The sequence below is a fragment of the Lontra canadensis genome, unplaced genomic scaffold, assembly GCF_010015895.1.
Source record: "Lontra canadensis isolate GAN:19392208 unplaced genomic scaffold, GSC_riverotter_1.0 scaffold178, whole genome shotgun sequence".
Classification (NCBI taxonomy): domain Eukaryota; kingdom Metazoa; phylum Chordata; class Mammalia; order Carnivora; family Mustelidae; genus Lontra; species Lontra canadensis.
In genome coordinates, this window is record NW_022631172.1 from 1,295,648 (window position 1) to 1,367,736 (window position 72,089).

A 72,089-nucleotide genomic window follows, 5' to 3' on the forward strand; every position below is an offset into this window, starting at 1 on the left:
ACTAGCATCCCCAAAAGTTAATGCTGTTTTATTAAGTCAGTGCATTAATAATTTCTCAGTACCTTACTGGGACCAAGAACTACACTGGATACCAGAGATATCAGTATTGGAGAATAAGTGTAAGAAGTCTAACAAGAAAGTGAGCAATTCTCTTGAGGATATTAGGAGGTTTCCCAGAAAAGGTGACATCTGAGTTGTTAAATTTCACAAGAGGTCAATGGCTAAGCTCAGGGAAAGCTCTAGGTACACATCTCACATGACTATAGCAGTAATGACTGATACAGACCATAGCATTTGTATATTATGTAACCTTATCCAGAAACTTGTATATCTATCATGCAATTTGTGCTTTCGAGAAGTCCCATTTAGGATAGTAACAATTTCATTATTTTTTCCACATTATAAGTGAATTAATAAGGGTTATGGTAAGTTGTGACTTGCATATAAGATTTCTGGGCTTACATTCTTCACACTACATTATTCTACCCCAATGTTTGATAATATTTTTAAAATATAATGTACAGATACCAAGCCTGATGTGACTGGAAAAAGTGGATGTTCAGAGGACCAGAGGGAAAGTTGACATAGAAGATTTTGTTGAAGTGAATAAAGGAAAAGCTATTCTTGACAAGATGGTAAATGAACCCAGGCTAGTGCCTCACTTTATCAATCTAATCTTGAAGATAGCATAGGTGAGGTAGAGAGGTTGGTCAAATTCAGAGATGCATTTAACAACTAACCAGTCTTGAAAGAACAGAGATGTTTATGAGATAAAATGTAGTAGGACGTGTGTGTGTGTGTGTGTGTGTGTGTGTGTGTGTGTGTGTGTGTTTGGGGGGGCTGCTAGAGACTGCATGTTTGTGTCTTTTCACAATTAATGTTATAAAACTCTAGTCCCCGATGTGAAGGTATTTAAAGACGGGACCTTTGGGAGGTAATTAGATCATTAGAGTAGAGCTGTCATGTTGAGATTCTTGTCCTTACAAGAAGAGACAGGAGAAAGCTTGCTTCATTCTCTGTTCTCTGCCATGTGAGGACAAGAAGACAGCCATTTGTAAATCAGGAAAGAGGGCTGTCACCAAGAACTGAACCTGTGGACATGTTGATCTTGGACTTCTCAGAACCAAGAGTAATAACTATGAAAAATAAATATTTGTTGTTTAAGCCACCCAGTCTATAGTAACTTATTACAGCAGCCCAAGCAGACTAAGATGGCAATGGAGTGTGAATTGTTGGGAGGGGCGGGGTGGGAGGGGGGTAGAATCATCATAGTTGTTTCTTTTGTACACATTTCCCTGGATATGAGCAGTGCCAGATTACAGAAAATAATAAAGAAAAAGAATGAGGATGAAGATGATGAGAAAGAGAATAAGAAGGAGTTGAAGGAAAAAATAAAGATATAAGAAAGTATGTTGGTGTCAGTGGAGAAGGAAACCTTCAGTATGGTTAGTTAAATAGGCTTGGAGGAGGGGAAGGGAAAAACACCATTTGAAGTGATGAACTTTTTGTCTTATTTGGAGGAAGACATAGGTATCTCACAAGCTTGAGACACTGATAATGAAAAATAAACATAAGTCTATCTTAATAGAATAGAGGTAACCAATGCAAAAAAAAGTGGAATGTATATCATTAAGCAAGCAAAAGAAAACAAACTCAATAGAATAGAAGATAAAAGTGAAGGAAAGGAGAAATACCATCTAGAAATGAAGTATCTATAAGAGACACATTTAATGTAAAAATGACACAGAAATTGAAAATAAAAAGTTGCCATATGGTAAAAGCAAAAAAAAAATCAGGAAGAATAGCATATGATGAGAGAACTAAGGCCAAGTATTAATGTTATAAAAAAGAAGAAGAAAACAAATGAATTTTAGAAAAATCTTAATATTTCAGAAGGAAGCCAAGGTAAACATTGTACTATCTGATGAATAAGATATGAAGCCAAAAACATTTTAAAGGACAAAGAAGGAGAGTATGAGCTTGTAAAGAAATAATAGATCAAAAAGATGCAACAATTGTGAAACTAAAATACAGACTCAAAATATAAAGAACATCTGATAGAATAATGGAAAGAACTAAATAAGTCAGTAGTTGCTTTTGCAGAGTTTAACACAGCCTTCTAGAAACTGACAAATCAAGAAAACAAAATTAAGTAAAATGCAGAAAATATAGCAATATTAATATGTTTATAATATGGAATATTTTATTCCATATATATGTCCTTATACCCATCAATAACAATATGCATATTCTTTATTTTAATGTTTTTTATTATGTTCAATTAGCCAACTTATAGTACATCAGTAGTTTTTGATGTAGTGTTCAACTATTCATTAGTTGTGTATACCACCGAGTGCTCATCACCACACATGCCCTCCTTAATATTCATCACCAGGTCAACCCTACTAACTTCCCCTACTTCCTTTCCCCTCTGTAACCCTACTTCCCTTCCCCTCTGTAACCCTCAGTTTCCTGGAGTCCAGAGTCTCTCATAGTTTGTCTCCCTCTTTGATTTCTTCCCATTCAGTTTTCCCTCCCTTCCCCTGTGGTCCTCTGCACTATTCCTTATAAAATATGCATATTCTTTTTAAGTGTAAATAGAACATTCAAAAATATACTAGGCCCAAATTAATTTCAAATAATCAACAACCTCTTTCAAAATGTACTGACAATAATGTGATATTATTAATCTAAAAAACAAAGGATAGATTTCTATCTTCTGCTTAGGATTCAGAAAGCTAGAAAGAGCATTGCTCCCACCTTGAAACGTTAGAAGATCCTCTTCAACTTCTCTTGAACTCATCTGAAAACTAATGGTTTCAAGTGAACAACTAACTCGAACTCTAAAGGAAAGGCACCTCCAGTGAGAGACGGGCTATGAGTGCTTCTTACCTGGGGTAGATGCCACATGTAGAAACTTTAAGTGCAGCTAACATTTTGTAAGAATACTAAAGGCAGAGTGTGGCCTAGCATGAGAGTATAGAACTCCTGGAATCTGCAGACACAATGAAAATGCAAACCTAGTTGCAGACACTTTCCCATGAACCTCTCTGGCTGCTTAAAAGAATGAATTAAAGAAGGCATAGAGAGGGACGCCTGGGTGGCTCAGTTGGTTAAGCACCTGCCTTTGGCTCAGGTCATGATCCCAGCATCCTGAGATCTAGTCCCACATTGGCTCCTTGCTCAGCAGGGAGCCTGCTTCTCCCTCTCCCTCTGCCTGTGCTCACTCTCTCTGACAAATAAATAAATAAAATTTTTAAAAAAGAAGAAGGCATAGAGAGCAGAGAGAGCCTCCTTCTTAATGCAGGCTTGAGATGGGAAGCAGCAGCTATTTTGGGAAAGACACATGGCCCTGACTGGACTCCCACCCTCCCCCATTTCACGTCCCCTGTGAGACCAAAGTTTTAAACCTCTGGCAGAAATGCAAAAAGCCCTTTTGTCCTGAGGGTACAGGTGAAGACCCATTACAATAGGGGGAAGAGAACAGAAGAAAACTCTCTGTTCCTGCGGAAGAGTTGATTCCATCCTGCTAGAAACCTTTAGAAAAATTCTATAAGCTGGGGAAGTTTCAGTATCACTGAGAAGGCCCCAACTCCTGAGACTAAGGCAGGCCTAGATATGTCAAGGAAGAAGTCTATCAAACATTTGAGAAAGCACAGATAATAGAGATGGTCAATAAGACCATGATGGGATGCTGAACATCATTAGACATTACAGAAATACAAATCAAAATCACAATGAGAAACAAGGACACGTTTATTAGAATGCCTAGAATTGAAAAGGTTGGAGTGCCTGAGTGGTTCAGTGGATTAAGCATCTACCTTTGGCTCAGGTCATGATCTCAGGTCCTGGGATTGAGCCCCATGTCAGGCTCCCTGCTTAGCAGAAGTCAGCTTCTCCCTCTCATTTCTCATGCTCCCTCTCCCTCTCTCAAATAAAATTAAAATATAGTTAAATGGGGGCCTGGGTGGCTCTGTCATTAAGAGTCTGCCTTCAGCTCAGGTCATGATCTCAGAGTCCTGGGATGGAGCCCCGTGTCACGCTCCCTGCTCATAGGGGAGTCTGCTTGTCCCTCTCCCTCTACCCCTCCCCTGGCCCATGCTTTCTCCCCTCCCCCCAAATAAATAAATAAATGAATAAAATCTTTTAAAAAAATAAAATTTGAAAGGTTGGCCATAGCAAGTGTGATTTGGAGGAACTGGAGCTTTTGCAAACTGCTGGTGGAAATGTAAAATTTAAAATGGTACAACCATTTTGGAAAAACATTTTGCAGTTTCTTATGAAGTTAACATACACCTACCTCAGATTCTAGGTATTCCACTGTTAGATATTTATCTAATACAAATGAAAGTATATATTCACTAAAAGACTTGCACACAAAGCAGTAATACTTGTGTTTACTTGTAATTTACTTGTAATAACCAAAAAAAAAAAAAAATGGAAACAACTTAAGTGCCCACCAATAGAGGAATGAATAAACACATTTTGGTATATCCGTAAAATGTAATACTACTACTCACTAATGAAAAGGAATGAAATATTGATACATGCAACAACCTGAATGCATCTCAAAATGATTATAATGATTGAAACAAATTCTATATAAAAGAGGCATTAAATAGTACATACTGCACAGTTTCATTTATATAAACTTGTAGAAAATGTATACTACAGTAACAGAAAGATGAATGGTTCCTGGGGTATAAGTGAGTAGCAAGGAGGGCAACCAGCAGATTGCAGAGGGGCAAAGGAAGTTCTTGAAGGTGAGGAAAATGCAGTCAACCCTTGGACAATCTGGGTTGGAACTGCATGAGTCCACTTACACTTGTATTTTTTTCCAGTATAGTACTGTGAATATATTTTCTCTCATGATTTTCTTAATAACATGTTCTTTTCTCTAGCTTACTTTATTGTAAGAATGTAGTACAGAATACATATAACATAGAAAATCTATGTTAATCAACTGTTTATGTTCTTGGTAAGGCTTCCAGTCAACAGTAGGCTACTAACAGTTTTATTTTATGCGGATTTTTGACAGCCAGGGGTCGGTGCCCCTAATACCCATGCTGTTCTCTGTTACAGGGTCAACTGTATTTACTCTTTTGACCACAGTGATGGTTGCATACAGACATCAAGACTTATCACACTGTGCAATTTAAAGATGTGTGGTTTATTCTAAGTCCATTATACCTAAATAAAGCTGTTTAAAATGAAAACAAAGAACAACAACAAAAAAAACAAAAACTCAGAAACTAGGGCTAAATCCTGAAGGATTTTAGGCAATAAAATATCCCCCTCCAGTGGCATAATAAGTGTATTTGACATTCAAAGAGACATATTTTTTAGCACATCTTTTTAAACAGGAAAAAATTTGTAATACTCATGAATTAAAGAAAATAATAATAATAATCAGAAAAAATATAATAAATATTATTTATTGAGCATCTTATAGATAATTATGATAGTTAAAACAAGGATTTTTTTAAAGAAAGCAAGCACTCCAACTAGTACAATTCAGGTAACTAAGTCACAAAGCAAACATAGTATTTTCATTTCTGAATTTATCCTGCAGTTTAAAAACAAATAATTAACTATTAAAGAATAATACACTTTACTTTGAAAGCTCTTGTTCAAATTCAGTAAAATACTTTATGTTCTAGTCCAGTAAAATTTTGCATGCCCCTTCAAACAATTTACGCCTTGCCATTCATACTTTGTTTCACTGATATAGATGTAAGTAAAGAGAAGTGGTTACATAAAATGATAGAACTGTAAAAGCTGAGGGTTCTTTTATCTTTATAATCAGCATGCTTTTATTGTTCTTTCATAAGCTACTGTCTATGAGCCGGGTGTATGTGCATCGCACATTTCCACAGGGACTATGGACTGGAAGCGCGCTTGAAGCAAACTTCAACAGTTCCCAAGCATGAACACCATGCTTTAGAAAGGAGCAGGGCAGCTGAGGGTTGTGTCAGCACCCAGCTGTCTAACAGAGAGTTCTCCAAATAAAATACCTTGTACAAGGGGCACCTGGGTGGCTCAGTTGGTTAAGCGTCTGCCTTCGGCTCGGGTCATGATCCTGGGGTCCTGGGATCCAGCCCTGTGCACTGGGGCTCTGGTGCAATGGGGCTCCCTGCTCCATGGAAAGTCTGCTTCTCCCTCACCCTCTCGCCCCTCCCCACTGCTCCTGCTCTCTCTCAAATAAATAAATAGTTAAAATCTTAAAAAAAACCCACCTTGTACAATGACTAAATATAAGTACAAAAATATACTAATTTGAATCTTAAACACACACATAATTTAATGTATATATAATTTTATGTATCTGTGATATATAATAATTATATGCATATATATAATTACATGTAAATATGTAAAACTGTATGATATATATAATAAAAATTTAATGTTAAACATAGCAGTCTTTTAGAATGTATACCAGCAGAAGATTATTATGGGAAACATTATTTACACACTGACATTGTGTAGAAATAATATAGTATAATAAAGGCAAGACTAGTTTTGTTTATTTTTTAATGCTTATTTATTTATTTGACAGAGAGAGAGACACAGTGAGAGAAGGAATACAAGCAGGGGAAGCAGGAGAGGGAAAAGCAGGCTTCCCTTGGAGCAGGAAGCCTGATGTGGAACTTGATCCCAGGACGCTGGGACCTGAGCTGAAGGCAGACACTTAACGACTAAGCCAACCAGGCAACCCAGCAAGACTAGTTTTTACACTGTTTTATTCTTGTCTTAAAAATCTCTAAGAAAATGTTCTACTTTATTGCCTGAACTGGGTAGGCTCATTCCCACACCTGCCCCTTGGGAGGCCACTGCAAGTTAATTGGTGCTGGGTTTGTGCCTCTCAAACACCATTATTTCAGTCCTCAGTAACTTTTGAAAGGGTGAGTTTCTTGGTTCTCCAGAGGGTCTTTAGATGCTTACAGCATACTGTGAGGTGTGACAAATATCACTATGAGGTAGGTCACGTGGGCAATTTCTTAGTCTGCCTCTTTTGGGGGAGTGTTATTGTCACCTTCCACACCTCAAGGCCTCTTCCCATCTGGGTTCTGGAAGGCTAGGCCCTGACATCATCCCCTCCCCCAAACACACACAGAATCACCACAACCTTGCCTATGTGTTAGTACTTTGGAGGAAATTTGTCTTCCATGTTCAGTCCTCACCCAGTCCTTAACCCCAGTGCCTGGCTAACTGTGAACCTCAACCCCGCAGAACTCCATTCCTACAATTGTTTGTCCCCTTCTTTCTCTCCTTCTCACCATCAGAGAACTCACAAAAAAGAACACACATATCCCTTGGAAGGAAAGTCTTTTCATAACTTGGTGATTTTATTTTATTCACCACTATTTATGTATTCTGTTGTAATATTTAGTCTCTACATGGTGGGCCATTTAAAGTTGCAATAGACAATTCTGAGGTGTCTGGCCCTTGTTACATAGTTACCAGCTCTATTTGCAGTGGTTCAGTTCTCAAGGGTCTCTTGATCCTGGTTTGGCAGATTTTGATTCAGTTTTTCATTCAACCTGTGGTAATGTTGCCCCTCTTACAATGCTGGTTTTCTAGAAGCAGTGGTTGTTGTTAGAGAAGAGCTGTTCTTACCTTCATGATTATTTTTGCATCTGGTAGGAAAACAGAGTTAATGCAGAAGGCCATCGGTTTGCCAGTTTCTTCTTTAGTGAAATGTATACTTTTCCATATGTACCAAGCACTCTACTTCTAGGTGTTTACCAAAGACAAATGAAAAACTTTTGTAAATCAAAGACTTGCTCACGGATGCTCCTAGCCTCATTCAAAATAAAAAAAAAAAAACTAAATAACTCCAATGTTCTTAACCTGGGGAATGGATAAATGGGTTTTGATACATTTATGTATTGGAATCTACTGAGCCATGAAAACAAATTAATTACTGGTACCCAAGAGCACATGGATGGCTCTGAATGGCACTAGCCAAATCAAAGGAATTAGATCCAAAGTGAGACCATTTTACAGACACAAAAGTATAGGGACATAAAAGAAGTCAGTGGCTTCCAGGGCATGGAGGTAGGAGAAGATGTCTATTATCAATGGGAATGGGACATTTTTTGAGGTAATGGAAGTTGTTTATCCTTCGAACGTGGCCATACTTATATGACCATGTGCATTTGTGAAAACTCACAATAACGCATAAAAAAGTGTGTTTTATTGTATGTAAGGTATGCCTTAATGAAAAAAGAGATAATTGATAACTACTTGTAAATCTGTGTTCTGAAAGAAGATATTAGTTTATAGTTCTTGGGTCAAAAATGTAAGTGTTAGAACCAAAGCCTCCTTTTCCCTCCATCGCAATCCAATTCCTCCACAGCTGGCCTTTTAATCTCTGCCTTTCCCCAGTTTGGTTTCTTGATAGACATCTTTTGCGTGAGACATTTTATCAATCATCCTAAATATGAATGTTTTATAAAACAACAATGCTGAGAGGACATAGTAAAATGTTGGACTAAGATCCAGAAAATTTGTGTTCTACTTTCACTATGACACCATTTCATTGCATGGCTTTGCCCAACCACTTCTCAAAGTCCCTATTTCTTTCTCTATGAGAGAGTGGGAGTACAACTCTCAGGCCCCCCTCAAGCTTCAGTGCTTCATAATGCTATCTAGAAATCAGGCTTAACATATTGAAAACTAAATAAGGAGCCTCATAATTTCTGAAGTCATGTTTTCATCCAGGAATCCGATTTGCCAATTCATTATTTTGGATTATTCATGCATATAAATTTCTTCAGGCAAATTTATTTTTTCTTCGGTTTGCATTAAGACCTTATTCAGAACTTTGATCTTTGTGGAAATAACCCCCTTTAGCAGAAAGTCTCCCTAATGGCAGAGCCAATTAATTGATGATTTGATAACAAAAAGTTAAAAAGTTCATCTGAAAGTGGGAAGCTCATTTTCATCCTAATGTTTTCTACTTTCCAGTTTTAACTTCCAGTTTAGCAAATGCTTATTAAACCCACTGTGTGCTTGTATATATTTACTGCAATTTTAAAATTTTTGTGCTGAGCGAACTCATATTTAATTCATTAACCAGTTAATGAACAACTACAATATACACAGCAAGCGATTCCCATTGCGGGAAAGGATAGACACATCAAAATCTACAACTTATTTTTTTTCCAAATTTCAGAACTGCCCTCTGAACAGAAAGACTCTGGTATGTTCTATAGCAGTGTTTCCCAAACTATTTCATATCATGGCACCAACAGAAAGATATCTGTCCCCTTCATCCCCTGGAATAAATGGACAAGGTGGCTTAGGGTTACTTAAACAGCCCAGGAGACACAGCTGCCTCAGATCCCAATCAGCTAATCTCATTGATATCTTCAGACACCTTTAAACCATTTGTACCATATGTCCCTGTATTCCGCATTCACATGCAGCCAGTAGACCATTGTTATTGAAATATAACATCCAGTAATATGAAGATGGAAAAAGATAAATACGGGACCGTCGTTATGGACGTATGCTGGGTCTTGAGGATTAGGAAGATGGGTAAAATACAGTACCTCTCTTACTGAGGTTGCAGCGTACAGAGAGTGAAGAAAAAGAAATCATCGTTAGAGTGTTGTATGATAAATGCCATAATAGAAGTCTGTATAATAGAGAGATGCATAATTGGAGCACACCGAGTATATTAGTTCAGGTCCCCTAAGAAATAGACACCAAGACATGTTTAGATATGCAGGAAAGCCAGTGGGGAGAACAATCAGGTGTAGGTGGGAGAGGTTCAGATGACAAAGCAGGTGTGACTTATATAAAGGAGACAGGTAGGGGAAGAAATGAAAAGCGGGTAGAAAGCATTTCATACTGCAGTGCATTTCTAGGAAAGATTTGGCCAGGTTGATGGGGAATCCTCAAGTCAGAGTTATTTGCTAGAAGAATCTGACCTTCCACAGGAATGGGCCTCCATTAATACCTAGCAGTACTCAATCATTTGCTAGAAGCTTAAGGAGAGCTGAGCTGAATGTAAAGAGGAGATGCCAAGTAAGGTAAAATATAACTTTTCTCATTTTATTTTACTTATCATAGAACTTTGACCCCATAATCGCGAGTATCAATGCTCATTTCAGTCCCTAATTGTAGTCATAGATACAATGTTAGCTATGAGTTTTTCATGTATTTTTTGCCATTTCTGAGGAAGTTCACTTCTATTCCTAGTATGTAGAGTGCTGTTTTGTTTTTATCGTAAATGTTATTAGATCTTGTCAAGTGATTTTTTTTGTATCATTTGAAGTGATCATTTGTAATTTTTTCCTTGATACTATTAATGTGCTGTATGACGTTGGTTGATTTTCATATGTTAAGCCACCATTGCATTCCTAGGATAAATCCCAGTTAGTCATGTTGCATTTTATTTTTTTAACTTCTTTCCCTTTTCCATTTTTTTTTGTTTTTTAATTTCATTTTGTTTTTTCAGTGTTCCAAGATTCATTGTTTATGCACCATACCCAATGCTCCATGCAATCGGTACCTTCCTTAATACCCACTACCAGGTTCGCCCAACCCCCCACACCCCTCCCCTCCAAAACCCTCAGATTGTTTCTCAGAGTCCACAGTCTCTCATGGTTTGTCTCCCCCTCTGATTTCCCCCAGTTCTGCTGGATTTGTTGTGCTAATATTTTGTTCAGGATTTTTCATTGACATTCATAAGGGTTATCTGTCTCAATTTTTCTTTTCTTGTGGCTTATTTTCCTGGTTTTGGTATCAAAGTATTGATAGTCTCTCACACACACTATGGAGTATTATGCCTCCATCAGAAAGGATGAATACCCAACTTTTGTAGCAACATGGATGGGACTGGAAGAGATTATGCTGAGTGAAATAAGTCAAGCAGAGAGAGTCAATTATCATATGGTTTCACTTATTTGTGGGGCATAACAAATAGCATGGAGGACATGGGGAGTTAGGAGAAGGCATTTGGGGGAAATTGGAAGGGGAGGTGAACAATGAGAGGCTATGGACTCTGAAAAACAATCTGAAGGGTTTGAAGAGGTGGGGGGATGGGAGGTTGGGGGAACCAGGTGGTGGGTATTAGAGAGGGCACGGACTGCATGGAGCACTGGGTGTGGTACAAAAACAATGAATACTGTTATGCTGAAAATTAAAAAAAATGATTAAAAAAAGTGTTTTCTCATCTTCTACTCTTTGTAAGAGTTTGAGAAGGATTGGTATGTATTCTTCTTTAATTGTTTGGTGGAATTTACCCAGTGAAGACTTCTACACCTGGGATTTATTTGCTGGGTTGTTTATCTATACTTGTTATAAGTCTCTGGACATTTTTTACTTTTTCCTGAGTCAGTTTTCATGATTTGTGTGTTTTCAGTGATTTGACTATTTACAAACTATTTTATTTTAGTAAGATCTGTAGTAATCATCCCGCTTTCCTTTCTGATTTTAGTAATTTAAGTCTTCTTTTATTCTACAGATTTTTTTAAAGATTTTATTTATTTATTTGAGAGAGAGAAAGAGAGAGAGAGAATGAGAGAGAGTGAGATGAGAGGAAGAAGGTCAGAAGGAGAAGCAGACCCACTGTTGAACAAGGAGCTCAATGCGGGACTCAATCCAAGGACTCCAGGATCATGACCTGAGCTGTCACTCAATCAACTGAGCCACCCAGGCACCTGAGTCTTTTATTCTAAATAATTCTAGCTAAAGATTTGCCAATTTTGTTGATTTTTTTTTTCAAAGAACCAAATTTTGTTTTTGTTAATTCTATTGGTTTTCTATTCTTTCATTTGTTTCTGCTATAATCTTTACTACTTCCTTTCTTCTGATAGTTTTGGACATAGTCTCCTTTTTTAGTTCTTTAAGGTGTAATGTTAGGTAACTGATTTGATCTTTCTTAATTTTAATGTAGGCATTCACAGCTATACATTTCCCTCTAAGCAGTGCCTTCACCGTATCCCACATATTTTGCTATGCTGTATTAATTTTGTTTACTTTAAAGTATTTTATACTTTCCCTTATGATCATTTCTTTGAACTCTTGGAAGTTTAAGACTGTGTTGTTTAATTCCCACACATTTTTAACTTTTCCAGTTTCTATATTTTCATTCCATTGTGCCTGGAGAAGATACTTTGTTTGCTTTCAATCTTTTAAAATTTATTTAGACCTGATTTGTGGTCTAACATATGGTGTATCTTGGAAATATACCATGTGAACTTGAGAAAGATGTATATTCTACTGTTGTTGGATGGAGTCTTCGATAGATATACATTAGTACTCTTGGTGTATAATGTTAAAACTCATATACCCTTGCTGATAGTCTGTTTAGATTTTCTATTATTTTATGAATTCTTATTGGAGAATGTTTCTCCATTCAGTTGTCAGTTTTGCTACATATATTTTGGGAGTCTGTAATTAGGTGTGTGCATGTCAATAATTATTATATCTTTTGGTGGATTAACAGGTTTATAAATATGTAATGTCCTTCTTTATCTCTTATAACAATTTTTGACTTAAAGTCGATTTCATCTATTTTATCTGATGTTAGTATAGTCATTCCAGCTTTCTGTAGATTATTATTTGCTTGAAATGTCTTCTTCCATCCTCTCATTGTCAATCTATTTGTGTCTTTGGATCTAAAGTGCATCTTTTTAAAAAATAAATAAATAAATAAAGTTGGTCTTTTATGGAGAGCATAGAGTTGGATCATGTTTTCTAATCTCTTGTTTGAATCTCTCCCTTTTAAATGGAGAGTTTAATCCATTTGTATTTAAAGCAATTGCCAATAAGGAAGAATTTACTTCTGCCATTTTGGTCTTTGTTTTCTATATGTCTATGTCCTTTTTTTGTTCTTCAATTCCTCTATTACTGTGTAATATCTTTTACTAAATCAATATTTTCTTATGTATTATTTTAATTAACTTGTTACTTTTTTCCCTATATTTTGAGTTCTTTATTTAGTGGTTACCTGAGGGGTTACAAATAACATCTTAAATGTGTAACAACCTAGAACATATTAATACCAACTTACCTTCAATAGTATACAAATTTGTGCTCTTATGTATCCATTTGCCACCGTCACTATGCTGTTATTCACAGATTGCATCTTTATACATTGTATACCCAAGAACTTAGATTTATAATTATTGGTTCATGTAAATTTATCTTTTAAATCAAACAGTAAAAGAGGATTGACCAAAAAAAATGTAACAGGACCCAAGTCCATCTGTCTGATGCACAGCAAAGCCAATCACTGAGACATCAGGTATTCAGCAAGGAAAGGGTTTACTTGAGAGCGGGCCAAAGGAAGAAATGGGATGCAAGCCTCAAATCTGCCTCCCTGAAGGGGGGTAGAGAGAACAAGTTTTTTATAATCTTAGGCTTTGAGATTACATACATATTGATGAAAAGAGTAAGAAAACTTATGACTATTCGTGAGGAAATTTGTAGCAGGCACACTGAGCAAACATATATGTAAGGTACATCACATCTTCATTTTCTGGTAGACTTGACAACAGAAGGAGGCAAAATTCAGCCCCTGATATCAGGAGGTTATTTTAGGAGAAGAATGGTCTATGGGCAGGCTCTGAGAGTAGTTATAAACTGGATGGGGTGCTGGCCTGTTATCTTGCGTAAGGAATGCAAGGCTTTGCTTGTTCATAGCCTAGAACAATATCAGTTGACCTGGACTCCAGGCTTTTGCAGAGACAGCTTTTGGATTTGTTAGTGAGTTCTGAAAAGATACAGTAGCTGATTAGGGCAAAACAGTTCTCTGAAAAACAAGCTTTAAATTTTCTGCTGGTTTGAACCTCATTAACTCATGGTATCAAAAACCATTTATCTTTTTATTTTATTTTATTTATTTATTTGACAGAGATCACAAGTAGGCAGAGAGGCAGGCAGAGAGGGAGGTGGGGAAGCAGGCTTCCCACTGAGCAGAGAGCCTGATGTGCAATGTGCAGCTCAATCCCAGGACCCTGAGATCATGACCTGAACTAAAGGCAGAGGCTTAACCCACTGAACCACCCAGGTGCCCCAAAATCAGTTTATCTTTTAAAAAGTGTAGTTACCAAAATAGTTACCTTTCCTGGTTTTCTTTATTTCTTTATGTAGGATCAAGTTATTGTGAAGTGTCCTCTCATTTTAGGCTGAAGGACTGCTTTTAGTATTTGTTGTAGGCAGGCCTGGTAATGACACACTCGTGTGTGTGTGTGTGTGTGTGTTTGTGTATGTGTTAACCTTGCAGGGTCTTGATTTCTCCTTCATTTTTAAAAGATAGTTTTGCCAGTTATATCATTTGTGGTATACAGTGGTTTTCTTTTCTTTTTTTTACAATGGTTTTTTTAGGCACATATGTAGTCTCACTTCCTTCTGGGAAAGCATAGGGCCTTTTAGGTCTTCCCTGAATACGTGCACAGCTCTGAGCATGTGGCCCTCTAGATTCCCAGGAATATCTTTGATGTTTTCGAAGCCTTTGGGAACATCTCATTCCCTACCCTTTCCTCCCAAAGCATATTGCTACTATATTGATTGCCACAAATATTATCTATTACCTCAGGCAGAAACAACCTAAGATGTTAGCCTATAAACGTATACAACAAATACGTTCTGGGAAGTAGCTTTAAAAGCAGTAGGCCATTACATTAACTTCATTTTTTTTCTTATGAGAGAAGACTACCACAAAGTTTGAGATTATATTCACTAATGATAAACCTAAAATAAAGATTGTTCACTTTCAAGGGAAAAAAAAAAAAAAGCAACAAGCCAATTCCCAGGCAGGTGAAATAAAGACAAGCCTTTTGAGCAGATCTTCCAAGGAATCACCAGACAGGTCAGAACAAATAATTAAATATAATTTAATTATTCTGCTCCTTCCTGTATGAGGTACCAAAACCTGGAAAGTGCTCTATTATTTTCATGGCTACTACTGGTATAGAGAGCAGAAGAAGGAACCAGATTAAGTTAAAATGTCACAAATTTCATTATTCTTACCAACAATTAGCATTTTTGTCTAGTTTTATTGAAGAATGATTTAAAACTTGTATATATTTAAGGTATATGATGTGATGTATTATTATGTAGATACCTTGTGAAATAATTACTATGATCGAGTGAATTAACAAATCCATCATCTCACATAGTTACTTATTTGTGGCAAGAACACTTGAGATTTATTATCTTAGTGAATTTCAAGTATACAGTACGTTATTATTAACTAGAGTCACTATGTTATACATTAGGTCTCCAGAACTTATTCATGTTATAAATGAAAGTTTGTACCCTTTGATTAATGTCTCCTCTTTCCCCCCAACCCTCTAGCGCCTAGCAGGCACCATTCTATTCTGCTTCTAGAAGTTCAATTTTTTTTTAATATTCAAAATATGAGTTAGGTCATATAGTATTTTTCTTTCCATATCTCTCTTATTCCACATAGCCTATCTCCCAAGTTCATCCATATTGTCACAAATGGCAGAATTTCCTTCCTTTTTAAGGCTGAATAATATTTCACTGTATATGCACACTGTGGCTCTATCCATTCATCTGTTGTTGAACTCTTAGGTTGTTTCCATATCTTGAGTACAGTGAATGATACTGCTATGAACATGGCATTGAAGATTTCTCTTTGAGATACTGATTTCATTTCCTTTGGATATATACCCAAAAGTGTGAAGGGTAGATCATATGGTGGTTCTATTTTTAATTTGGGGGGGAATCTCCGTACTGTTTTCCATAATGGCTGGAACAATTTACATCTCACCAAATGTGTACAAGGTTTCCCTTTTCTCTAGATCCTTGGCAAAACTTGTTATCTCTCTCTGTCTGTCTTTCTCTATAATGGCCTTCCTAACAGTTATGAGGCGATACCCATTGTCATTTTGATTTGCATTTCCCTATTGATTAGTGATGTTGAGTATATTTTCAAGTACTTGTTAGTCATTTGTATGTCTCCTTTAGAAAAATGTCTGTTCACGTCTTTTTCCCTTTTAAAATTTAAAAATTAAAAATTTAAATTTAAGTTTTTAAATTTAAATTTAAGTTTTTAAATTCAAATTTAAAAACTTAAAATTAAATAAACTTAATTTTAAGTTTAAGTTTTAAACTTATAAATTTAAAAACTTAAAATTTGTGTTGGTTTTATCATTGATTATTAAATTCCTTATATGTTTTGGATATTAACTGATTGTTGGTTTTATGGTGTACAAATATTTTCCCCCATTCCATAGGCTACCTTTCCATTTTGATGATTATTTCTTTTGTTTTGTATAAACATATTAGTATAATGTAGTTCTACTTTATTTTAGCTTCTCTTGCCTGTGCTTTTATTGCCATATCTAAAAAATCATTGCCATGACCAATGACAAGAAGGTTTTTCCTTATTTTCTTCCAGGGGTTTTATAATTTTAGGTCTTACATTTAAGTATTTAATCCATTTTTAGTTTATTTTTGTGTATGGTGTAAGATATAGATCCAATCTCATTGTTTGGTATGTGGACATAGTTTTCCCAACACTATTTTTTGAAGAGACTATCCTTTTTTCACTGTTTATTCTTGGTGACTTTGTCAAAAATCATTTGAATATATTTGCATGGATTGATTTCTGGGCTCTCTCTTCTGTTCCACTGATCTCTGTGCTTGTTATTATGATGCCAGTACCATACTCTTTTGATGTTATAGTTTTACAGGGCAGTTGGAAATCAGGAAGTATGATGCCTCCAGCTTTGTTCTTGTTCGAAGTTGCTCTGGCTATTTTGGGTCTTTCGTATTTGCATATGAATTTTAAGATTGATTCTTTTACTTTTATGAAAATGTCATTGGAATTTTGATAGAAATTGTATTAAATTAGTCAATTGTTTGGGAAAGTATGGACATTTTAACAGAGTTTACTGACTGGTTTTGGAGAAGGTAATCTTCATATACGGACTTGAGGGGCCGCTTGATGGTATGTGCTGGTTCTTGCTCTAGGAAGGGGCACAACATCACAGTTTTCACACAGCTCCATCAGCTGATGTCAGCATCATGAAAATTGCATGGGTTCTCTACTACCAAGGCTGTGGGTGTCCCCAGAGACAGTTTGGGCTGTTGAAATGTTCAATAGCAAAAGCTGCTAGGGTCCTATTCTTTTTTCCCTATAGGGGATGTTGTGGCTGAGGGCATCTCTCTTGGCACCCCTCACCAGTTTGTGGTTCACTTTTGGTGGCAGTGGCACCAGTGTCTGATGTACAGGCACCTTTGGAGGGGCCACAGAATTTCAGGATCTAGAGCATGGGCACATTTGGAGAGATTGTGGCTCTGGAGTTCAGAGTAACAGTGCTGTCAGTGTCTGGGATTCATCCCCTCATTGTAGCCTTGCTAATGGTGTACAAGACACAGAAACTCATTGAGTGGATGTAGGACGGTGTCCAGAATGCAAGTGTTCATGGAGCAGCAGTGGCTCCAAAGTTGGGATATGGGAGATACCACTGCAGCAGTAACTCAGGCATCCTAGGTTCAGAGGCTTGTGGAGTGGCCATGGAGTCAGGGTCTGGAGAATAGGCATGGAAGTCACCACAGCTCTGGGGTGTAGTATATAGGCATGTTTGCTGTAGCACAGTGGCTTCAGTGTCAAGACATGGACACTAACAGTGTAGTTTTGGAGCCAGGGTACACATACACATACACATATATTATTAAAGGTCTATTCAAATTTTCTATTTCATATGTACTCAGTTTTGGTAGTTTGTATCTTTATAGGAATTTGTCTACTTCACTTATATTATCTTTTTTTGTACAAAAGTGTTTTTAGTATTCACTTATATATTTTATGTATATCATATATATTTTTATATATTTACATAAATATAAATATATAATACTCTATATATTGGTATTTATTTACATATACATATATATATATATACACATATATGTATACATACACACACACACTACAATTAAGGGAAAACCCTGGAATAAGTTGGGATTTTCTCTCTCTCCATATGTATGTGTATGTGTGTGTGTATATAATCTTCTTGATCATATATTATCTAGTATATATATGGAATGGATATATGTGTGTGTTCACTCTATCCCACACTTCAGTGTTTTCCTTTACAATTCCTAAAATGTACTATAATGCATCATGCCTTTATGCTTTTGCTCTTGCTATTCCATCTATTTGTGACTTCTTTCTGCCTGGGTAATGTCTGATCATCTCTAAAGATGTGGCATGAATATCATCTCATCTTAAAAAGCCTCCTTTTACACATTTAGGCAGGTTTATTAACAATCCCCTCTGCTCCCATAGTGTACCTATCCTTGCACGTATATCTTGTATTGAAATAACCTGTATCATATGACTATGTTTCCCAATTGACTAGGACTTACTTTAAAACAAGAAGTAATTTTTCTTTTAATTCCAGTAGCTTGAAGAGTGGTTAGTACATAGTTTGCAATCAGTAACTACTGAATTGGACTGAACTTTAGCTAAATCAATGTGAAGGATGCACAGATGCTAACAAATCCAGAAATCATAAAAATCATTTTCTATTGTGAATAATGTTTGCCTGATTATGTGCAAATAATAATAATGAAACCATCAACAGTAACAATAGCTTCCTTTTATTGAGTTGCTAAAGTAAGCCAGGTGTGGAATATATGCTTTATGCATGCTCTCATTTCATCTGCACAACAATTACGAGAAATGCCAGCATTTTTATCTTTTCAATTTGGAATCAAGGACATCCGAATGTGAGATTTAAGCAGCGTGCATTTTATATTTACTAATATGACTTTCATTTATTTTTTCCCTCATTTCTATTCATATTATGCTTTGGATAGACTCTCCAAGCATATGTCCTTCCAAATGCCTTCATAAATCTTCTATAGTTGCTGTCCTTTACAAGTTTAATGAGGTAGGGAGATTTTTCCCTTTAATTAGTAAAGAGAAAATGGGAAAGTTGTTTATATTTACATGTTTCAGAATTCTTTAGAGCTAACTGGTAGAAGATGTAGTTTCCCTCATTTTAAAATGCGCAATATTCTTGCTATAAATTCTGATCTGTTTTAGAGGAGAAAAAAACATTTCACTAATAAATAGAAGATATTCTAAGTTCAGTTCTTTACTTATTTATTAATTGTCTTAGGAATTTTCTTGACCTCCCTTTGCTCAGCTTGGTAATGAAGTTATTGAACTAAATGATCTGAGGTCCCTTTGAGTTCTAATATTTTGTAACTATCTAACATGCAATGGGCATGTTTGTTGAATAAATGAATGTATGGCTTTATCACAGAGTACCTCAATTGTTTACCTTCTTAAAGATCTTATGAATTGACCTTCTCTTCCTTTTTCTACTACCATTTATGAACTCAGGCTTGAACAATTGCACTGGTCTCTGAAATAGTGTCTACCTCTTATCTCATGGTCTTCCCATTTTTTTTGTACACATCAGTGTAAGAATACCACTCTCATGATAAAAATTCCTCTGAAGAAACCTATATGATTCAGGAAAAATTCCATACTAAGCATGGACTAAGACCTTCTACATTCTTTCTACATTTGTATCTCTCTCCATGCTTCTCATGTATCCCAAATTCCATCAATAGAGAATTGTTTATCATTCCATGAAAATATCATAAATTTTAGAGCCCAAAACTTTGTACACATTAATTTTAATTTTTGTAATGTGATTTCCATATTCTCTCTCCCTTCCTCCCGCTGTCCCACAACAATCTACTATGGCCCTAAGTATGATGGCAAACAAGAAATATGTGGTTGCTAGAAGGCCATCCCTCTTAGTCAAGTAGGTAATTCCCGGAAAAGAAGGGCTGGGTAAATAACCCAATTATACTCAAGATTTCAAAATACAGTGATCATTATAATGATACGAAAAATTACTTTAAAAATACTATTCCAAGTCTTTAACTTTTAGTTCCCCCCCCCCAGAGGGGATAAATAATACCTTCTGTGCTGTCCAAGTTCTGAGCCGGTTAAGAGGCAAGACAAAAATCCACAGATAAAGACCAAAATATCACCTTTATTGGGACACCTGGGTGGCTCAGTTGGTTAAGTGTCTGCCTTAGGCTCAGGTCATGATCCCAGGGTCTTGCGATGAGCCTTGTCTTGGGCTCCCTGCTAAGCGGAGAGCCTGCTTCTCCCTCTCCCTCTGCCTGTCGCTCCCCCTGTTTGTGCTCTCTCTCTCTCCTTCTCTCTCTCTCTCTCTGACAAATAGATAAAACTATAAAATATCACCTTTGTTATTTAAAAAGTTATTATTAGATAATGTAGCTTATATCTGAAAAGAAGCAGCCTTAATACTGAATTCCAGAAGTAGGCAGAATTTTTTCCCCACTCAGTCATAGCAGTAGGCAGGGAAGATTTCCCTACAGGAAGGGGACAGCCCCTTTCAGATTTACAATATAAGAAGAGCAGATGAGATTAAGTGCTCCCTGTAGACAGTTCATTCCCCAGAGAGACTGGATAAGAAGGGACAGGGCTATCCATGTTCAGTTCCCCTGCCTGACTCACTCATTAGTAACTAAGTAAGAGGTACAGAAAGAGTGAGTGGGTTACACTATGATACATCCCTTTACAGGGAAAACAGAATCAGGAGTGGAAACAAGTGCATTTATTTTTCGCAAAACCACCAGAAACTTACTAAATCACTGGGAATTTCCAGAAAACTATTTTTATAGCCTTAGAAACATACAGTGTTTCTGATATACAAGCAGGTATGAGAAACACTATACTGCCTCATGGAAATAAAGATGTATTGTATCCTAAGAGAACTTGGGAAACAACTGGAGAGTCTCAAGGGAGTAGCAAGAAAAAATTATATTTTGTAAAGGATGAATGTATGTTTGTATGAAAAAACACAAACCTTTACAGTAGCATTGATTTAGTGCAAATGATTTATTGCAGTTCTTAAACATTTTCATATCTTGGCACACAAAATAATAACTAGTATAAAGTATGGTGTAAATAGGAGAGGCTACTTGTGATCACACCTAAGCCTACATGAGTCACTTTAAATACTAAATAGACTGTATCATGCTACTTATAACTTAACCTATTCACAAAGCAGCACAGTATGATGCCAAGTACTGATAAACTGGGGTCAAAATGTAAATACTTATAGCACAACTGTCCCTGGCAGACAATGTTTAGCTTACTTTATGGGATTATGTCATTAATTCATTATATTTCAGCATTATCCTTATATACACAAGACCATACACTCATGAAGATTATAGTTTAGTGATAAAGACTTATCACTAAAAAATAAGAATTGTTTTAATTGCCAAAAAGAAAAAGTAAAGTGTATGAATATGGCATGATAGAGGGCCTCATTTATATGAATCTACGTTAGTTAAGCAAAAATATGGGGAGACTATGCTAAGCTCCAGTGAATGGCATTTGTGAATACAAAAGAAGAAAGAACTTGAGCAGTTTGAAGTTTTTTAGTTTAAAAAAATCCCTATGTGACTGAATTGTACCGAACCTTTTGAAAATGAGAAGAGTGACATGAGTGTATGCGAAGAAGATAAGAACCATACCAGCAAAGTATTATAGGCAAAGCTAAGAATTGTAGATTTTGTCCAAAGCCCAATAGGAAGCCATTAGAAGATGTTAAGGTGAGCAGTAAGGTATGATTTGCATTCATTGAACACTATCTCTCTCTCTTTAAGATTTTATTTATTTATTTGACAGAGAGAGAGAGATCACAAGTAGAGAGGCAGCAGAGAGAAAGGGGGAAACAGACCCCCCGCCGAGCAGAGAGCCCGATGTGGGGCTCGATCCCAGGTCCCTGAGATCATGACCTGAGTGGAGGGCAGAGGCTTAACCCACTGAGCCATCCAGGCACCCTGTGAAGGTTATCTCTTTAGGGGATTTGATTAAGTGGGACAAGAATGGTAGTGGGAAATTCATTTGAGAGGCAGCTATTGTCCAGGTGAGTGATTGTGGTGATAGGACTGCAATATAAGAGGAGAGGGTAACTAGAGAGATAGTAAGATTGAATATTATTCTATGCGTAGAACTTATAGGACTTTATAGGGCTTTGTTTGCACTTGGGATGAGGCAGTCGCATGGCTTAGAGAAAACATAACAATAAACATAATTAGTGTTTGTAGAGTTCCTTTGATGGCAAGAAATATGGAAGCTAACAGATTCTTCCATAATGTATGTGGTAACATGGAATTCTCTCAGACTGAGGTTTGATTTATCAAGTCTTTTAAAGTTCTTCATTGATACATGTAACTATAAATAATACTATGCAAGTAAAGTGAGAATTATATTAAGGTGTAGGAATCTTCCTTCACTATCCTTCATTGGACCTTCTCTTACTTTATGGTTGTGCAAATAATTATAGTAAAATAATTTTGTAAATGTTTATTATGGGCTTGGATGGTACAAAGATTAAATCTAGGGAGAATGTTACAGAAGGCTGGTCTGAGACTAATTGCAGCTTGGATGCAGGGATTAGGGAGGATTCAGAAGAACTCAGTTTGGGTAATGTTAGGTTTGAAAATGCCCATGAGACCTCCAAGAACAGATATCAACCAGGAAATTAAATATGCCAAGTCTCTACCTGACAAGAACTTAGACATAAATTATGGAGTTATCAACATTAGATGGCATGAGATTACTAAGGGAAAGTGTAGAAAAAGAGAAGATAAGAGTCCAATGCAATGTTTTAAAGAAATTGAAACATTTAATGGTGAGAAAGACAAAGTCAGGTCAGTAGGCTAAAAATAAAGAAAAACAGACACTATATTGTCACTAAAACAATGAAAGAATATCAGGAGGTTCTAGAACTGAGTGGTCATCTATGTGATGTATCAGGTAACATTAAAAATAATTATCCTACTGGATTTGGCAAAACAGAGATAATTGGAAATAAAAGTTTCAGAGGATTAGTGGAAGACCATAACCAGAATGAAATGGGTTTAAAAATGAATAGCAGGTGAGGAAGTTAGAACATCATGTATGAACATTTTTATTTTTTGAAAAATCAGTACTCTAATCAGAAGGAAGGAGAAAGGATCAGAGATTCAGGAAATGGAGATCTCAAGAGATACTGGGAAGTGTTGAAGTTAATGAAGTTAATCCAGAAAAGAGATATGGAGAATGGAAGATAAAGGAGAGACAGTGGAGCAAAGTCCTTAATGGGTAAAGAGAGATGGGATGCTGGTACCTGGGTGGGTCAGTTGGTTAAGCAGCTGCCTTCCACTCAGGTCATGATCCTGGAGTCCTGGGATCAAGCCCCGCATGGGGCTCCTTGCTCAGTGTGGGGCTTCTTGCTCAGCCTGGAGTTTGATTCTCCCTCTGCCCCTTCCCCTGTTCATGCTTTCATTCTCTTTCCCTCTCTCTCTCCCTCTCTCTCTCTCCCCTTCTCTGTCTCTTAAATAAAATATTTTTTTTAAAAAGAGAGAGATGGTATGCAGACAACTTGTGGAGGAATTGCAGTGTTGGGGGGGCATGCACATATGTACATGTCAGTCCGGATTCAACAACAGAAATATAACTTGTAGGATATGGAGATAAATAGAACACCCCCCCCACACACACACAGACAAGGAATTGGCTTATGTGACTGTGGGCAATGGTCTCAACCCAGGTACAATTTCTTCACTCTCCAGGAAGCCTCAGCCCTGCTTTTGAGGCCTTAACAAATTATCTACTCAGGCCCACCCAAACCAGAATAATATCCCTTAAAGCCAATTGTTTAGAAACTTTAATTATATCTGCAAAATCCCTTCCCAGCCATGCCTAGATTAGTGTTTGTTTGAATAGCTGGCGACTGTGGCTTAGCCAAATTCACCCATCAGAAAGATCATCACAGGCACCTGCAAAATAATTTCTTTTCAAAATATTCCTTAAAAAAATAGCCCTTAACTATTCGAGTAATCTACGATTCCACTGGTCATGTCATCTATTGTCTCATGAGACTATTGGAAATTGACATTTCAGCCCACAGACTGAGCAATTAAAAGATCTCATCAAGGTTTCTGGAGAGTTCTCTGGCTAAACATCTGAACTTATTGTTTAGGTAATTTTTTTTTATTAAACATTGTACAGGTGATGATTTGATATACACATATACTGTGAAATGATTACCATACTGTTATCACAACCATCACCTCAGATAGTTACATTGTGTCTGTGTGTGTGTGTGTGTGAGTGTGTGTGTGTGTGTGAGAGAGAGAGAGAGACAGAGAGAGAGATGAGAACTTTTAAGATTTATTCTCTTAGCTACTTTCAAGTATACAATACAGTATTGTTTTTTGTTATTTTTTTAAAGTTTTTATTTAAGTTCAAGTTAGCATACAACGAGCGTAATGTTAGTTTCAGGTGTACAATTTACTGATTCAATATTTCCACACAACACCTGGTGTTCATCACAGCAAGTACACTCCTTAATCTCCCTCACCCATTTTAACAATTCCCCACCCACCTCCCCTCTGGTCACAGTTTTTTCTCTAGTTAAGGGAGTCTCATTCTTGGTTTCTCTCTCTTTCTCCTTTATTTGTTTGTTTTCTTGAATTCCACATATGAGTGAAATCATATGGTATTTGTCTTTCTCTCAGAATACAGTATTGTTACCATGATCACCTTACTGTACATGACCTCTCCAGAACGTATTCATTTTATAACTGGAACTTTGTACCTTGACTACCTTTACCCATTTCTCAAAACCCACAATCCTTAGCAACCACCAATCTACTCTCTATTTCTGAGTTCGGTATTTTTTAGTTTGCACATATAAGTGAGATCATACCATCTTCTTTTGATTTATTTCATTTAGCGTGAGACCTGAAGCTTCACCCATGTTGTCACAATGACAGGGTTTCCTTCTTTTTTAATGGCTGAATAATATTCCATTTTATATGTATATGTATGATATCTTCTTTATCCATTCATCTGCCAACAAACACTTAGATTGTTTCCATGTTTTGGCTATTGTGGATAATGCTGCAATGAACATGGGAGTGTAGATATCTCTTTTATTTATTTATTTTTAAGATTTTTTTAAAAATTTATTTGACAGAGAGAGAGAGATCGCAAGTAAGCGGAGAGGCAGGCAGAGGGAGAGGGGGAAGCAAGCTCCCTACTGAGCAGAGAGTCCAATGTGGGGGGTTCGATCCCAGGACCCTGAGATCATGACCTGAGCCAAAGGCAGAGGCTTAACCCACTGAGCCACCCAGGCGCCCCTAGATATCTCTTTTAGATAGTGATTTTATCTCCTTCAGATATACACTCAGAAGTGGGATTTCTGGATCATATGGTAATTCTGTTTGAATTTGTTGAAAAACTTCCATACTGTTTTCTAAAGTGGCTGCAGCAATTTACATGCCCACCACAGTGCACAAGGGTTTCCTCTCCTCTACATCCTGACTAGCACTTGTCTTTTTGAGAATAGTCATCCTGACAGGCATGAAACAATAGCTTATTGTGGTTTTAATTTACATTTCCCTGATTATTAGTGATGTTGAGCACCTGTTCACTTACATGTTGGCCATTTTTATGTCTTTTCTGGAAAAATGGCTATCTAAGTCCTTTGCCCAATTTTTAAAAGATTATTTACTTATCCTTTGCCCAATTTTTATTGGATTTTAATTATTTTTGCTGTTGAGTTACAGGAGTTCCTTATATTTTGGATATTAACCCCTTATCACATAGGTGGTTTACAAATATTCCATTATGTAGGTTGCCTCTTTCTTCATTCTGTTGATTGTTTCTTTAGCTGTGCAGAAGATTTTTAATTTGATATAGTCCTACTTGTTTTTTGCCTGTTGCCCATGCTTTTGGTATTATATTTAAAAAATTGTTGCCAAGAAACATTTTCCCAATACTTTTTCTAAGACTTTTATTTTTTCAGGTCTTACATTTAAGCCTTTAATCTATTGTGAGTTAATTTTTGTGAGTAGTATAAGGTAGAGATCAAGTTTCATTATTTTGCCTATAGATACAGAGTTTGTACATCAGAATTTATTGAAGGCACTATCTTTCCCCCACTGAGTTTCTTGGAATCCTAGTCAAAGAATAATTGAACATATATGTGTAGCCTTATTTCTGTGCTGTCGGTTCTGTTCTATTAGTCTATGTGGGTTTTTTTTTTTTTAATGCTAGTACCATACTGTTTTACTATAGGTTTGTAGTATAGTTTGAAATCAGGAAGTATGATGCCTCCAGCTTTGTTTTTCTTTCTCAGGATTGCTTCGGCTATTCAGGGTCCTTTGTGGTTCCATACAAATTTTAGGCTGAATTTTTGTATTCCAGGAAAAAATGTCATTGGAATTTTGGTAGGGATCGCATTGGAACTATGAAGACTGCAATAATTATATCCAGCTTCTAAAGTAGTTCACATCCATAACCTCATTTTTATTTCACTGGATTCACGCACAACCCTAAGGGCATTCCTTACCTTTGTGTTATAGAGCATCAGAAAATTGAAATGACTTGTTCAAACTCACAATACTTTGAACTTAAACTCAACTTTGATTCTCCAGTGAATTGTCTTCCACTGTATAAGTTTTAGGCTATGCTTTGTAAAGCTCTAGAGATTCTGTGAAGCCATCTCAGTGGCCACCTTGAGGAGGGGATATGTGAGAGATTGAGGAGTTTTTCTCTTTTATTATGCATATTGGGCTTTTCCATTGGTCTGTGCAGATCCCCTTCAAGTAATGGAAATTGCATTCTTGTGAAAACTTCCTCATACTCTAGAGTCATGACAGAGGCTGCCATGTTAGTAGCATATAATTATATCCTTGGCCAGCTTATACTACCAAGAGTGGGTATCACATTTGACCAAACAATGTTTCTTCATTTGTTCTCCATGCAACTCAACACAATTCATCCAGAGGTGCAGTCGTTTTATCTGAGGTGTGCCAATCAGAGGTCTGCATCAGATAATTTAGATTTAAAATTGAGACAGTCAAGTTTATCCTTTTTTATGCCATGGGACTATATACCATGTAGCCTCAGAAGCAAAGGGAAGTCATCCCCATGGCAGAGAATGAAATGGTGAGACTCAAGCAGGGAAAAGAGACTGAACATTTTGATAGCGTTAATAGCCTGGGTTACAGCTGTGCCTAGGGTCTGGCCACTTTATCGTTCTTGGCTTCTATGAGACAAACCCAAGGTGTCCTTACAAGTTATTTATTTTTTCCCTTGAGCATCTTCATGGCAAGTTTCTGACACAACTAGACTTCCTAATCATATTTTCTCTAGGATAAATATATATGTGTACACACACACACACACACACACACACACACACACTCTTACACACAGGTTTACCCCACTATCTGAAAGTGGAATGTTCCTATGAAACTTTTTATAAGCAGAAATGGTATAAAACAAAAAAGCAATTACCATTAATTTATATGAAAAAATGTTTGGATATTCTCAGACTCCCTCCCCCCAAAACCCCGTACTGTTTTCTGATACCTCCGGACACATCTTGCTAACAGATGCACAAGATAAATCAAGATAAAGCACAGATGCTCACAGACACAGTTTAGAGCTCTGGCACCTTGATCCTGAGATGCTGTGTATAGTTCCTGGGGGAAGGAGTTTGGCGATACTAATATAAGCCTTTCATTAAAGAGAAGTGACATAAGCCAAACTTTTGAAAAGTGAGGGATATATGTATTTTTAAATATTTAAAAATCTCTGAACTTCTTAGAACTTGTATAAAATAACTCAATGTTTCTAAAACTTGCAGCTGGAAAACCATTCAGATTTCTAGGCTTCAAACTCTAAAGGTGGAACATAGGAAAATAAGTTTTAAATGAGTACATAATTCAGTGATGATCAATGACTACACTTTGAGGAACACTGTAATTCATTCTTGAATTATATGTGACTCATTCAATATTTTAAAAAGCATTTTAAATAGCATATTAATTTAATAATATTGACTTATTTGATTGTCACAATAAAATAAGTCAGCATTTGATTGTCACAATAAAATAAGTCAGCATTTCTTAAAGTATAGTTTATAGAACATTAGTTGCCTCTAGTGTTCCACAAAATTATAGTAAGAAAAAAAGAAAGTCCCCATGGCCAGATACATTTGGGAAAGGCTGTATACTTAAATTTTTTTTTAATATTTTTAAGTGTTCAGTGGTTCATTAGTTGTGTATAACACCCAGTGCTCATCACATCACATGCCCTCCTTAATGACCATCCCTCAGTTACCCCATCCCCCCACCCACCTCCCTTTCCACAACCCTCAGTTTGTTTTCCCAGAGTCAAGAGTCTCTCACAGTTTGTCTCCCTCTGATTTCTTCCCATTCTGTTTTCCCTCCCTTCCCCTATGATCCTCTGTGCTATTGCTTGTGTTCCACATATGAGTGAAACCATGATAATTGTCTTTCTCTGCTTGACTTCACTTAGCATAATCCCCTCCAGTTCCATCCATGTTAATGCAAATGGTGGGTATTCATCCTTTCTGATGGCTGAGTAATAGTCCATTGTATCTATGAACCACATCTTCTTTATTCATTCATCTGTTGAAGGACATCTTGGCTCCTCCCACAGTTTAGCTATTTGTGGGCATTGCTGCTATGAACATTCTTTCATGTATATTCACAATGCATAACTATGTTTTAAGAGTACAAGAAATCCTAAGGCAAATCCTCCTATTTTACTGTGTTTAATTTAGCTTCTCTTAAAATTATTCAATCACTGAGCACACTTCAGAAAATTCTGGAAGAATATTTATACAAAGAAGTTAAATAAAAAAAGTAATTTTTAACCATTATTCTTTGTGCCTGTGCATGTGGTGGCTGAGAATATCATACCTCATGGTCACTAGGAGCCCATTTCAAGAAATTTATAGTTTATAATCTTGTACCAAGAAGCAACGAATTCCTGGTTCAGCCCTGGAAATAGAACAGATTTGAGAGCATACAAGCTGACTTAAGATGTATATAGGGATTTAACACTGAGACCATATTTTCATGACTCAAATTTCTATAATATTTGCACTTAAACATTGCCAAAATTGGGATTTGACATATATTCAATGGGTATGTCATTGATAGTCATTTTTTTTTTTTTTTGCAATTCAACATGCAACTCAACACAATTCATCCAGAGGTGCTTCAGTTTTTCCCTGAAATAGAGTACTTATACCCGAGATCTTTGTATCCTATTCTGTTTTCTGGGGGGCAGAGTGGGGGAGACCCAAGCTAAGAAATAGTTAAAACAGAAGATATGACAAAATAGATTTTAAAAATTCAGAGGATGTATATATAGGTAGCCATCTTTTTAAACTGTTATCTATATAATTTTGTTTAAATATTTCACACATCTCACAAAAAAAAACCAAAAATGTATAAATACTGCATAATTTTCAGCCTAAAAATAGAGGTTCTGGAGTCAGACTGCCTAGGTTTAAATCAGATCTGCCACCTAATAGCTGTATAACCCTGGGTAATTTTATTAACCTTTTGACTCTGTCACATATAAAAATGGAGATAATAATAGATAATAAAACTTAGATAGCATTTACTATGTGTCAGGCACTATTATAAGATTTTTATATATGTTGTAACTAATTTGACTTTGAAAATTGTACCAGGTAGGTTCAATTATCAGCATAGTGGTTAATTTAAAATGAAAGACACTGGAGTTAAGAGAGTTTAAGGAACATAACTAGTAAGTAGTCCAGAAAAAAATACTTAACCCATTCTAGCTCTATTCTGGTGTTCTTAACCACCACAATATGCTGTCTCTCTAAGAATATATTCAAAGATTTCATGAATTGATTAAATGAGATAATACTGATAAGGCACTTAGACGTGTTTACACACTATACTCAATACTTTTAGCTGTTATTTTTATTATTATTATTTTGCCAATCATGCTGAAAAGAAACAAGAACTCCACAGCATTTATGTCATGGCTTTCAAAAGTAGCCTGAGCATTGAGGGTTCAGTTGAAAATACTGGAACCAATGCATTCATTGCTGGCTTTAAGCATAAAGTGGTCTTTTTTGGTAGTTTGAATCAGAATATGACAATACATCATTTATTTATTGAATATCTTCGTAAGAATATTCTTGGCCACTTTCTTTAAAATTCACCTCACACAATGCCAGCAAGTATCTTGCATATTTGCCTCCAGAGAATAATCTGAGAGTTAAATGGGGTAAATGTACCTCAAAATACTAAACATCAGTACTGTAAGGATACTTTTCTCAAATTTGCAGTCATGGAACTAGTCACAATATATGCTATAATTTTCCTAATATGTACAATGTTTGAAGTTGTTTTGACAGGAAGAGAAGCATAATAATTTTTCACAATGGGAAACACTGTGGCTTTGATTCCTTTCCTCAAACATTATGATCAGTACATGTCTTTTCAGACAATTCTTTCGCTAATGTGGACAGCTAAAGTAACCATCCATGAAAACTTCCTTTTCACTCAACATCACTTTATGTAATTGACCCTTGAACCACATGGGTTTGAACTGTGCAGGCCCATTTATACATGAACTTTTCTCAATATACATTTTGGAAAATTTGGGGGAGATTTGCAAGTGTTTGAAAAAACTTACAGATGAACCATGTAACCTAGAATTGTCGCCCAAATAAGAGAAAGTTAGGTATTACTGTAAGAATAGTATATAATACGTATACAAAACTGACTGTGTTATTGGTAAGGCTTCTGGTCAACAATGGGCTCTTAGTAATTAAGTTTTGGGGAGTCAAAGTTATATGTGGATTTTCAGCTACATGTGGGCATTAGTACCCCTAACTCCTCAATTGTTCAGGGTCATCTGAACTTTAAATATTTCTTAATAAGGAGTTAGAAAGTAAAATGTTTCAAAAAAAAGTGGTGTCGATAAGTTTACTGTATTTCTTTCTCTGAGCTATGTTGGACATAAGTTTTATTGTTTGTTTTGTGCAAATGTGTGTTTAAATGAACATTCTCCATACTTTTCTCAAGCCTAGAAGCCTTCACTTACCACATGTATTCATCCACATGTACATGTATGCATGTGTGTTTGTGTTGGGGGAGAGTGATATGCAACCTGGGTATTGTAGGGGCCAAGGGTAGTTTACCTCAAGATGGGTCACTTTTGCATTAACATTATCTTGAATTAAAAGCAATCCAAACCCAGCAGATTCAGAAAAAGCTCTTCACCCCCTCCCAACTGCTTGCTTATACTAGGAAGAGACCTATTAACAAAGGTTCCTCTTTATATAAGAAACTTATCTGCATAAGGGGGCAAGCTTTGTTTTCCAAATACCTCCTTCACCTTCCTGCTAATGGACTTTCTTCCCTTGGTAGCCACAGACCCTGCCCCTTCCATTAGCTCCTTAAAGCATCACATTGCCTCACTGTCTTTGGAATTCCCATGTCTTTGTGGATTCCCCATTTGTACTCCATTAAATTTGATTTTTTTTTCCTGTTCATCTGCCTTGTGCCAATTTGGTTCTTAGTCCAGCTAGAAGGACCTTGAAGGGCAGAGAAAATTCTTCCTTCTCAACAGTGTCTGTTAGCTCATATGTTTTAGATTGCTGGCATTTGCAAAGAAGCTGGTATCATGAAGAGCTCACATTGTTTGTTTCAATTATAACTTCTTTGCTTTTCTTGGGTTTTGTTTTATTTTGTTTTTTAATCAGAATCTAATTAGATAGAACAAGGACCATGGGCAGATTGCTTAGCAAATATGCCTTTTAACTTAAGACCATCATTATTATCAAAGATGGTACAATAACACACCATCCATCACTTTGATTTTCTTTAGGGATGCAACAGGAGAAACACAATGACCTTTAGGACCAATGTTTCATAAGTTCCTCTTTGTTACAAATATATGGTCAATGTTTCAGCTGGTCTTTTGATTTTATTTTCATTCTTGTTTTACATGGTTGATATTTAGTCCTTCCAGAATTAAAAACATTTCAAAACAAAAAGGTAAGTGAGTGAATCCAATTTCATTTTTAAAAAGTATTTATGTCAGTTGTTAATTAGAGCTAATGTGTAAAAACAGAGAGCTAAAAGAGAATTTGGATTTCTGATCCAAATGTTCTCAACATGGGTACTCATCAGAATCACTGATAGGACTTAAAATGTACAGATTTTTAAACACCTCTCCAGACCTCCTAAATCAGAATCTGCTGGGAACAAACCTCAGGAATCTGCATTAAAACATAGTTCTCTAGATGGTTTTCTTGCTCACCTTGATAAGGAATCAATGATCTTGCCAAATCCCTTTATTTCACAGATGAGAAGGTTGAGTCTCAGAGCAGTGAATTCCCTGGCCTAATTTATACAGCACATTAATGACAGAGATGAGCTAACATTTATATATCTTAGCGCTGGAACTGTCTCCTGTATTCTACCTATGCTGATGCACTAATTCCTATTTTAACCAAGAGAGCTCTGCTTCCTTTCTAGTGCATGTGTAAGCATTCTGTTAATATTGATTTTATGAACTTGAAATTTTGCACAACTGCTTCAGTGTTTCAGTGACATGGTTGAATGGTGATTGATTTGTAAATAATTTTCTAAAGATTTATTTATTTGTTAGAGAGAACATGAGCAAGGGAAGGGGCAGAGAGAGAGGGAGGAAGAAAATCTGGAACAGACTGCCTGCTGAGTTTGGAGCCCAACATGGGGCTTGGTCCCACAACTCTGAGATCATGACCTGAGCTGAAATCAAGAGTCAGACATGCAACAGACTGAGCCACCTAGGTGCCCCAGATTTGTAAATAATTTTCTAAGACATAAGGTTTTTTTTTTCAGTAGTCCTCACATTTTTGGAGGATGTGAATTATGCTTTTTTCATTTTGCAGAACTAAATTTTCATAATCAGATTATATTATTTATATATTACTACTTATTTAAGTAGCACAAATTATGGTACAAATTTTATTTTTCTTTCTAACAGCTCTATAGATGAAAGATCATTTTAACAAGGGCCTGCTAACCAAAGAAAGAATCTAGTGCCTTATTGGGAGACCTGAACAATGGAAACCAGTATAGTTTATCTGTAGGAGGGGAAAAACAAATCACCCTTGCAATACTCACTGTGTAGAATTTTAATAAACTACTTAGTATGTACAGAAAATATGAAAGATACTGGGGGTATAGAACTTACCTCAATAAGCTCATAATCCTAATGGAAACGGGTACACATATATAAATACAAATAAGATAAAGCATGCCTAACAGTGTCACAAAATGAGGCCTTCATGTTAAGGGGTATACACATATTGGGGTAGAGTGCAAATGGCTGTTAAAAAAAAACAAAATTCAACTGAGTAAATGTTAAAAAATATAATTGGTTTTACTCAATGATTCATGAGTCAGGCAGCATCCCATCTAACAAATAGAAAGGAAAGTCCAAGAGCTGTACAGAGCAAAACCTTTTATAGTCAGAAGTGGGCAGGACAAGGAAGATACTAGCAAAGAGTAGATTGTTGCAGACAAGGTGACCTTCTTTTGGGGGGATGACAGGAGTCTCTCAGGTGGTTTAGCTCACTAGTGCTGACCAGGAAATTCCAGACTGACTGATAAAGAGTACATTCCTGGAAGAAGCTAAAACTGCAATTGGGTTAAGTATTATATCTCTGTTTGGTGATGTAATCTTGGCACAAGCGACTATTTGGGGCCTGTTTTCTCTCTCATTCTCTCTCTCTCTCTCTCTCTCTCTCTCTCTCACAGGGCACAGACTTTCAAAATGAACCAACATGGTTTTATTCTAGAGAGTTGTAGGTGAACAACTTGGGTTCTAATTAATAACAGTTTATTTTATGTCAATGGATTTTGAATCTTGTTTAAGAAAGCTTTTGCTATAAAAAAAGAAAGCTTTTGCTATCAGAGTCTAATATTTCCTTACTGTATTTTCTAGTAAAGTTTCTAAAGATTTGTTTTGAATATTTAAGTCTGTAATCCATCTGGAGTTACTTTTTTAATTTTTTTTAAAGATTTTATTTATTTATTTGACAGAGAGAGATCACAAGTAGGCAGAGAGGCAGGCAGAGAGAGAGGAGGAAGCAGTCTCCCTGCTCCCTGCTGAGCAGAGAGCCAGATGTGGGGCTCAATCCTAGGACCCTGGCATCATGACCTGAGCCGAAGGCAGAGGCTTTAACCCACTGAGCCACCCAGGCACCCCTGGAGTTACTTTTGTAATATATGGTGTGAGACACCTCCAATTTCTGGGGTGCCCATGTGCAAAATCATTTTGTCCAGTTCAATTTTTTGAATATTCCAATGATGTAACAAATCAAATACTGTTAATGTCCTGCCCCCACCACATTAACAATGGTGTCTTTATTCTTGAAACCTGAGAAAACAAGACATTCAAACTAATGGTCATAGTGGTGAAGAGGCTTACAAGAAAATTACTTACCATGGATCTTCTCCTCCTAGAAGCATACTATAAGACAAAAATGATATCTTTGTTTTTAGATACTTCCTTAAATACATGTGGACATATTCAGTAAAGGGTAAAATAATCAGCACAGAAGTCAATATACTTCAAGTCCCTTTTATAAGATATTTCATACTCACAGGAAGATCAATAATGAAGAGTAAGCTAAGTTTGACTCAAAATAATACAGGAAAATTATTGTGAAAATTGTCGTAAAATCCCAAAGAAGAGTATGTTACCCCATGGGAACTGCTGTGGATATGTTCAGTAGAATTCTGTGAAATATTCTTGATTCAGGAGAGCAAATAGCTTTCATGTTTTCTGACATTGGTAATTGAATTTTGAATTCCTTATAATTATGAGAACTTGAATCCTTGAAACTCACAAGAGAAAAGAGTATTATTGTCAGTTATCAGTGATTAGTAAGTAGGCTGCTACCACCACTATAGTTCTTACTGTTTTTTTTATTTTTAATTTTTAATTATATTATTATCAGAGAAGATGGACTCAAAGCAGACCAAAGACAGTAGCTAAAGTGAAAGTAAAGAATGTGCCTAGTCATAGAACAAAGACCCAGGTGAACTGGTGACAGTCCATTTAAAACTATGCGTAAAGCAATACTGGAACCATTTGGCATTATAAGTTTGCTTGATATGTGAGTAACACTGAAGGAATCTACTAGTACAGTTAGTACTGAGACTAGGAAATAAGTGTGTCTGGTATTTTGTGTCTAGCACATGATAGGCACTCAATAACTATGTTTGACTGAATTAATAAATAAATGTGCAAAAGAATAAATGAAGATTATTCAAACATAAAACAATTTTTGTCCTAATATCTATTTGTTTCCTATTACTATAGTTATTTCAGATGTCTTTTAGATATTGTTCACATGATTTAAACTGTACATCTTTTATTTCAACTAATTTTTGTTTTTGAATCTTTGTCTTTTTTTTTAAGACTTCATTCATTCATCTGACAGAGAGAGAGAGAGAGAGATCACAAGTAGGCAGAGAGGCAAGCAGAGGGGGAGGGGAAGCAGGCTCTCTGCTGAGCAAAGATTCTGATGCAGGACTCGATTCCAGGACCCTGAGATCATGATCTGAGCTGAAGGCAGAGGCTTAACCAACTGAGCCAACCAGGTGCCCCTTGAATCTTTGTCTTTGAATCTACCTACTTACCTACCTACCTATCTATCCATCTATCTATATTAGTTATTTTCTTTGTGTTGATGAAGAGAACTCTGAAAAGTAAACAAAGGCAGGCAGAATTTAGAGGACAGTCAAAAGTTGGAGATGTGACTGTATGACTTATTTTATCATTTGTTTTATTCCTATATAGCTGTGTTCCAAGGGCAGAGCTCAATTATGAAGCAAAACAATGCCAGTGATGATCCAAATAGGTAAAATGCCATTAGATACCCCACCTTTCCAGCTAAAGAGAGAAGGAAAAGGAGTCCTTTGGGACTGGAAAATGATAGGAGCATCTCTGAGCCAACCAAGAAGGTGCTCTCTAATTCTTTGTCTGAATTTGCACAACTCTCAAAATAATCCCTGATCTTTGAATGTTTAAGAAAGAGAGAAGTAGGGGCACCTGGGTGGCTCAGTCAGCTGAGTGTCTGCCTTCAGCTTGGGTCATAATGCCAAGGCTCAGCAGGGAGCCTGCTTCTCCCTCTCCCTCTGCTGCTCTCCCTGTTTGTGCACTTGTGCTCTCTCTCTCTCTGTCAAGTAAATGAATAAAATATTTTTCTTAAAAAAAGAGTGAGAGAGATGTAAACCAGAATAGCTATGGCATAGAGAATCAGAGTAAATTATAAAATACCATAGAAGACTTGGGCTAATCCTTGAGAGGCAAATGTGTGGGACAGACCTAAACTAGTAGAGCAAAGATTTTGAGAAAGGCGCTGGAATTTGAATTACTACTTAATGAAGGTGAAATGGAACCTGTAGTTTGAAACTAATAGGGCTGATTATCAGCTAAAATTAAAACTTATTCCAGAAGGTTATAATAAGAAGCTGGTTCTACACAATAGAAAATTCATAATGTTCAGAATGTAATGCCAAATACTCTGCAATAATGAACATAAATATACATAATAGTGTGACCAATTTTCACAAGGGAAAGCAGTCAATAGGTAGCATACCCAAGTTAACTCAGATTGGATTACAAGACAAAACTATATAATTATGTGATGTGATGGAGGTATTAGCTAACACTATGGTAGTAATCATTTTGTAATATGTAAGTGTATTAAATCAACACATTGTACATCTCAAGCTTATAAAATGTTTATATGTCCATTATATCTCAATAAAGCTGGCAAAAGCAAATTAAGATAAAAATTAAGATAAAAAATTAAGATAAAGCCTTGGTGAGGAAAATAATTGTGGAGCAGCTATTATAATTATGCAACTTGGTGTCAAGGAAAATACACCTGAAAGGAATGGAAAGAGATGTTCTCTGGAGAGACAGAGAAAAAGGAAAAAGCTTAAATTGAATACAATGCCAACTTTAGAACTGAAAAATATAATACTTGAAATAAAATCCACTGTATAGGCTCAATATAAAAATGGAGAGGACTGTCAGTAACAAAATTTGTAACATTGTTTGATGGGGTTCTTGATGAATGTAGATATATTACATATGACAACTATAACAAAGAGTAATGGAGTTGAGTGTAAAAAAAATCTTAAATGATTAAAGGGCTCCTACTTTTTATTTGACATGGTACGATATTAACTCTAGATTGTGAAGAATTAGATATGTATTTTATAATTCCTAGATTAATCACTGGGTAATGGTATAATGTGATATACCCAAAACACCAACAGATTAATTGTAATGAAATCCTAAAAATTACTCAAATAATTCAAAGAAAGACAGGAAAAGAGTAGAAGAGGAACATAAAACAGAGGAGAAAAATAGAAAACAATAAAGTAGTAGACATAAGTCCAAGCACACCAATGCTTACACTAAATGTTAATGACCTACAAAGGGTACACATATTTTCAAAAAGATAACCTCAACTCAAGGAGTATGGAGGCATAATTGGGCTTCCTAACATAAAGAGTAATTACAGTCTTAAAATTCTTTCCTTCCCTAATAGATGAAGATGGCATTTCTACTTTTTACTTATACTTCTTTAATTATGAGTGAGGTTAACTCCTTTTAAATATATTAACAGCCATTGTGTGCGTGTGTTTGTGTGTGTGTGTATTTTCATTTGAGGCTTATTTTTTTGTTAGGTTTTTAAAATTATTTTTGTTTTTACTGAGGTATAATTAACATACCATGTTATATTAGTTTCAATACACCATATTGATTGGACAATTCTATGCATTGCTCAGTACTTAACACTGTAATTGTAGTCACCATCTGTCACCATACAACATTATTATAGTATTATTGACTATATTCCCTATACTGGAATTTTCATCTCCATGACTTATTTTATAACTGGAAGTTTGTATCTGTCTCTTTTTTTTCTACTAAAATAATTGAGAAAATAAATGATAATAACCTAAACAGGCTATTTAAAATGTAGTGATAGAAAGAATAGAACAGAAAAATTTTATATGCTACCCACAAAAGGTAACTTAAAGTATGAAGTCATAGGTAAATGGAAAATAAATAGATGAAAAATATATGCCATGTGTATTTATTTATTATTGCATAACAAATCTCCCCCAAATTTAACAGCTTAAAACAACAAGATTTTACAATCATAATTTCTACGAGTCCTGAATTCATTAGTGGCTTTGTTTTTATTTCTTTTTTCTTTAAGATTTTTTTATTTATTTACTTGAGAGAGCGGAGTGAGTGAGAGAGAACACGAGTTGGGGGGAGGGGCAGAAGGAGGGAAAAGCAAGCTCCCCACTGAGCAAGGAGTTGGATGTGGGGCTTGATCCCAGGACCCTGGGACCATGACCTGCTGAAGGTAGGCACTTAACCAGCTGAGCCACCCAGGTGACCCTCAGTTATTTCTAATTTAAGATCTCTCATGAAGTTGCAGTCAAGATAGCCAGGGTTCCAGTTATCTGAGAGTGTAAGTGGGGTTGGAGAAATCTGGTTCTCAAATGGCTCATTTAGATAACTGTTGATAAGAAGCCCTAGTTCTTTGTTGGGTATTGACAAGTCTTCAGTTCCTAGCTGTGTGGATCTTCTTGAGTGTCCTAACAGCAGGGCAGATGGTTTCCCCCAGAATGAGTAATCCAAAAGAAAGAATCATAGAAACCTCAATATATTTTGTGTTCTAGTCTTAGAAATCACACACTATAGTGTTTCTCATATTCTCCTCATTACAAATGAGTGACTAAATCCAACTCTGTTTAAACAGGAGAATTAAGCTTACTCTTAAAGGGATAATTATTCAAGAATCTGCAGACATTTATTTGCCATGTACACAGTAAACATAAAAAGGCTGAAGTGGCAACTTACATATGAAGCCAGCAGCTGGCTCCTTCTCTCTTGCTCTACAGGGGTCAAGATTTTGCTTGAAAAGCAAATTAGAGGATGTATCAAATAGAGCTCCCATAATTCCTAGTGTTCTACCTTCTGCCCTTCTCAGTCTTTTCCTTTTCATCCATTCTCTATGTTCCTTCTTTTCTACAGAAGTAAATAAGTCCCTTTTACCTAGGAAGCTTTGGGCATATTTAGGAGCCTTAGGCTTCTACTGAATGTTAATTTTCTATTGGCTTCACATGAAAATAACTGAGTTTTGAGGGATTCTGAGGGTAAAAACAGATGGCATTTTTCTTCTGGCTGTCAAATTAGGAATAAAAAGTGACAGATTTTCATTGGGGGAGATACTTATTTCACCCTTGGGCAAAACTTTAAAATACTTTGGGTGACCAACAAAGGGGCACAGTGCTAACACACCTTGCTCTCTAAAATTATGGATTGTTAGAAATGTGTTGATAGAAATCATCTTAGCAAGAATGAAACCTCTCATTCTTGCCTGGAGGATCTAAAATATGGTCACTTTGACATAAAAGAAACCTTGATTTCCAACCTAGGTGCAGAGCAAAAGATAAAGGATTTGGGACACACACTCCATCTTTATGTTAATGTTATGGTTTTCAAGAAAACCTCTTGTTCCAGGAATTTTTTCCCCTTTATATACACTCTGGTTTGTTTTGTGTCTATCAAAACACTGCCTCACTTAAATTTTACTTAAACTCCATCCTTCCCCCAAATTCTATCTTACCCTGTCTCTTCCTTAATATGATGAAAAACCCCTTGTTTCCCTCCTGTGTGGTTTCCTATGTGGTAGAAAGTTAATAACAGAACTTTGATGACAGGTTTGTCCCTGGTTATTTTTATCGGGTGGCTGTTATCACTACAAATTTATGCAATTAAATTCATTTCACTATCATGGGGATTGTTTCTTTTAAAATACCTGAAAATAATCTATGGGAGAAATTCACATTTCTCCTAGAGACAGAGTTTTGTTTTGTGTTAATCAATGAATCTTTGTATACCTGATAACATTAAAATCCTGTTTTTTTTTAATTGACTGAAAATGAAAGATATTGTCTGAAAATTGTTTTTCTTTCTTTCTTGATGAGGAAAGGTTGTGAGAGCAAGATCTTACTTTATGCCTACCCATTCAGTAAGAATAGAGACATGAAAATGTCTGGCAGGTAGCATGAGAAACTTTGGATTTTAGGGGCCCCTGGGTGGCTCAGTGGGTTAAAGCCTCTGCCTTCGGCTCAAGTCATGATCCCAGAGTCCTGGGATCGAGCCCTGTATCGGGCTCTCTGCTCAGTGGGGAGCCTGCTTCCTCCTCTCTGTCTCTGTCTGCCTCTCTGCCTACTTGTGATCTCTCTCTATATATATTAAATAAATAAATAAAATCTTTTTTTTTTTAAAGAAAACTTTGGATTCTATAGGTATGTTAGTGGGTTGTTAAAAAAGGTCAGGATATAAACAGGATATTCCCATATATCAAAGAATATGCATCAATCCATGTAACCTCAACAAATTTACATTGTTTTCTAAAAGAACTTACATTTTTTTTTTTTTTTCAAAAAGTCTTGGTCATGCTCTTACTGTGTTCTGTGCAGGAATTAGTGATCTTGTGTTGTATAAATGAGGGACCTATCTTTGATTTAATTGTAGTATACCAGAGAAGCCAAAGATGGAAGTAAATATTTGTAGGAGTCTAGGGTTAGTGCTTTAGTACATATCTCTAAAAAGTACAAACAGGCAGAAGAAAGAAAGAAATCACTACGTTATTAGAGAACACAGAATTTGAAGAACTTTTGTAAGATAACATACAAATGAAAATAGACTGCTTAAAACCTAACTATGGAGGAGAAACCTATTGATGAAGGCAAAGTATTCAAAGAAAAATCTCAGCTTGAACAAATACACAAAGTAGGAAGAAGCATTAGGACAATTGGGTTATTTAATTAATTAAATAAATACATCCTGAACACTGAGCTCCATCAGAGTCCACTCCTTAACCCACCCAAAAGTGCATATGCATGTGCACACACACATGGCAAGCAGTAGCAGCAGTTTTGATGTAGTATGTAGTTAGACAAATTCTAGTAAATTCTATAAATTCAAGACATTCACTGTAAAAGACTGAAGCACCTGCCTGAGAATTACTTCAGACTCAGATTTTGATTATAAACAAAGGGAGAGGAAAATTACCATGAGGGTGCTGACTGGAAGGTAAATATGGTTGTCAGCTGTTATTATTTTAGTCACTGGGGAGACCGGATCCCCAATTTAGCAATCCATCCCCATGCAACCTTAAAGTGAAATTTGTGGTTCAGTATTCCCCATGAGCACGACCAGATCAAGGTCCATGTGCCCACAGGCTTTGCTGCCTTCCCTTGTAAGTTAATGCATGTGCCTGAAAAATGGGTGAAGTTCAAGTACCCAAAACTCGTCTCCTCTTCCTACCTGGCCTGTGGGGGCCACTTTGCCGCCTTTGAGGAGCCAGAGCTGCTGGCCTGGGACATCTGCAAATTCGTGGGGCTGCTGGAGCAGCGGGGTTGCCCCTGGGGCTGGCCATCACCCGCAGTCTCCCTGGCCAATGGCTGCCCCCCGCCAGGGCCCTCCCAAGGAACAGGGAGACCCCCCTCTTCTGTTTGCAATGATGTACACCTCACACCTGTCCCCTGCCCCTGCCCGCCCCCTGCTCACTGCTCCCCCCAGTGCTCCCACACACATGTCAGTGATGATAAATGATTCTATTCCTAAAAAAAAAAAAACCACTCATACAGAACCACTCATCAGAACCTGATTCAGGACAGAAATTTATTGGGTAAAGAAACCTAAATTATGGTGACAACCTATATTTCTTACTTGGCAACTTACCTGTACAATCCAGGATCACAAGATATTTGGGGAAAATGTGAAAGACTAATCAAAACAATGATAATAACAGTTGGCATTTAATGAAGAGTTTGTTATGTACAATAAAGTACCATAAGTACTTGTTTTTATTACACATAGCTAAGAAACAGAGAGATGATGAAACGTTTCATTTTATTCATTGTGCAAATGGTAGAGTCAGTATTCAAAACCAGAAAACATTTCTCAAGAGAAAGAGTACTCATCTATAAAGAAAAGGAAGAATCCAGATTATTTACAATTCAATAGTAATATCCAGACCATAATCCAAAATTACTTGAATTGAGAAAATGAAACCTATTCACAAGAGATAAAAAAAATCAAGTCTCCAACTTCAGTATAAACTGGATATAGAACTGGCAGAGAAAGATTTTAAAGAATATATTCTATAATTAATGAAATAAAGTATGTTGTTTAATGAATAAAATTCAAATCTAGGCAATATTATTCCAAAGTAGTCACTTTTACTCAAAAAGAAAATAACAGATATTTCCAGAGAATAACAGAAATAGCAAAAGGAAACCGGAAACTATAAAACAGAACCAAATGGAAATTCTAGAAATGAAAATTATCATAATTGAAATAAAATGACTGGTAGAGAGTGACCACTGTCTAATGTATCCACCATTAAAGGAAGAAATAAGTGAACATGAAGCTTGACTAATAGAAATTATCTAATGTAAAGAATAAAGAGATAAACAATGGAAAAAATACAGGGCTTCAGAGAATGATCAGAAAATCTAAAATTGTCCAACGTATGCATAATTGGAAACCCAGAAAGAGAAGAGAGGACAGGACAGAAAAAGGTATTTGAAAAGATAATGGCCAAAAATTTCTAAAATTGACAGATGTATAGAGACTAGGCAGTCTAAAATTACAAGCACATTAAACAGAAAGAAGTTCACACTGAGGCAAATTGTAGACAAACTGTCAAAAGCCAAAGATGAAGAAATCTTGAAAACAAGCAGAGAAAATGACACATTACAAAGAGGATAACAACGACAGAGTTGATTACTTACCTCTTATTAGAGACTGAGGCCAAAAGGTAGAAATAATATCGGGGCGCCTGGGTGGCTCAGTGGGTTAAAGCCTCTGCCTTCAACTCGGGTCATGATCCCAGAATCCTGGGATCGAGCCCCGCATCGGGCTCTCTGCTTGTCAGGGAGCCTGCTTCTCTTCCTTTCTCTCTGCCTACTTGTGATCTCGGTCTATCACATAAATAAATAAAATCTTAAAAAAAAAAACCAATATCTTTAAAGTAATGAGGGAGGGAGAATTTATCCACTTTGAACTATGTATAAAACAAATGAACAAACAAAAACAGCCCTTCAAAAATGAATGAAAGATAAAAGACTTTTTATGTAAACAAAAACCAATAGAATTTATGGCCAGAAGGTTGTTATTAGAAGAAATGCTAAATGCTTTCAGGATAAGGGAAATGATACTGAATGGAAATTGGGATACTCAAAAATGAATAAAAAGGATTGAAATCTGGATAAAAATGAAGGTTATGGGTTTTTTCTGATTTTTATCTTAATACATTTTAAATCATAAGTGTAGAGCAAAATATAGCATGCTTTTATGGGGTTTATAATATATATGACAATTATGTACATATATACATATGACAAATATAAAGGAAGGCAATGGCATAATCTATAGTTATGTAAGGTTTCTGTATTTCATATGAAGACATACATGATTAAGTGGACTGCAAAAAACTCAGGATATATATTGTGATTTATAGATCAATAACTAAAATATAAAACAAATATAATTAAAAAGCCAATAGGAAATTAATATTGATATCAAAATATTTATAAAATCCAATAAAGACATAGATTAGAGGAATAAATATTATTGAAACAATTACAAAGCAAATAATAAAATAGACCCCAATACAACCACACCATCATTACATTAAAGAACTGAACACACCAGTTAAAAGGCAAACACTATCAGAATTAAGGATTATTTTTAAAACAACATAATTATAAACCATCTACAAGATATTGAATATATTGAACACAGAATGAAAGCAAAAGGAAAGTCAAAACTATGCCAAGCAATACTAGTATCAGAAAAAATAAAATTATTATAAGAAATAAAGACGGATATTTCACTATGATAGAATGGCTAATTTATCAGAAGGGCCTATTAATCATAAGTGTGTATGTGCCTAGTGATGTATCTTTGGAAAAGATAAAGCAAAATTGACCAAAGTAAGGGAGGAAAATAGATGATTTCACATTCATAATTGGATATTTCAGCACCCATCTTTATGTAACTGATAACTAGAAAAAATATTAGTATATAGATTATCAAACATTATCAAACACCTTGGGTAGTATAATGCTAAGTGAAATAAGTCAGGGAAAGAAAAATTCCATATGATTTCATTCCTATGTGGAATTTAAGAAACAAAACAAATATAGACAAAAAGAGAACAACCAAAAAACAGACCCTTAACTATAGAGAAAATACTGATAGTTACAAGAGGGTAGGTATGTAGAGGAAAGGGTGAAATAGGTACGGGAGATTGAGCGTTCACTTATGATGAGCACTGAGTAATGTACAGAATTTCCAGAGTCCATATATTGTACACCTGAAACTAATATAACAGTGTATGCTAACTGTACTGGAATTAATTTAAAATTAAATGAAAAATCAAGATTAAAAAATGAAAAAAAAAAACTCTCTATATAACCATAGCTGCACAGCATTCTTTTCAATTGCATAAGGCTCATTCACCGTGAAAAATTCTAACTGGCCATAAAGCTGGTCTCAATAACATTTAAAATTCTGAAATCATATAGATGATGTTCTTAGACTATAATGGAGTTGAACTAAAAAATCAATAATAGGAAGAAATTAGGGGAAAAATCTCAAATGTTTGCAAATGAAACAACTCAGCACCAAATAATGTTATACTTAAGGAAAAAACAAATTGGGGGTTGCCTGGGATGAGAGGAGAGGACAAGAGAGGGAAGGAAAGAAGACACAAATTATCAATATCAGAAATGAATGTAGTGACACCATATTGATTATATAACATTAAAAATAACAAAGTGATATTATTAGCAAGTTTGTGCAAATAAGTTTGACAACTTAGATAAAAGTGACAAATTTCTTGAAAGACACAAATATCTAAATTGAACCAAGAAGAAAGAAAAAACTCGAACAGCTACATATCAATAAAACACATTGAATTCGTCATTTCAAACATCTCTACAAAGAAAATTCCAGGATATATGTCTTCATTCATAAACTGTATCAAACATTTAAGATGAAATAATTCTAACCCTACATATCTTTCAGAAGTTACAGAAGCATATATTTATTGGTGTATGTTGCAGAAGGTGGAACTGGAAATTGAATGAAAATATATGACTTTTGGTCATGTCAATCTCTAAGATTCATCAGTAAAAAAAGGATTATGCTCTGTTTTTTTCTGCTGTTTTTGTTTGTTTTGTTCTTTTTTTAGTGATGTGGCTTAAATGCAATAGTTTTGTTTTGGGGACATATTTATGCCAATTAAAGATTAAAAGGGCACATTTTTTGTTTACACAAGTTACTTCTTATAAAGACTCTCCTCAAACTAGAACAAAAAGACAAGTTTCTTGACTTTAACACCCTAATATTGGGAAAAGACCAGGATGTATCAATCCTAACCAATTCTCCTCATTATTGTATAGAAGTTCCAACTAGTGCAATAAGACAGGGGAGTGGAAAGCATTTTAAGTAAAGAGTCAGATATTAAATATCTTAGGCTTTGTGGGTCATATAATCTCTGTGCAACTGCTCAACTCTCCCATTGAAGCACGAAATAGCCATATACCATATTTATATGAACAGGAAGGACCATGTTTCAATAAAACTTTATTTACACAAATAAGATGTGGACTGAATTTGGCTAATGGGCCATAGTTTGCTCATCTTTGCATTGAAGCAGAAAAAAATAAATAGAAAGTATAAATATTTGAAATAATACTATTTTGAGAAAGACATGGTTATATAGAATTTAATCTATATATTGTATAGATTATATAGAAAATCTTAAGGAAACTATAAGAAAGACACTAGAACTAATAAGAAAATTTAGCAGTGGGGCAAGATATAAGGTCAATATCCAGGAATCAATTGTATTTCTACATGTTAGCAATGAGTAACTATCAAATGAAATTAAAAACAACTCAATTTACAATAACATAAAAATAAAATACTTAGAAACAAATATTATGAAAGATATGCAAGACCTTCACATTGAAAGTTGCCACTTCTTTCTCCTTGAGACACTCTTCTCTTTTAACTTCTTTAGAGCACAGTTGAGTGGAAGAGTAAGTTCGTTAGTCACATTGTTTGAATCCAGGCTGTACCACTAACTAGTAATGTAATCTCTGGCAAATTAATTAACCTTTTCGTACTTCATTTTCTTTATCTCTTAAGTGGAGATAATAGTACCTATCTAGCTTTTAAGGTTGTCAAGAAAGATTTAATAAGGTAATGCATATCTGAAGTTCTCTTGGCATATAACATGCACTCAATAAATATGTGCCATGATAATAATTATCATTCTACAATATCTTAATATTGTGTGTGTGCATGCACATGCACAGGTGCACACATGCATTTATTTTTTTTTGTCTCTTCTTGGTCTTCTCAGAATATAATCTATGCATACAATAATGGTATGTATTCCCTATGATTATTTTTGTACCCTGTTCTCTATACTCTCTCTTAGGGTTATCTCATTTACTCAAATGGCTTTAGTTATCATTTGATTACTGATAACTCTCAGATCTACATACCCAGCCCAAATATTTATTCTAAGCTCTAGCCACATATATTAATTGGGATATTGAATACCTTCAATGTATGAAAAACAGGAAGCTCCAAATCAATATGCATAACACTGAACTCACCATATCCTAATCCCATATGTGGTTTACTTCCAGTTGTACCCATCTCTGCAAATGTAACCAGCAGCCACCCACTGTCCTAACCCAGAAATCTATGAATTTCCCTTGAATTCTCCCACTTCTTTACATCTGCCATTCATGCTGATAATAGGTACTGTTTGGGGAATAGAAAGGCATATAAAATTTGGGCACTGCTCTCAGGGAACTCTGTTGAGAGTACAGATATGTAATTTCAGTATAATGCAGTAAGTGCTATCCACAGTATAGAATTCTATTCTTTCTCCTCTTATTAAATAGAACATCCACTCACCAGCTTCCCAAGATAAAAACCTAAAGCATCCTAATTTTTAAAAATACCCTAAATTTAATTATATTTCCTTATTCCCCATATATAATTCATTAGCAAATTCAGCCAGTTCTGTCACCAAAACTCATGCAGGATCCTTTTACTTCCACCTCCCACTTCCATCATTATCATTCAATAGTTGTCACTTGGAACATCCCCCCCACCAGGGGATATTTGGGGACATTTTTAGTTGTCACAATGGGGAAGGATTTGTTGGCATCTTGTGGCCTCTAATAGAGGCCCGGGTTGCTGCTAAGTATCCTGCAATGGACAGTACAGCTTTCCACATAAAAAAAAAATCTGAACAAAATCTTGATAGTGCTTGGGTAAGAAACCCTGTTTAATGCAAGCCAGGATTACCTCTTATTTGTACTACTATGACTGCCTCTTACCCAGTGTTCCTATATGTCATGTTTTTACTTTTATATACTTTAACTTACTGCTAATATTTCTGTCTATACTGAACTTGTCCTCATATATTATTGGGGTTTCCCAAATAATGACATATAGCTTCTTTTAAATATTAGACTTTTTAATAAGGTATTATACATTATATATAATATTGATAAAAGATATTTACCTCAATGTTTTGAAATAGAAACAATTGATGAGTAACAGTGTCAGGAATATAGAGGAGATGAAAGTATGTTACTATGTGAGTTTTGTGGGCAGCACAAATTTTGGAAGCAGTCCATTGCCCTTAGTTCATCTCTTTAATCTGGAAAGCCACCTTTACTTGCTCCCAGTTTCCTGAATGCTAAACCCTAAAATAATAACCTACTGAACACACAGTTGAGTTGGACAAATTTTGTAATCTGATGCACCTTTTCCACTTTCCTGGGTGGGTCAACTCCCATTTAGCTCCCAGTTTATGAATTTGTAAAATATCATTGTCACCACAGGAGATTCTAGCTTAAAGTCTGTTTTTGTCTTATTTTGACAAAGTTTCATTATTTCTCCTTCTTCTAGGATATGAAGTTGTGATACATATCATAGAGTTTGGCATACAGTAGGCAGAGGTCTTCTACAGAAGTTGGTGGCCAAATATCAAGAATATTATTCTCTACTTAATGTAGCAGGTCCACGAGCATATTTTGTGTGTGTGTGTGTGTGTGTGTTTGTACAGCCTTCCATTTTTGAGAAAGAAGCTCAAAGTGATAATTTTGAGCATATCTTTACTGCCTTCTATCTGTCCTCCTTTTGTTTGCTAAGAAAGTTTAACCATATAAGTATAGAAACTTTAGATTAAATACTACATTGTCACTGATTAAGATGGAATTGGAAAGTTATTTGATATTTACTTTTTGGCAGGCTGTGTGTTATCCATCCATATAGCTGCTTCTCTCCACCCAGTCCTGGGGGGAATATAGAGCAGCTGCCCACATGGCTCCTCATCCTTCATATGTTTCCAATTCTATGGAAATACATGCCCAATAAGCTGGAGCATCTTGTAGCTCAGTGGCCTTTACTTGAGCCTATAGGGTTTTAAATCCTAAATGCAAAATTCTTATTAGTACATTCCTTTACAGATATGTAGTTAATTCCTTGTCTGATATCTAGATGTTCCCTTATAGGAAATACTCTTTCATTTTGAACAATAAGACACTGCTTTAAAATGAAAGATAGGCATCTAGATTTCAATTAAAATTGTCACTGATTATTGTATTCTTCTGGAACCATCATTGTTCTTTTATAAAAGAGAATGAGAAGCTCACATGACAAATGCGTGGGAGTCTTTGGTAGAATTGGTGGCTTATAAAATTTCACTTTATCCTTGATTTAAGAGCAAAGATATTTGAAAATGGGGAGTTATGGTACTTAAATTTATAGGTAGTACTCTCCCAGAAGTTGTGCAATTCTATCCCCAAGTAAAATGAGTATTCGAAATTATAATAAAGATACCAAGATATTTTCTTAACCGGATTGCTTACTGAACACTTATTTCTAATTTTAGATTTTATTTTTATAGTTACTCCATATATTTATTAATCTATTTCATAAGCAGGACACATTTAAGAAGTATATCATGAAAATGGCCAAAACTAGTGTGTGTTATCTTAAAAATGGGGTGTTTATCTTGTAATTTTCAAATATATCAAAATATTCTCATTTTACAAATACTTTTTAAAATTATTTTTATTAACATACAATGTATTATTTGTCCAAGGGGTACAGGTCTGTGAATCATCAGGCTTACACATTTCACAGCACTCACCATAGCACATACCCTCCTCAATGTCCAACTACCCTCTCCCTACCCACCTCCCCTCAGCAACCCTCAGTTTCTTTTGTAAGATTAAGAGTCTCTTATGTTTTGTCTCCATCTCGATCCCATCTTGTTTCATTTTTTCCTTCCCTAACCCCCGCTATCCCTTACCCTGCCTCTCAAATTCCTCATATCAGAGAGATCATATGATAATTGTCTTTCTCTGATTGACTTATTTTGCTCAGCATAATACCCTCTAGTTCCATCCATGTCATTACAAATGATAAGATTTCATTTCTTTTGATGGCTACATAGTATTCCATTATATAGAGAGAGACCAGATCTTCTTTATCCATTTATTGTTGATGGACATCTAGGTTCTTTCCTAGTTTGGCTATTGTGGACATTGCTGCTATAAACATTTGGGTGCACGTGCCCCTTTGGATCACTACGTTTGTATCTTTAGGGTAAATACCAATTAGTGTGATTGCTGGGTCGTAGAGTAGCTCTATTTTCAACTTTTTGGGGAAACTCCATGCTGTTTTCATTTTGCAAATACTTTTAAATGACAAACTTTTACTGTACAATAATGTCATTTTCCTCTTTAAAAATATGTTTTCTTATAAACATATTACCATCCAAGTTCAAAATGTCTAACTAAGCAGTTAACTATTGTGCTTGGGATAAAAAACCCAGAGTGATCAATTCTAAAACCTTTTCAAATATAGTTTAAAGTCTTTTTTTAAAACTAGTATAATATCTTAACAGCACATAATGTGATTTTTTACCCCATTATTTTTCTATATTGTTTTGAGTCCTGATTCTGTCAACTGAGGTTCAAGAACTGCAAGAAGAGGTACAAAAGCAAGGAAGGAAGTGTTATTACATCATTGGTGGAAGTCTATCAAAGTCCATAATCATGGATGGGAGAAAGAAGATAAGGATAATTGTTCCTTATTTTCTGTATGAGTGGAACAGTTGAATATAGTTGTACACTTTCACAATTAACAATTATAATCCATTTTGCTCTTATTTTAATTAAACAAAATTAAATATTTTAGTTTCTCTCTCTCCCCTCTTTCCCATCTGTCTTTATTTCTCCTCCTGCATTTGTTGTTTCATCTCCATTTCCCTTCTTTCTTACACACTTTCCTCCCCCAGAACAATTCCACCCTTAGATACATACATGCATAGATGACAGATAGAAGCTTGATATAGATATGTGATTACACATGATACACACATGCACACCTATGTACATGTATTTGTACATACACTGTGAATATTTAGATAATGAAAAATTTTAAAAAAAAATAGATAATGAAAAAAAAACCTTAATGCCTTTCACATACAGGAATTATTTTCCTTCAGCCAAATTTTAAATATTTTATTGTCAGGACGATGTCCTTGGTTAAAAAAATGTCAAAAAGACAAAAACTTTCATGGTACCTGATGCAGACACAAACATAAACAGGGTATTTGACTTTAAAAACTTGCTTTAGTTCACTGAACTGAGTATCTCTGCTTTTATACCCTTGAGCATTTCAAAGATACTTTTTTCAGCCTCTTTCTACAAATGTCTCTTTGCTGGCATGTGAATTCTCCTACTACGGGCTTGTCTTTCCTGATTCTAATGGTGATTTTTTTCCCCTTATATGCACTGATTTTTTAAAAATTCTTAGTTGTTCTTTAGAGGGAGTTGTTTTCTGTTGGAGTCTTCCTTGCCCTAGCTATGGAGGCAACCTTATGAGGCAGTTTCAAATTTTGCCTCCATGGGACTCAAAAGACTTCATTTCTTATGGACTAATTTTAATGCTTAATTTATAGTCTTAAGAGTAGTCACACTTTGTGGGTAGTGAGTACTTGGATCTCACTGTCCATGTATGGAAAATTTTCTGATTCTAACTTCTAATATATTACACTTTCCCTACTCTTAGCTCAGAACATAGGCAGCTTTCCTTCTTCCCCCTAGGACCAGCTGGTTGAGATTTTCCTAGTCTTCATTACACAGGGTGACCGTAAGTAGCTCAAGGCTTTATGCATAGAGCTTCATTCAAGGCCCCACACCCAGCAATGATAGCCTCCGAGATAGCAGTCTGACTTCAGTAGTGGCAGGGACGTCAAAATCTCAACCCTGTACTTAAAGGGACCATCGTGATCTGATGCAGCCTTTTCCATTTTTAACTTGGGAGTAAACATTTTGGAATCACTAAATTGGATTTGATTTTCTTTCTCCCCAGGTTCCCAGATATTTCTCTCCCTTTCAGGTCCTACCGATTATTATTTAATATAATAATTAGCTTTGCATTTCTCCTTTCAACGTATAGTAGGGGTCATTTTCTACATCAGTTCAGTCGGCTATGTTGAATGGAATTCAAGTCTATTAACTGAGATGTTTACTCTGGCAGAAATTCTAAAGTACTCATGAGTAGGGAGGAAAGGCAACTTAAAAAAAGAGTCTAGCTCTGGGACTCTCTTCTTTATGTTGAAGTTGTTGAAGTCAAGCTCAAGATGAACCAGTCTCATAAAGCAAAGATTATTATATTTATCTGATCAGAGAGAGGCATTTAACTAATAAACATTCTAATTTGCTTGCTAAATCCTAGAAATAAGGCTTTGATCCTTTAATTCAAAAATGTTCAGAGGATTTTTTCACATAAATAATATTGTCCCTTTCTTTAGGGAGAAAAAAAAATTTCATTATCACTCCTTACTAAGATCCATAAAGCAGAATAATTATCCATAAACTGAATACTTGGCCACATGCTATCCAGTTGATTTTTTGTCACTTAAGCAAGTGCTTAAGTGCTTGCTTGCCATTGTTATCTAAATATTTAGTAAAAAACAAAGTATCCATATAATTGGAGAGAATGTAGAATAACCATGATAGTATAAGGAAACATATTCTATAAAAAATTTCTCATACACACACAAACACATGTCACATGTGGATAGACACACACAGGCATAGTAATCCTTTTACATGAAGGTAACATTGATAAACATTTTGGTGTTTTCAGACATACATATAGAACTTCAGAGATAAAGATTCAGAAAAGCATACGGGAGCACCTGTACATGTTCACACATATCAACACTGATAGATATACGCCATACATACATACATACCTAACAAAGTAATTACCATACAGTCAGTCTTAGTGTCCTCAGGCTGTCATAACAATATATCCTAGTCTGTGTGGCTTAAAAAACAGACACTAGTTTTCTCACAGTTCTGAAGGCTGGAAAATCTAAGATCAATTTTCTGGTAACAGTAACAGTAACTGGTTACTGGTGAGGCTTCACACCACAGTCCATTCTTATTTCATAAATATTTAAGTACCTCCTATTTTTTGAATTATAAATAATGCTGGAATTAATCTTATATATGTAATATGTACCAGAGAATATACATGTGGTAGGCATTATCCAGGTGACCCACCTGAAAGAGGAACTGCTGAGTCAACCTTGTATTTCCAGTATCCTTATTCCCTTTGTGTGTGTGTTTTACATTTCCTTATGGATAAATATACAAAAAATACATATATGTAGAGAGAGCTATTTTGCTCTATTAAACTGGCCCTATGTAGAAAAGATACATACACAAAATTCCTGCACGTGTGTTGTAAAAGTTTTTTCCCCCATTCAAATGCCTTTGTACATTTGTTGAATATTGATTGACTACATATGTGTGGATTCCTTCTGGGCTCTCTCCATTGTTCCATTGGTACTTATTTATGTATTCATCCCAAGCATCACACATCTTTATTATCATTATCTTTATAGTATTACTTACAAACCAGAGAGTGTAAGTTCTCTAACTTCATTCTTCCTTTTCAAGATTGTTTAACTGTTCTTGGTCTTTTACCTTTACATAGAAATTTAAAAATCAGCTTATAAATTTCAACACATTGTGCTACTATTTTGACTGCACTTTCATGGAATTAATAGATCAACTTGGGCAGATTTGTCATCTTAACAATACCAGGTCATTATATGGTATGGAAAACAGTATGGAGGCTCCTCAAAAAATTAAAAATAGAACTACCATATGATCTAACAATGCTGATCTGGATGTATATCAAAGGAAATGAAAACAGGATCTGAAACAGATGTGCTCCCATGTCACTGCAGCATCATTCACAATAGCCAAGACTTGGAAAGAAGTGTCCATCTACAATAGAATATTATTCAGCTATGAGAGGAAATCCTGCCATTTGTGACTACATAGACCTCGAAAACTAAGTGAAACAAGTTAGGGTTATCACTTATATGTGGAATCTAAAAAAGTCAAACTCATAGAAACAGAGATTAGAATGGTGGTTACTAGGGCTTTGTGGGGTGAGGGAACTAGCTATTGGTCAAAGGGTACAAATGTGCAGTTATTAAATGAATAAGTTCTGGAAATATAATATACAACATGATTACTATAGTTAACAATACTGTATTATATGCTTGAAAGTTGCTGCAAGAGTAAATCTTAAAAGTTCTCACAACATACAAAAATGATAATTATGTCAGGTGATGGAAGTGTTAATGCTATTGTAGCAATCATTTCACAATATACAAGTGTATCAAATCATCACATTATATACCTTAAATTTACACAATATTATGGTAATTATATCGCAATTAGTCTGGATGGAAGAAGACAAAGGTTTGAAATTTTGAGGTTAAAAATAAGGCATGAGGGGTGCCTTGGAGGCTCAGTGGGTTAAGCCTCTGCCTTCAGCTCAGTTCATGATCTCAGGGTCCTGGGATTGAGCCCCACATTGGGCTCTCTGCTTGGTGGGGAGCCTGCTTCCCCTTCCTCTCTCTCTGCCTGCCTCTCTGCTTGCTTGTGATCTCTGTCAAATAAATAAATAAAAATTTTTTTAAAAAAGGCATGAAAAGGAGGAAGAACAGACTGATGTAGACATAAAAAGTTGGTTTTAAGGAAAATCAAATGAGAAACTTTGAGGGGAAATATGTATCAGAATCACTAATGTTAGAAAATACAAGTAAAAAGTAGAATATAAATTTGTAGACCATCTGATCAAAGTCAATACTGCAAGAAAAGTTTTGTTAAAAGCAAGAAATACTTGTAGTAGAAATTATAACACCCAAGAGGAAACAATGAAAGAGGAAATTGTTGGAGCTGGTGCAGTTTTCTTAAATCATCAAACACAGAATTTTCTGGTTTTCACAAATCATGCAAAATAATGCAAATGTTTAATCTTTATATAACATAAAATAGGTAGATAATGACAACTAGATAATGACAAATTTTTAGTACTAACTTTGCCAATGAGTGAAATTTTAGTTCTTGACATTTCCATAAAAAGTTGTTTCCTGCACCATTACCTAATAAAACTAAAGTTCTTTTCCTAAAGAATATAGGTGCAAATTTGGTCCCTTGCAATGTGCTTGAATAGTGATAATACATACTTCCTCTCCTCAAAGCCACTTACTTCATACATTGAACAGTATTGACAAAGAAGGTTTTGGCTCAGTGAGAACTGCTAATACAGATGTAACTCTTCTCTTCTGACTTTATACCATTGGGGGGTGAAAAACATATAATGTGTCTTTTGTCAGCCTTAAATTAATCCAGGCTCCGGTCGTCATTCCCATCTTTGCTCCATAGCTTTTGGTGAAATCTTATAAAAATGTCAAGGTAATTACTTTCAGAACTGTTCCCTAAGCCTGTTGATTTCACAATATCCATTCTGAAATCATGATTCATGATGTACTGAGAAGACCTTACAGGTAACCTTTTCTCTGATGATTTCCCATAATCTCCTGAGCAGACATGTCTGTCATTTTATCACAATTTCTCCCTGTAGTCATTTTTAGACAAGTTAACTTTTGGCAGCTGATAAAATGTTGTATGTGATTTTAAATTTTTCACAAGTGGCACTGCATCTAATGGTGAGAGATCTCCCTTTAATAGTTTGATAGTTTATGCACTTGTTAAACCAGTGGGTGAGCAATATGTTTTCCCTAAATCTGGTCATAGAAAATTTACCCCAGTGTGTGTGTGTGTGTGTGTGTGTGTGTGTGGTGCACTCATGAGCGTGTTCATGTGTATAAAATTAAATCAGAACCTCTCTTCTCTAGTCTTCTCTATTCTTCTTCTCTCTTTCTCTCATCTTTCATCTCTTTCTCTCATCTCTGTTTGTCTACCAGTCATTCTCATTCTGGCTAAGGATTTATCAATTTTATTGGTCTTCTCAAAGAATGGGCTTTAGTTTCATTGGTTGTCTCTGCTGCTTTTCTTATATTTTATTGATTTTAGTTTTGTTCATTACCATTTCCTTTCATCTGCTTACTTTGTATTCAATTTGCTCTTATTCTTTTAGTTTGTTTCTTGAAGTTGCAGTCTTGGTCCTTGAGGCTTTACTTCTTTTCTAATACCAGAATTTATTGCTATAAATTTCTCCCTGACTACTGCTTTAGAGACATCCCCACATTCAAATAAGTTGTGTTTTATTTTTTCTTCATTTCTAAATACATTCTAATTTTAGTTTTGATTTCCTCATTGACCTGTGTATTGACCTGTGTTTTTTTTAGAAGTGCTTTCTTTATTTTTCAGTATTTGATGATTTTTCCAGACATCTTTCCTTTTATGATTTCTAATTTAATTCCATTTTGAAGATACAAAAAAAAAGTGTATGTTCTATCTATGGATTTTTAGGTTGTTTCCAGGTCCTGGCTATTGTGAATAATGCTGCATTGAACATGGGAGTTGCAGATATCTCTTCAACATAGTGATTTTAGCACATATCACCCAAGAATAAGGATATTCTCCAAAATGACCATAATATCATTATCATACACAAGGCACTTAATGTTGGCGTAATTATATCATACAATTGACTATATATTGGGAAGTCTAGATGAAGGATATGCAGGTATTGATTATAACTTTTTAATTGCTTCTTAGATTTAAAATGTTTTAAAAGTAAATGTTAAGATTACTTAAAACATTTCAAATTATGTATAAGCTTATTTAAAAAAAAAAGTCCCCCTGTCATACCACCCTCTCCTATCTTCCAGTCCTCCCAACTTACTTCTTGGAAGCTACCATAGTTAATAGTATAGAATGGACCTTTTAGGGGCACCAGGGTGGCTCAGTTGGCTAAGTGTCTGACTCTTGATTTCATATCAGGTCATGATCTCAGGGTCATGGAGTTGGGCTCCACTCTAGGCATAGAGTCTGCTTACTAGTCTTTCTCTCCTTCTCCCCCTACCTCTCCCAACCTGCTGTCTCTCTCTCTTTCAAAAAAAAAAAAAAAGAAGAATGGACCTCTTAGACATTCAAACACACTCAGAAATATAATGATTTTAGCTTATTGTAAAAGTATCATTGTTTTGTATTGTTTAGTCTCTTGAACTTTTTACTTAATATATCATGTAATATCTCTAGGTTTATAAATATGAATATATCTCATTATTTTCCCACCTTCATAGTAGTGCATTGTATAGTTGTACCATCATTGATACATTCAGTACTGTATTGATGGATATTTAGAAACCTCTCATTGTCCAAATGAGAGGATACTACTACTACTACTAGCAGATATACAAGCTTTTGTTATGGAAATCATGGTACCATAAATATCCTGACTAATACATCTTTAGTTATTTTTGAGTATTTACTTTGTATAAATCCTCTGTGTATGAATTGATGAATCAAAGGATATGAGTATTCTTCATTTTAATAGTGCCAAATTTCCCTATATGTTTCTTCAGTTTATACCATATCAAGAGTAAATGTGATTGCCTATATTCTTTCATTCTTTTTCATTATTACTAATTTGTAAGGTGAAAATGATCACTCATTATTATTTTAATTTGCTCCTGAATTTGTGCAGTGTGATTGCTCCGAAAGGAGTCATGGTCATTTGCTTATTGTTTTGCTGAAATTCTCTTAATCTCAATGCAATGTTATTTAGCTACATTGTAAATTTCTTCTTCCAGCGTATAGTTTATTAACTCAGTTTTGGATATTTTTTGTCGAATAGGAGAGTTCTTTTTATTAAGTGAAATCAATTGTACCCATTGTTATGTTAATCATTTTACTTCTTTCTAAGATATGTGTTTGAATTTTTAATTTTAATTTCAGTATAGTTAACATACAGCATTATGTTAGTTTCAGGTGTTCAATATAAGTGATTCAACAATTCCAAACATTACCTAGTGTTCATCATGAGAAGTACACTCCTTAATCTCCATCATCTGTTTCACCCATCACTCTACTCACCTCCACTCTGATAACCATCAGTTTGTTCTCTATAGTTTCTTTGGTTTGTCTCTCTCTTTTTCCCTTTAATCATTTGTTTCTTAAATTCCACATATGAGTGAAATCATATATTTGTTTTTCTCAGACTTATTTCGCTTAGCATTACACTCTCTAGCTCCATCTATGTCATTGCAAATGGTAAGACTTCATTCTTTTTTATGGCTGAATAATATTCCATTGTACATAAACCACATCTTCTTTATCCATTTATCTACTGATGGACACTTAGGTTGCTTCTATAATGTAGCTATTGTAAATAATGCTGCTATAAACATAAAGCAGCATGTATCCCTTTGAATTAGTGTTTTCATATTCTTTGGGTAAATACCCAGTAGTGTGATTCCTGCATCATAGAGTAATTCTATTTTTAACTTTTTGAGGAACCTCCACACTGCTTTCTACAGTGGCTATACCAGTTTGCATTTTCATCAACAGTGCAAGAGTGTTCATTTTTCTCCACATCCTCACCAACAGTCATTATTTCTTATGTTGTTGATTTTAGCCATTCTGATAGCTATGAAGTGATATCTCATTGTAGTTTTGATTTTCATTTCCCTGATGATGAGTGATGTTGAGCATCTTTTCATGTGTCTGTTGTGCATCTGGATGTCTTTAGAGGAATGTCTGTTAATGTCTACCACCCATTTTTTAATTGGATTACTTGTTTTTGGGTGTTGAGTTTTATGACTTCCTTATATATTTTGGATACTAACCCTGTATCAACTATGTCATTTTCAAATATCTTCTCCCATTCTGAAGGTTGCCTTTTAGCTTGTTGATTGTTTCCTTCACTGTGTAGCCTTTCATTTTGATGTAATCCAAGTAACTTATTTTTCCTTTTGTTTCCCTTGCCTCAGAAGACATATCTAGGAAAATGTTGCTACAGCTTATGTGAGAAATATTACTGCCTGTGCTCTCTTCTAGGATTTTTATGGTCAAATGATTTGTACTTTTTAAATTTCTGTTTAACAAATGCTTCCATATTTTCAGTAGAATTTATTTTCTGTATTCTTTTTCTAGTTTTTGAATTTTGCTTTTCATCTTTATATATTAGAACTGTCTGTGATGTATTTTTCTATATGGTGCTATGTAGACATTAATTTAAATTATTTTTCCATCTGGATAACTAATTGCACAGCACTGATTTGCAATGGCAACTTTTTTATTTATCAAATGTTTATATATACATCAATCTTTTTCAGGTCTCTCCATTCCATTTTGTTGATCTTTTGTCTGTGACCTAATATCACATTGACTTACAAAGTATGGTTCTCTAAAATCCTGAATAATTCGTAGGGGAATTTTGCCTGCCATCATTTAAAAAATATTTTATTTAAATTCAATTTAATTCACATATACTGTATTATTAGTTTCACAGGTAGGATTTAGTGATTCATCAGTTGCATACAATACCCAGTTCTCATTACTTCAATTGCCTTCTTTAATACCCATCACCCATTTACCCCATCCCCCCACCCATCTCCCCTCCACCAACCTTCAGTTTGTTTCCTAGAGTTAAGAGTCTCTTATGATTTATCTCCCTCTCTGTTTTTGTATTTTATTTTTCCTCCCATTCTCCCATGTCATCTGTTTTGTTTCTTAAGTTCCACATATGAGTGAAACATATGGTATTTGTCTTTCTCTGACTTATTTCACTAGCATAATACCCTCTAGTTCCATCCATGTCCTTGCAAGTGGCAAGGTTTCAATTTTTGATAGCTGCATAATATTCCATTGTATACATGTGCCACATTGTCTTTATCTATTCATCTGTTGTTGAACATCTGGTCTCTTTCCATAGTTTGGCTATTGTGGATATTGCTGCTATTAACACTGGGGTGCATGTGCCCCTTCAGATCACTATGATTGTATTCTTTGGATAAATACCTAGTAGTGAAATTGCTGGGTCATAGGGTAGATCTATTTTTAACTTTTTAGGAAAATCCATACTGTTTTCCAGAGTGACTGCACCAGTTTCCATTCCCACCAACAGTGTAAGAGCATTCCCCTTTCTCCACATCTTTGCCAACATCTGTTACTTCCTAAGTTATTAATTTTAGCCATTCTGACCAGTGTGAAGTGGTATCTCATTGTGGTTTTGATTTGGATTTCCTTGATGCCAAGTGATGTTGAGCATTTTTTACATGTCTGTTGTCCATTTGTATGTCTTCTTTGAAGAAATGTCTGTTCATGTGTTCTGCCCATTTCTTGATTAGATTTTTTTGGAGGGGGGGTGTTGAGGTTGAGTTTGATAAGTTCTTTATAGATTTTGGATGCTAGCCTCTTATCTGATGGAACACTTGCAAATATCTTCTCCCATTCTGTCAGTTGTCTTTTGGTTTTGCTGATTATTTCCTTCGCTGTGCAAAAGCTTTTTATCTTGATGAAGTCTCAACAGTTCGTTTTTGCTTTTATTTCTCTTGCCTTTGGAGACATGTCTAGAAAGCAGTTTCTGTGCCTAAGTCAAAGAAGTTGCTGCCTGTATTCTCTTCAAAGATTTTGATGGATTCCTGTCTCACATTTAGGTCTTTCATCTATTTTTTTATTTATTTTTGTGTATGGTGTAAGAAAATGGTCCAGTTTCATTCTTCCATATGTGGCTGTCCAACTTTCCCAATACCATTTGTTGAAGAGACTGTCTCTTTTCTGTTGTTCTTTCCTGCTTTGTTGAAGATTAGTTGACCAAAGAGTTGAGGGTTGCCATCTTATTTTTTAAAGAAGTGCATTGACTATCGTTGGCTCATAAATCTTTTAATATTAGTTTGCCAAGTTCCACAAATATACCTATTTGAGAATTTTGATTGGAATTTCATTAAATATATGTATATATACATACTCACTAATAAGGTGAAGAATTAGATTTTTATGATGATGCTAAGTTTTTCTCTTGATCTACTCAGATCTTCCTTCATATTTTCTAATAGTATTTTGTAATATTCTCCACACAAGACTCTTGATAATCTTATGTTATTTATAAATAGATACCTTATAGCTTTTTATGCCTATTGGAAATGTAATTATTCTTTATTATGTTAGTCACCATACAGTACATTAGTTTTTGATGCAGTGTTCCATGATTCATTGTTTGCATATAACACCCAGTGTTCCATGCAATCTGTGCCCTCCTTAATACCCCTTATTGGCCTCACCCTTCTCCTCACCCCCCTCTCTTCTAAATCCCTCAGTTTGTTTCCTGGAGTCCAGAGTCCCTCATGGTTCATCTTCCACTTTGATTCCCCACTTCATTTTTTACTTCCTTCTCCTAATGTCATCCATGCTAAATGTAATTATACTATTATACTTTCTAATAGTTTTCACTTTTTTCATAGAAAAATAATGATTTTTCTTTTTTGTATCTAGCAACTTTGCTAAATTACATTTTTAGTGTTAATAGTTATATTTTTATAGATTTGCTATGTAAATAATCATAACTTCTACAACTAAAGGTTGTATTGTTTATTTTTTCTTATTCACACATTTTAATTTACTTTATTGGCTTCATACATAATCTAGGATCTCCATTTCATTATGAAACAAGAGAATAAATAACGAGCTGCTTTGACTTTTGTCATACTTTAATTGAATTGCTTCTAAAGTCTTCCCCAGCATCTCCTTTACTGATTGGGTGATAGTAATACATTTCATCCACTCCATGTTCTTTTCTTGTAATACAAAATACAATTGTTTGGCTGCTAAACTACCAAAATAAAGAAAACCCTTATTATTTAATGAGGCAGCAGATATTTTAAAGAACCTGTCTTTAAAATGACTGAAATTGTCCGTTTGCCCAAAAAGCCCCTATGCACTCCCCTTAAAAATTTGTATATATTGCCTCATCATCCTCTTAATTTAACCTGATTTTATTTCTACATCAAGCTAAATGTATTTCTGGTTTATTATTCATTTTGTAATTTGCGTTAAAATTATCAGAATTGCAAATGTTTCTTTTTAAATTTTATTTAAGATAAATACATGATTTTTCAGTGAACATATAGTTTAAATACATTTTCAAGGGTAATTGTCTAACATACTTATCATTTAGAAAATTATTTCTATTGGAAAATATCCCAATCCTCCAAACAACTAATATAAAATTAAATATTTAGAACTCAACCACTTTCTAAGTGGGAGAAAGGGTATTGTCAGTAGTAGAGATATCTGATGTCTAAGTAAGAGGGATTGACCAAATCACCTATCAAGGTACAATTGCCATCAACTGCTATCTACCCAAATTGTAGACAAAACTTCAAAATGACCAGGTTTTGAAGGATATGGGCCACAGAAGCATCCAACTATTTATATAATTTTTAAAAGGAGGAATAGGCACAATTAAAAAAATGACCAGTGCTTTCCAACCACTTTGCAATGCCTCATACACTTACTTATGTAAGAGGAACCAGAAGGGTGCTGTGGGGTGGAGTTTATTGCTCTCTGGTCTGTAGCAAAAAAACAAAAACAAAAACAAAACAAAACAAAAAACAAAACAAAAAAACACAACTACAGTACTTTTTGAAAGCTAAACTGTAGATTCAATTTTAACCCTTGGTTGAAGTTTTCCCAGTCTTAGTTTTCTGAAAGCTACATTTACAATATTCTTAGAAAGGTTATTTTTAAACAGATTCTCATTAAACTTTTCAACAGGTCCCCTTTTCAAAGTAGAAAAATGCATTCCCTCCTCTGTTCTTCCATAATATCATGTTGATGTCTGATTAGAATAGGATCTGAATCCAGAATTCAGTAATGTTATTTTTAAGGAATAAAAATTAAGTAGCATTTTTGACTTTTAAATTATAGGCAATCTTAAGATTTCTATAGTCACAATATTTAATTGGGTTTTATAGTAATCATTGGCCCAAGAGCAGAATGTATCTGGATGATATAAGCATTAAGAATGATGATTTTATTTACTTCTTTATCTACATGGGATGTTTGTGGTTTATTCTGGTCATCAAACTATCATTTAGAACATTGTTATTCTTACAACATACAAGTGTACATTGTTGATTTTGACCTTATCCATAAGCATAAATCTTTCCTTCTCCCATATATCAAACTTGGATATCCCATCTTCAGCTCAAAAAGTATTATCAATTAGAAGTGGGTTGGGGGAAATTGGAGAGGGAGACAAACCATAACAGACTGTGGACTCTGAGAAACAAACTGAGGGTTTTGGAGGGGAGGGGGATGGGAGTTTGGGTGAGCCTAGTGGTGGGTATTATGGAGGGTACATATTGCATGGAGCACTGGGTGTGGTGCATAAACAATGAATTCTGAACACTGAAAAGAAATTTTTTAAAAAAGCTTCTGCACAGCAAAGGGAACAATCAAAAGAACTTCTGATTGGGAGAAGGTATTTGCAAATGTTATATCCAATAAGGAATTAATATCCATAATATAGAAAGAAATTATGCATGAGAGACATGATATTCAAAAATTCTGAGTAAATGTACTTGTTTATCCTCTGAATAAACTTTAATTCAACTGTTAAAACAGCTACACAAAAAAATTGTAAAATTCTTTTATTATTACTTCTTAATTAATCTTTCTTTCCAATTCCACTTTTTAGAGAATGTTTTCAAAAATGCAATCCCTTCAGCCTACAGAGTGAGAAACAAAGCTCAAAATTAATGTGACATTTTAGGTTTACATATCTGGCCAGTGAGGGTTCTGGATAGCGGCCACCTGGTGTTTTTCACAATCTACCATTCTTATGTCTAAGGCATCTCTATTCATCCTTGACTTCAACCCTCCATTTATCCCCATGGATGGAAACTATTATAAAATTGTATTATTTATTAGTGGAATAATTTTTGAATCATAATTTTTCCCAATTACTACAACCATCACCTAACCTAGGTCCCTCACTCCTTGTATCTGAAGAAATACAATAATTCCTTACCTGATTACTTTGCCAACATTTTATTTATCATCTCATACCCAAAATACAGAGATTTAAAGATTGTTTCTATGGACTATCACTCATTATACTTCAACTCTACTTTTAGAAATCTATAATAGCTGCAAATAAACTTCCTCATTTTAGCATGTAAGATAGATTATATTTTGCTAAGCTTATTTTTCCTACTCCACTCAATCTTAGCTTCTGCTACTTCCAAACCTATACCCCTTAACCTTGGAAACACCATCTGCTAATTTGTCACATTTGCTCTTGTTTTTGTCTCTTGGCACCTGCTATCTCCTTAATTGGAAATACTCTGCCCATCTTTGCAAAGATTATCATCTCAGGTTCCACACATTTACATGAAGTATTTGTCTCCTTTCTAATCAACCCATAAATTTTCTCTGAAATACTTTTAATTTATGACTATATCCAACTTAATACTTATTTAAATACTATCCAGTATTTATCATTTTTCAGTTAGCCTATTTCAGTCTTATCTATACTAAGTATATGAGATCAAATCTTTTACCTTATGTCTTTTTTATCTGCCTGAGCACTACTATGACATTAAATAATAGTAAATATTCAAGAAACACTGTCTTCCTCAACCATATTTCTTTTTTTATGTGTCTCTTTAAAAATTTAATTTGTATATTTCTTCACTAGCAAATAATCAATTTATATTTATCCATATATGGTAATAACTACAGTATTTAGTTTTTAAAACTTTCACCTAACTGTGCTGCATTAGAGTACTATTTTAAGTCATATGCAAGGGCTCCTGGGTGGGTCAGTAGGTCGGATGACTGACTCTTTGTTTCAGCTCAGATCATGATCTCATGGGTCAGAAGATTGAGCCCCACATTGGCTCCATGCTCAGCAGGGAGTCTGCTTGAGAGTCTCTCCTTCTGTCCTTCCCCTGACTTGCACTCTCTTTCTCTAAAATAAATATTTTTTAAAAGTCCTATGCATAAAAAGTGTTTCTAAGACCCATAGAATTTGTTCTGTCAGATAGTAATTCAGTGAAATAATGTACTTGCTATGCTGTGCTTATTTTACATACTCTGTAGTGACACATTTAAAAAATCATTTTTTAAGTTTTAAATTCCTGTTAGCTAATGTACAGTATAATATTAGTTTCAGATGTAAAATTTAGTGATCCATCACTTACAACAACTCTTAGTGCTCATGACAACAAATGCATCCTTTGGGGTGCCTGGGTGGCTCAGGTCATGATCCTGGGATCGAGCCCTGTGACAGGCTTCCCACTGAGCAGGGAGTCTGGTTGTCCCTCTGTGCCTCCCCCTGCTCATGTGTTCTCTCTCTCAAATAAATAAATAATCTTTAAACACAAAAACAAAACAACAACAACAAAAAAACAAGTGTACTCCCTAATACCCATAATCTATTTAACCCACTTCCCCCCAGCTCCCCTCCAGTAAACCTGTTTGTTCTCTATAGTTAAGAGTCTGTTTTATGGTTTGCCTTTTTTCCCCCATGTTCATCTGTTTTGTTTCTTAAATTCCACATATGTGTGAAATCATATAGTATTTCTTTCTCTGACTGACTTATTTCACTTAGCATAATACTCCTTAGTTCCCTTGTCATTGTAATGGCAAGATTTTATTCTTTTTTATGGCTAAGAAATATTCCAGTATCTATCTATATATCTATCATCTATCAATCTATCCAATATATATCACCTCTTCTTCATCCGTTCATTAGTCCATGGGCTTTTCCATAACTTGGCTATTATAGATAATGTTGCTATAAACATCAGGGTTCATATATCCCTTCGAATCAGTATTTTTCTATCCTTTGGTAAATACCCAATAGTGTTATTTTGACTAGTGTGAGTTGATATTTCCTTGTAGTTTTAATTTGTATTTACCTGCTGATGAATGATATTGAGCATATTTTTATGTGTCTGCTGCCCAACTGTATGTCTTCAGAAAAGTGTTTATTCATGACTTCTGCCCATTTTTAAACTGGATTATTTATTTTTGAGTGTTGAGTTTTATATGTTCCTTATATATTTAAGATACTAACCCTTTATCAGATATGTTATTTGCAAATATCTTCTCCCATTCAGCTGGTTGCCTTTTAGTTTAGTTTTTGTTTTTTTTTTGCTTATTTCCTTCACTGTGCAAAAGCTTTTTATTTTGTTGAAGTCCCAATAGTTTATTTTTGCTTTTATTTCTCTTATCTCAGGAGATATATCAGTAAGAAGTTGGTATGGCTGATATCAAAGAAGATATTGCCTTTGTTCTCCTCTAGGATTTTGATGGTTTCCTGTTTCACATTTAGCTCTTCCATCCATTTTGGGTTTATTTTTATGTATGGTGTAAGAAAGTAGTCTAGTTTCTCTCTTTGGCATATTGTGGACCAGTTTTCCTAAAACCATTTGTTGGAGAGACTTTTTTTTTTCCTGTTGGCTATGCTTCCTTCTCTGTTGATTAGTTGACCATGTAGTTGTGGGTTCATTTCTGAGTTTTCTATTCTGTTCTATTGATCTATGTGTCTGTTTCTGTGCCACTACCATACTGTCTTGATCACTACAGCTTTGTAATATAACTTAAAGTCTGGAATTGTGATACATCCTGCTTTGTCTTTATTTTTCAAGAATGCTCTGGCTATTTGGGGTTTTTTTGTGGTTCAATACACATTTTAGGATTGTTTGTCCTAGCTCTGTGAAAAATGTGTAGATTTCTTTGGTTAGAACAGGCATTTTAATAATATTTGTTCTTCTAATCTATGAGCATGGAATGTTTTCAATTTCTTTTTGTCATCTTCAATTTCTCTCATCATTGTTTTACATCAAAACTCTTTGGTTAGGTTTATTCCTACATATACCCTTCCAATACTATGTTAAATAAAAGGGGTGAGTGTACCTCTCTGTCTCATTCCTGACTATAGAGGAAAATCTCTCAGTTTTTGCCCATGGAGGATGATATTAGCTGTAGGTTTTTTTGTATATGGCCTTAATTATGCTAAGGTAAATTTCCATTATCCCTACTTTGTTGAGGGTTTTTTTATGAATAGATGTTGTATTTTGTCAAATGCTTTTTCTGCATCTATTGAGAGGATCCTATGGTTCTTATCCTTTCTTTTATTTATGTGGTGTATCACATTGATTGATTTGCAAATATTAAACTACATTTGCAGCCCAGGAATAAATCCTACTTGACTGTGGTGAATGATTCTTTTAATGTCCTGTTGGATAAAATTTGCTTTATAGTCTTTCTTGCCTTTGATCTTTCCTGCCCACTCAAAGAGCCCCTTTATATTTCATGCAGTGGTGGTTTAGTGGTCACACACTGCTTTAGTTTGTTTTTTTGGTTTGGGTTGTTTGTTTTTGTCTGGGAAACTCTTTCTCTCTCCTTCTATTCTGAATGGTTACCTGAATGGATAGAGTATTCTTGGTTGCAGATTTTTCCCATTTGGTGGTATTTTGAATATACCATGCCACTTTCTTCTGGTTTGCCCCGTTTCTGTGGAGAGATCATGGCTGGCCTTATGGGTCTTCTCTTGTGAGTTAGGTACTTTTGTCTTGTTGGTTTTAGGATTCTTTCCCCTTATAACTATATTTTGCAAATTTAATTACAGTATATCTTGGTGTTGCCCTACTTTTGTTGGTTTTGATGGAAGTTTTCTGTGCCTCCTAGATTTGGAAGTCTGTTTCCTTCTCCAAATTAGGGAACTTTTCAGCTATAATTTCCTCAAACAAACCTTCTGCTACCTTCTCTCTTCTTCTCCTGGGACTCTTATGATATGTTTTTACATTTGAAGGAGTCACTGAGTTCTCTGAGTGTCTTCTTGCAGTCCATAATTCTTTCTTGCTTTTCTTCAGCTTTTTTATTTTCCATTTTTCTATCTTCTAAGTCACTTATTCATCTCTCCACTTCTTCCATCCTTGTGGTCATTTTATCTGGTCTGTATCAAATCTCAGTTATTGCATTTTTCATTTCTGATTGATTGTTTTTTAACTCTTTTATTCCTGGGGTAAGGGCCTCCCTGATGTCTTCCATGCTTTCCTCAAGCCTAGGAAGTATCCTTATGATTGTTGCTTTAAATTCTCCATCAGGCATATTACTTATATCTGTTTTGATTTGATCCCTGACTGTGATCTTTTCTTGTTCTTTCTTTTGGGCTGAATTCCTCCATCCTGGCATTTTGTCTAGGTATGCCTTCCACGTGTTAGAAAAGCCTATTAAGTTTCCTGTTCCTGAGAATAATGGCTTTATGAAAAAGAGATCACATAGTGTCCAGGGCCTGGCACTTCAGGTAGTGTCTCCAATGTGTGCTACATGCAATCTACTGTTGTGTTTTGGCTGATGTATCTCTCAGGTCAGTTGTCTGCAGAGGCTCTCCTTGCCTGCAGTGGGGAGTATTTGGACCTTGGCCAGAGTATGGTGAGTTTGAACTAGGCATACTCTGGTCTCCTTTCTAAATAAGACTTAAGGAGCTCCAGGGAGGCTCAGTCGGTTAAGCAGCTGCCTTTGGCTCAGGTCATGATCCTAGGGTTCTGAGATTGAGCCCCACATTGGCTCCCTGCTCAGCAGGGAGTCTGCTTCTCCCTCTCTCTCTGCCTGTTGCTCCCCCTGCTTGTGCTCTCAATCCTTCTGTCAAATAAATAAATAAAATCTTCTAAAAATATTAAAAAAAATGAGACCTGATGCTACTTCCACTAGAACTAAAGACTTTCAGAATTCTACAGTTGGCAGGTATGGTGCTTGTGGAGGTTTCTGCTGGTCTTCTGGGGTATTGGCCCACTGTGCTGGTCCTTAGGCACACTTGCCTGAGAAGAGCAGTACTAGCAGAATGCAGGTGGTTAGGACTTGGTGTAAGCAGGTTAGGCAGCCAGTGTCAGCTCTGTGTTATTTTGAAGGTGATTCTGTGTTTATGCTGAGGGGTAGGGAAAGAAAATGGTGCCAGCTCTTTTATCCCTGAAGAGGGATTTCCCTGCTTGCTGCTCTTAGGAAAGCACTCCCAGAAGAGCAAATAATTTCCCCTTGTGTGTCCCAGGTATTTTTCAGATCAGTGTTTTTATGCTTCTGTCTCTGGGTTGCTCATTTGTTAGGGGTAGCACTATTCACTTTAGGCTCTATTCCATCCAAGCCTGCTGACTTTTAAAACTCGAAACTTTAGGGACCTGGAGTGGCAGGGACCTGCTCTGGTCTTTTGTCAGTGGGTCTTGCCGCACTGGGACCGATGTAGGTTTGACCAAGAAGGGAAGTTGTACCAGAATGCAGGAGTATGGGATTTGGAGCAAAGTAGGCTAAACAGCCAGTGTCTGGGTTAGCTGCCCTCAGCAGCTGTCTCTGGGCCTATGCTTAGGGGCTGGGGCAGGGGTTCTTTTGTCCCTGGAGAGGCATGTCTAAAAAACTGCCTCTCACAGAGACACTCAGAGTGTATAGCCTGTCGCCATGCACCTTAGGTGATCCTCAGATTATACCATCTGCCCCAGGGTTGCTTACCTGCCTTCTCTCAGGGGGTAGGGCAGAACCCTCAGGGCTCTATTCCAGCCAAGCCCACAAAACTTTAAAACCAGGTTTAATCCTCAGTGGTTGCAAGAATTCAGGAAAATCAGCCCCATCATCTTCCCAGCCAATGGCTTTGTGGGTGTGTTATTGTGCTGTCCCTGTGTATTCCATTCTCTCTTACCTTTCTCCATGACCAGGGCTCCCTCCCCTCCATAGCAACCAAAATCCATTTCTCCCCCAAACCAAGACTCTGAACTTTCTATGTTCCTCAATCTGGCCCTCTTCTGTCCCTCTAATTCTGTAATTTGTTCTGTCAGTCCACAGGTCAATTTTATGTGTATTCAGGATGATAGTTATCTAGTTGTGTTCAAGGGATGAGGCAAGCCTAGGGTCCTCCTACTATGCCACCATCTTAGCTCTCAATGCCAACCATATTTATTTCTGATCCCCAGACAAAATAAATGATATAGGCAGTTTATGGAGGTTTTTCTTTCTATAACACGGTATACCAATGGGAAAATTTAGATAATATATCTTGGAGAATATATCTTAGAAAAATAAATAGAAATATGAAGCCAAACATTCTCCATGAATAAACCTAGAAGAAAACATTTACTGATTATTTTTTATGTCTAGTTATCTTGATCATGGTAGGGATAAAATAATGGGTTTCATGGTTATTGACAAATTAATTTGAAAGTAATAACTTTATGAGATAAGTAAAACAGTGTGTATTTAAATTACTGAGCACAGTGTTTGGCATCTAGAATGTAGTCAGTGAGTGATAGTTTCTTCTCTGTCCTCATGTGAAGTAAATGAAAAAAAATTGACAATTGTGATATTTTTTCCAGGTCTATGTACACCCAATGTGTACTATATAGTGTACTGCTTTCTGCTTCTGTTTAATACTGGATATTTTTATCAAAGGATTCATTACTGATTTTTATCTTTTATGGAATGCTTAAGAGGCCCCTTGGACTTATTTAGTCCATTTTGCAAAATTTCAGTTGATTGTGCTGTTCCTTTCAGGTGCCGGATTCCTTTATGATATTCAAACACTTCATTTTTATATTGTCTTGAACCTACTCTAAAATTGTGTTTATTGTAACTTTTGGCACACTAGAATTTTTTGGAGATAAAGAATGTCTTTAGATTTCCACTGAGTCTTTCTACAAAGTTCTCTCATTTATGGTAATCCTTTTTTTTAGATTGCATGGAAAGGATTTACAGTACGTTGTTTGAATAGAATAAATATAACAGTTTTGTCCTTTGCATGTCAACTTAATCCATATGAAACTGACATTTTGGTGCAACTCATAAAAAGATCTATTGATGCGTATATCATTTTAGAGGTAAAGTACTGGCCACATTTTGTCAATTACCCTGAGTGTTAGAAACAAAGCAAGAATTATAAAATAGTTTCCACATTTTGCATTAAAATATATTTCCTAAAACAGATTTCCTTCCACTTTTGTCTCAAAATGTTAAGTACATATTCATTTAAGAAAATAAATGTTATCAACCAATGTATAAAGGAGTTTTTCAGATTTGTTTCACTCAATAACCTCCTGGATCTCTTCAGCTGCATAAAAATATTTGAGGACCTATAAAGGATCTGAAAATTTGATTTTCCCCAAAATATTGGTGTATCAATATACAACCAAATCTTAAGTGTATGAATCTGATTCAAAGTAATTATTGTTGCCGACATTGATTTTACATGCACTGAAACTCTGTAACCCAAAATAGACCATCAAAAGTGCCTCGTTAACACTCTAAATTTGCTTCATCCTACTGTTACTAAGAATTAGAAGCAGCACAAAAAAATGCTGACAAGTTTTTTTTTGCATATTTGGCTGTCTTCATTTCAAGCAAAATCTGCTGAAAAATCTCCCAAAGCTAAGTGTTAGCTATAAGCTTTAAATGTGTGAGAAATCATCTTATATTTAATAGGAAAAATATATTGGATGCAGTCCTGCATCTAAATTACACACCACCATGAAAATTTCTAAAAATTCCAATTGATGTGTTTATATTGATTTCATTTTAATCAAGTTTAATTGTAGTAAGTAGTAGAATTGACAGAGAACTACATCCCAAACTAAGGTTTCTGGATATTTTCCTCATTTCCTTTTCCTAGTAACTTACTCATATCTCCAAACAGAATTACTGGTTCAAAAACCGGTCCCTTATATTCACAGGGCAGGGAGAAACAAAAGAAAAAGGCCACTTCAGATTGGTAGGTGGAAGGTTTAATAAGCAAGGGAACTTAAGAGGTTTGTCTTGGGTGGCTGAAAGATGAGTAGATCTCTGCACCCCTCTGCCAGAATCCTAAAGTTTTCTATAGCGGACTTAACTGGATTCAGTCACATATACCATCCAGATGGTCTCAACACCATATCACTATCTTAAGGCTGTGTCCTTGGGTCAACTTCTGAGGATGGGTACGACAGTAGAACACACATTTTGAAGACAGGGAGGGAGTCAGGAACCTCCAAATGCCTTGTTTCAGTTCACCGTGGGCCAACTAGTGGTCATGTCCTCTCAGTGACCTGCCACAACAGAAATGTACAATAAAAGGAAAAAAACAATAAAGAGTGAACCTTAAAGAAGTCAGTCTGTTAATTTAAGACCACTCTTTCACTTATATGCAATATTTTATATGTTTCCGATAATTGGTTAAATCTCTTGTTTGTTGAGATATCTTTTAAAATATTACCTAGGTAAAGATAAGCATAAGTCACAGTTTTACTTTGTCTGTGTAGACTAAATGTAAGCTTCTTCTTTCCTGAATAAGGCCAGGACATGTATATATAAATTCCGAAAGCTGAACTAATTATTACTTGTTTGACTCATTGACTGATTTTGACCATATTAATCAAATCATAAACTTTTATTTTCACAGAGGGTAATCCATGTAATAGTCTCAGAGACTACTCAAATTATGTATTTGAATATTTCAATTTATTGTGCTTTAAGAAAACAAAAACAAAATTTTGGCAAATTGGGTTAACACAAATCATCAAGTCCTCTCTCTCACAAATACAGAAATGCTCCATGAATATACAAGTTACAGGAAATAAGCAGTTAATGAAAATCTTATGGAAATATTATTGCTCTATTCAAGATGCTTTCATAATGTATACTGTTTGTTTTAAAACATACTGTATTTTTAAGAGGGAAATAAAAGAGTGACTCTTAAGAGC